Here is a 64,656-nt window from a genome sequence, read left to right on the forward strand (position 1 = left end):
CAACTCATTTAAATAAATTAATTTATAATAAACTAAAAACGAACTGTAATTACATCCCAGTCCTTCTATCTTATATATATATATATATATATAAACTAATTCCTATTTCCTGGGACCGGTATTTATCCAAGTGTATTTTCCCTTCGATCTGTCCACGTGTGATGCTCCTCTCCAAGGAAAAGTAGCAGGAGTAGTACAAAAACGAAAGTAAGGGAGTAGTAGTACGTTTTGATGACATGTTATTATTTTTTTATTATAGCAAAACTCAGAGTCTCAGACAATGGCAGAGTCAAAACGCTAGTTTTATTCATAAGTTGAGTCAGCCACGGAACGCAGCATGCCAAAACACCCCAAACACCCAAACACAGCCAGGCAGGAAATTTCATCCCATACAAAACAATGCTTCTTCGACTTCTCTTGCTACTATCGGTTCTTGGCTCGTCCTGGATCGGATGGGTCAATTCACATCAGGAATCAGGTGAGTGGAGCTGCGAGTCCGACGAAGAGATCAGAATAGAAGCCGAGTTCAAGCCTGGATTCATCACCCTCGATGGCCACGCCGATGATTGGAAAGACATTGATGGCTTGGACTCCTCACTGCTTCCTGCTCTCGACCCCGATGACGATAAAAAATACACAGGAGGAAAAATGACCGTCAAGGTAAGGATTTTTTGTTCGAAAATTAGTATCACGCTTTAATAAATCAGCTGTTAATAAATCACAGTGAATTTCGCAGGCCTTGCATGATGGTAACGATATGTTTTTCTTGTTGCAAGTTGATGGGAACTATGCTTATACAAAAGGGTAATTTTTGGATTGATTTGTTGCATTATTTATCTATTGGATATGGAATTAATTTTTCTGGTTGCTTTAGTGCTGATTTTTTTTTATTATCTATATTCACATCAAATTCTTGTCTCTACTTTCCTTTTGTTACCTTTTATATAATTGTTTTTTCCTGCTGGGTTTCTTCCGTTTCGGGAATGGTTAAGAGAGTGCATGTTTTGGTTAACTCAAATTGCTGATGCTTTGACTTCTCAATTTTGAAGGCTTTTTTCTCCTTTTTTCTCCCCTTTTCGTTGGATTGAATTGGATTTTTATGCTGCAGTGATAACAAGAAATGCCCATCAGTTGCTCTCATGTTTCCGATTGGCGATGAAGCAACCTATCACAATGTAAGTTACTTCACTGATTATCTGGCATGCTGTCACGTTGTTAGCTCATCATGTTCGTTGTGGTTTCTCAATCAGAGAGTGAAAATTGAGGATTGCTCGTATCTTTTTAGATGGGTGGCTGCAAGGAGGGAACTGGTACTTGCAATAGGAAGACTTGCAAAGGTCATGAAGTTGATATTATGCACTTCTCAATTGGAAATGCTATCCCAGGAAGACTCTATGGTGGGAATCCATTAGACAACGGAGAAGGAAATGGAGGTGACAGGTGCTGCCATATTAACTTCTTCACTATCAAAACCATGGGATGACATGTTTTGTTGGTGATATTTGCATAATTTGGTTATTTTTATTTTTAATTCTTTATTCTCTCTTCTGAACAGGTTTGGTCATTTGGTTGATCTCTATTCTTGGAATCCACACTGTAGATACCTTGATGGCACTGGTCCTTCAGGTACTTCTTGAATTAACTATTCAGTTTTAATTGTTAATCGGGTGAAAAAGGTATGTTTGCATGATATGAAAATGATGGAACTGACTTTAAAGGGAAAAAAAGGAAAGTGGGATGAAGCACTAACCAAAGTGATTAAAAGGAGCACAATCAAGGTGGCTTAGAATTCATTACATGCTCTTCCAAAATCAAAGCTTTCTTTTTATGAAGCTGTCCATTTCATGCTTTGTTGATAATAACACTCACCTTAAGACCTTTTCAAAGATCTCGATATGTTAAGTCTTCATCCTCAGTGCTAACTATTCTCCAAGGACATCCACTGATGTATGCATCTTAAATACTTGTCTTCCATTATGCACTGGAATGCTCTCCATCCTATCCTACTAAACTCCTGTCACTCTAATCATTGTGTAATCCAATGGCTGCACCTTTCTAAGACGGACTGTCCCAGGCTCAAACCTGAGATTTGCACCCCTTGCTAAGTGGAGCTTACAATTCTCCCTTCCTTTCTATCTACTAACACTAATAATTAAGTGTATCAACTTTAGTATAAAGAACCCTTTATTCTATGGAAACTATTTTTCCATTGCCTTTGCACTTGTTTTGCAGCCGTCATATTATTTTTAAGATCCTTAGACTTTTAATCAGGTCACTTGTTTCTTCTTAGTTTTCACCATGTCTCTAATTCATAATTGTTATAGTTTATTGTGCCGTACTTGTGCCTTCTTAGAGGGTGTTTGAAAGTGTGGTAGCGGTTGTTTTTCAAAGTGCTTTTCGTATAGAAATGCATCAAAATAATGTTTTTTTATTTTTAAATTTTTTTTTTTGACATCTGCACATCAAAACAATCTGAAACCATAAAAAGAAAATTAAATTTAAGCAAAAAAAAAAAAATTTGAATTTTCATGGAACGCGGTTTGCACTGCGTTTCCAAACGCTACCTTAGTAAATTCCTTCCAAATCCTATTCTCAGTTAGCTTGACTACTAACTTCTTCCTTCTCCAACCTGTCAAATATCTTATTCTCGAATGAGATTAAACCTTAAACTATTTCGGATAGAAGAGTAAAAGTTGATAATTAAAATACTTGTCCCTATCAAAACCAATAACAAAAAGACGCAGAATGGGAACTGGACAACTTGCTATAGCTTCAGCCATTGATGTGTATTTTCTGTAGTAGTATGTTCTATTATGATTTGATATGCATGATCAGAGTGTTTCCCTTCTTGAAACCACATTCATGGTTCCTGACCAGACATGGCCTTAAAATGCTCTATATGAAGATAACTTGTAGTCTTGTACTTGTTTGGCACTTGTGTGGTGATCATTTAACTATTGAATCACCACTCGAGAATTAAGATGTTTGGTAACCCCGTTGCCCTACAAAAGTCTTTTTACCTCACAAAATTAGTCATGATAAACTTTTTGCAAAAAAGAAGTCAAAACAGTCTTTACTTCCAAACACTGCTTTGCTCACCACTTATGTGGTGGTAACACCAATTTGATCCTTAGTGTTCGAACTTTCAATTTGTTAGTTTCCCTTATTTTCTTTTCCTAGGAGGAAATGTAAATGTCTCACAAATTTTTTTATAGGCTCTGTAAAGAAGTAGTGGGGTGATTTTGATAATCATGAGCCTCTATGCTATTTTAAGATCTAGCTCATCTTGTTCAACTAGAAATGGTCCTAGGAGCTCTACCTATTGTGGCGGATGATTTGCTATGAGTCTTTGTAATAATTTACCAAGCCCACTTTCTTAGGCTTTCAGAAGCATATCTTTATGCGTATGGGATCTTTTCTTTCTTCAGATATACACTTTCTTAAGCTAACCACAAATCCAAACTTCTGAATTCCATTTTTGATGTTGGTTGTTATCCATTTTAACAATGTTTGCTATTCATTTCTTAGTTTGCATGTTTGGTTATTTCAAGTCAACCTTTTTAATGGCGAGCAAGTAATAACCAATCTTTTTTCAGGAAATGATTCTAGTGGCCAGAATAACTGGAAGGGGGCATGGTGGCACAGTAGCTTCAATGTCCACTCAGGTGATTGCCCTTTTTTTTTTTCTTCCTTAGTTTGATTTTCAAAACATTGTTCTTCTACCTGTTATTGTTGATAGCCATGATACCAAATTGAGAACACCTATAGCTTTAGCATGCTGAGAAATCTATGCAGCTTTTTTGTACAATTAAGAAAAAGAATGTGACTCGTACAAGAAGTGTGATCAGCTTTGTTAAACACACATCAATGTGCATTGTACAAATTCGCTCTAGGCTAGATTAATCATGTTTTCAATTTCCAATAACATGAGTTTCTATTTTGTATGATTAAAGATGGTGTTTAAGGAGCCATGCATCAAAATCTGTGCTGTGAAAAGGGAACTTGAAAATGGAAAAGAATTAAATTTCACTATTTCTTAAGAAAATTGCCTCTAAGACACAGCTAGTTCAATTTGGTTCCGTATCACCATTTCTGTGCAGCCTGCTGTTTTAGTCTCAAATTATGGATTATGATCTGCCTTTTATCCATATTCGTCTTTTATGCTTTTGACAGTATCTACATCTTTCTCCTTTGAAATTTGATTTTAATATTTTGCAACAGGTTTTGTAGAGGAAGACAGTCCTTATACATCAGATAGTCAGAAGGGAACGTATTTCTTTGAATTCTCTCGGCCTTTAAGAACCATGGATCGTCTCCAACAGGTTAGAAACCCATCCATGATATTCAGATATTTGGTTACCCTTGGGCTCAAATATAAGAAATTTTATAGTAGTTTGCTTTAGGCAATTTCAGTGAATGTTTTAATCCATGTTTTGATGTCACTTGCACCATGTTTTCCTCACTCGCTTTTTGTTAAAGAGGGTTATTATGTCTTCTAAAAAAAGAGAGAGACAAAGAGAGTACCATGTTTTCCTCACTCGCATAACCTTGATTCTATTTCATCGCCATTGTGGCTTGATAATAATATCACGTGTGCTTAGAGAGGATATCTGCGGTTTGATACTAACTTCTCACTATGCTTGTTATTGAGCTTTGCTCCCAACATCAACACTTGAATCGGAAAGGAATCAAGGATACACATCGGACCTTATACTGTTTGATTGTTGCATAGGTTTGTAGTTGAAAGTTTTACCTTGCAGCAAGAGGTTCTGAACGAGCTGCTTTCTCTAATTTCTGCAGGATGCTCAGTTTACAATTGGTGGATCTAGCAAGATGGCTGTCGCATTCTGGTATCCAGTTGACGGGAATTCATGGCATGGATCTGGTCACTATTCTGTCAACTGTGATTGGATACCCCTGGACATCTCTCCAGGCAGTTCTATGTTAAAGGCATCTACAACAGGCAGCTCAGGAGATGTTGCCAGTGCCTTTGCCCTTCTATTCTCAGTTGTCTCTATATGTCTCTCTGTTTTTGTGGGATATAGAGCAGCAACTAGATCCAGGAATGAACCCTATGAAGCAGTGGGAAATCTTTAGGCCAGCAATGGGGCTCTGTGAGTGTACCGTAATTGAGAACTGTACTACTTAGCTTGTACTTCGATCACCACCACAACTGCCTGTACTCCGATCACTACCACATCGATAGATTTTTTAAAAAATTTATTATAACTCAATTGTTAGTTTATTAAAACCTTTATGATGTGTTTTCTAACTTTCCTTTTCTTTTTGGGTATTCTTTAACTGATGCTGTATGTATTTTGCTTTTTGATAGCGTGTGCTATACACCAGCCTTTTGGTTTTTGAAGTATCAGTGCACAAGTCACAGGTTAACAACGCTATCTATAGACAGCTGGTTTCCTTCAACAGAAACAAACGGCGCGTCCTCTTCTGCTCATCTTCCCTTTTTGTCCAGGTGCCGCGCGCTGTGACAAGTAAGAACAGTAACTAACCCTAAAAAGTAAAAACCACAGGCGAACTGTAACCAACCCAAAGCTTATACAGCGAGCGATATCAATTACATAATCTGCAGATGCGCTTTTCTTTTGAGAATCAGGCTGCAATGGCTGGTGATGGAAGCAAAAAATCTCAAGTATCTACAGCTCCTCCTCGAAAAATGAATGTTCAAAAATTTGCAGAAAACAGAGCACCTGAACTCGAGAGTCTCCACTCAATCGTATCAAACCGAACAAACAATAATTTCCGATCTCTAAGAAACAAGAGAAGAATAACCACTGCTTACAACAAGCAAGCTGCAAAATAGAGACCTAGAAAGAGGAAATTAGGACTGTCTGCTAAAGTGAAGGATGACCTGGATTCGGCTTCGATAAAGTCCGTCGCCGAGTTTGCTGGAGAATTGAACTTAAAAAAGAATCCAGGAATTTATGGTCCATGCAGTTTCAAAAAATTATAACGCTGGATCCCATAAAAAGACCAGATTCCCGAATCCAACAAAAGGGAGCCCAAACTCATTTTGGACTCATGGAGAAATAAATTAGGCCCATCTATTATTTCGGCCCAAATAAGAACTTGCTGAAAAAACAGGAAACAAACTTAAAATCAAATCCAGTATCTATCTAACAGAAAGAAAGCAGTCAACTCACCTCTTAAACAGGTAATTCCACTCTCCCTCTCCCTCTCTTTCGATTCGATTTATTTATTAGCATGAATCTTTTTAGATCTCAGTTACCGTTGACCAATTTATGCTAAACAAATTTGGATTCAAAGTTAAATAATTGGTGAAATTTGAGTAGACTACTGATATTCAGTAATTGTATGCAAGTCTTGGAGATTTGGAGTATAGGTGGTAGGAGATGGGAAGGATCAAGCCTCAAGCTCTGCTGAAACAGAGCAAGAAGAAGAAAGCGCCGAGTCGAATAAGCATCGCTACTATTCTCTTATGCTGCTTCATTTTTATATTGACTGTATTTTTCTTGTATTCTACGTATAAAACTGGTCGTTAAGGTATGTCAAGTTCAAAGTTTGATGATTTATCCTTTGTGCTGTAATATTTGATGATGATTTACAGTTTGGATGCCCCCAACTATTTGGATTTGGATCTGTATTTTTCTGTACGCACGTTGGCTAAAATATTTTTTCATTGTGGAAATGCAATGTGTTGATTGTCAGGTTAGATTGCGCATCTTTCCTTTTCTTTTTTTCTGCTATTATGCTCGATGTAGTTCTGTAATTGAGCGGATTCTTGCGTTGCAAGAATTAATACAGCATCATTTGGTTTAGGAAATGTTTTATGATAATTATGACTCTTTATGGGGTTTTCCTTTTGAAGGTTGAAATATAGAGGGGCCATTCTTGTGGCATGCTAAAATTTGTGGGCTTGCTACTGTAATGGTGTCAATCTGGGTCTTGAGAGCTGCCACTTCATTTAAAAACGCGGAAAGGATGTTTCTTAGCTGTCCCACAAAGAACCTTGTGGGATCATAATTGGATAATGGCCTCTAAATTTTACGAGGAGAGTTTATATTTATATTAGGTGTTTTTATATTTAAAAGTTCATGAAAAAACTGATTTGAGTTCTCATTAATTTTTTATTTTGGGTTAAATTCGGTACTTAGAGTGGTTTTTTAAAGTTATGAATATATTTATCATGTTTTTTAAAATGTTTTATAGGTGTTTTGAATAAAACTAAGTTGAAAAACAGGTTTTGGAATTTTTATTAGTTATTTCCATATTTTGAAGATACTGCTGTTGGGGCAATTGCTTTTGTAGAACCCAGAAACACATGTATTATCTGTGTCCATCTGTTGGGTTATTGCTCAGGAACTTATTTTGTTACTAATTCATGCAAGACCTTCAGTCGTAAGAGTTTGTTTGCCAGGAAATTGAAGAGGTGGATACAGATGAGCACCATCAACCTAAATCTCATGTAGATGTGACCATGAAGCAGAAAGTCTAAAAGCTGATCTACAAATCCGAAGCTTTTCCATGTTGCTTTAGTCGTCCATCCCACATTGCATTTTACCAGCCAAATTTGCGACAAGGAGAGGTAGAGCATTTAGGGTTCGTCCATCCCGCATCGCATTTTACCAGCCAAACTTGCCATGGGGACAGGCGGACAGCAGTGCATTTAGGGACGAGTCATCCCATTAGAGGCGCAATCATGAACTGGTTCAAGCTATTAAATTAGCATGTATAGTGAGCCAGCTCTATTCTAGTGATTTTATTTCTCACGCTGGATAATACACAAATTTTACAATGTATAAAGAATGGGATGTAATTTTACTTGGAACAATTAAAGAGACTCTGATTTTGCCGCATTCGGTTCTTTAATGTTATTGATAACATGATAGATAATGTATGTAAACTCCACTCCATTAAACTCAAATAAAGTTGGAATTTTTATTGATGCATGGACGGTAGCAAGTCAAACATCAACCACTGGATTCATGAGATTCGTAGATGAAATTCACTTATTTAATGTCTAAAGATATCCATCCAATTGTTGTTATTTTTTCGGTAAATAAATTCTTTAAGACTATATATATATATATAAATAAAAAGCTAAGGGAACACCGAGTGGACTATAATCACATCAACTGGATTTTGTTCCTGAAATTAAAGATTTCCTGTCATTTGAAATGCTTAGCATATGGTACCTTTAATATCAAATTCAAATTGTTACTCGTTGGAAGGGTCTAAAGTTTTTGTTTGCATGTTCCAGACCTGGACCTATTTAGGGCAGACCCTTTCAAGCAAGTTCTCAAGCTCAGGGTTTATTTCAATACCATCTTCTTCCAACCTCTGCCGCATCTCTGGGGCCAATTTGCCAGCAGCTATGTAAGTCTTTAGCAACAAATCGTAAGCATTGGAGTCAAGACGATTGATGTGCTTCAAAATCTTGCATAGTCTCTCAGCACCATTAACATCTTTCTCATCTTCAAAATAAGCAAAAAATGCACTCACTGTTTTTGGCTCTGGTTGCCATTCAATCTCCTTGACTTCGGAAAAAGCAGCTTTCATGTGCTTCAGAGCCAAATCCAGTTGATGGTTCTTCAAGAAGAAAACCATGAACATCTCTCGAGCATTAAAGAACAATCCTTCGGTCCTCTTAAGAGCATCATCAAATATTAATGCAGCTTCTTCATACATGTCATGCTCTAGGCAGGCTCTTATAGCAACATTTGCTAACCTCATATCATAACTGTGGCAACTGGACTCCCACTCCTTAAAACACTTCAGTAGACCCTCAACATCTTTTAACTTAGCAAGAGTGTGAAGCATGGTAAGGTAACTAACATTGGTCGTTGTGTGGAAGTTCGACTTTAGGGAATTCCACACCCGATTGACCTCACCTAGGTTAGAAGTGCCAGCATAAAGGGTAATCAGAAAATGATAAGCTTCACGGTAATCACCTTGTCTGCGTTTTTTCTTAATTTCACGTCCACGTTCTATCTGTTCCTCTACCTTTTTGAGAGCCGATTCAGCTTTGTCAAAATGTCCAGCCTTGACATAGATTGTAGCAAGGTTAGTGTATGTAGTCCAAGAAAAGTTTTTTTGACCATCCATTTTCATCTCATCTAGAACTCTCTCTACCCCCTCAAAATCATTTAAGCATCCATAGCTCTGCATCCACATGTTATAAGTGAAGGTACATGGAGATACGCCTTTCTGCTTCATCTCTTGTACTATGGGGAGCACCTTCTCAGGTTGGTCCAATCTCAAATGTAGGCTAATGAGATTGTTAAAAGGCAAAGAAGTTAAAAGAAACTTCATCTTGTCCATTTTTTCAAAAAGAGTCAGTGCCTTTTCAGACATAAGTTCCCTGCAGTAACAGCTCAGAAGCGCTCCATGAGTTGAATGATTTTGCTCAGATGGTGAGAGGCCGTCAAAATAATTCTCGGCTGCAGCAATCCCTTCTTTCTTTGCTATAAGATCTAGGTATACTGCATGGGAAACGTTCATTTTCCTCTTCTGCATCCACTCCATTACCTGCAAGACACAAATCAAAGCGATCCCAATCAACTCAAAGAATAGAGGAAACAAAGAAAGAAGACGCATAGCTTACAAAACTAGAGCACAACTATGAAACAAAAATAAAGTAGCCAAAGCAACATTTTTGCGCAATTTGAGGAGTACAAAAAGACAGTACATTGTTTTCAAATCTCAATTACAAGAAACAAGCAATCATGGTTGCCCAACCAAAACACTTGTCTCGTGGTGATATGGGGATCTCTAGAAACAAAATATTCATTCATTCATAGCTATGGGCTATAGCCATATTTGTTGCTGGATTCAATGACATTCCAAGCACTCCCGTTACTTTTCCAATCTGGGTTATCAATGCAGGCATCGTTATATCAATACACTCAAATCTTAGTCTAAAATTAGATTGGAAAAAAAATTAACAAATAAGCTAGCAACCCTTAGCCTTAAAGGTGAATCGAGGGCCCTGGGGATGTGAAAAAATCAAGAGATTTGACAAATGAAACAGAGACAGACAGATGGACCTCAATGGCATAGTCGAACCTGCCGTACTTGCGGAGCTCTCTGATGCAAGCAAGGAGATCGACTTTGTTTGTTTTTCCGCCCTCCAACACGAAATCATTTAACGTCTTTGACACGCTCTCCCCGCTTGCCCCTAGTTCCGACAGCCTCTTGTACAGCCTCTTCCGTTTTTCCAGCACTACAGGCACCACCTCTGCCGCCGTGCACAGCTGCCGCACCACCCATGATCCCGTCCATAACAGATGATTTGGACTCTTCGTCATGTACTTAGATTCACTGTTAATTAAAGCGTTCTCTCTCTCGAGAATGGGGTTTTAGTAGGGTTTGTCATTAGAAATTTTAGGTGGTTTTATTTTTATCATTTTTTGTGGGGGTATTAATTTTATATATTTTTAAATAAATAATAAAATATTATTAGTTATTTATTAGCACCGTAAAATTTCTGGGTTCGGTATGGCTTTACTTCTATTTTTTTTTCCTTCTTACACTAAAAAAAAATCACCTTAGTTCTTAGATTTAATCATTAATGGCATTTTTCGTCCTTAATCAATATCACTTCTGTCAATTTTAACCTAGTTCACAGCAATTATACCCTTGAACTTTTGGTATTGGTGCATAAATTAGCTCTCCATCAACCTCCAACGTATATTTGGTATTATGATATAGTATAATATAATTTAATCAATTGTGTATAATGTAACGCATAATAAATATTCTTAGTTGTGCAATGGAGGCATTTTACGAAGTTTCATTTAATTTCTTAATTTTTTTCAAAAACATTTTGTAGTCCATATATTTTATTTTTATTAATAATTTGATCTTTATTTTAAAATCCTTGCTCCTTGTATTATTCAAGAATCATATTTTAGTTCTTATGGTTTTTAAGACTTATTTACATGAGTTTATTATTATTATCCCGTTTCAATTTCGTAGAGTTTTTTTTAGATCTTTCAAGTTAATAGATCCTCTTTTATTTTTGCTATTGGTGTTACTATTTGGCAAAAGAGGAAGATTGGTAGTTAGGATTTAGATTTGTTTTGACTATTGATTTTAGTATTTAATAAATTGATAGATATGAGATTGAATTTGTTGAATGAATTTTCAACAGATATAAGCTAGGAAAAAAAGGGAAGTTGGAGGCATTGCAAATTACAACAATGGCTATGGAGGAGAAAGATTAGAGTTCTTCAAAAAAAAAATTTTTTTTTTTATCGGTGAACTTGTGAAATTCGTTTTTAAGTGTTGACCCACAAGTACTATTTTACTCGTGATTTGTCACGAGTTAGATATTTTTTTAAATAAAAAAATTAAATATAAAACCTTTTTAACATAATTATTTTATAAAATAAATTAAAAGGCTTATGATTATTTCTAATTAAATAAATTAAAAATTATTTGTGCTAATAATTAAAAAAAACTAATTAACTTGTTGGAAGAGGGAGGGAGAGATAGGCTAGTTACAACTTGACTAAAAGGTTACTTGTTTTTAGCCAACCTAGGTTTAGCGCTAGTTGATGATGATGAGTATCTATATTCGCACATGATAGCCCTTCAAAATATATTGCATAACTGACGTGAGTTGAGTTACGTAATGAGTTTTGTTGTTGAAAATATATTTTTTAATAAGAGAAGAGACTCTTGTGTTATATAAATGACTAAAGCTCTCGTCTCCTAGCTGATATGGAATGATGACATCATCATAACCCCCAAGCGAGGAGCTTTGGTAGCGTTGTATGATTGACGTTTTCACATACGACACTAATGATAATGTGTGTTCACATCTACACATGATAGGCCCTTCAAGAGATATTGTTACAATTAATGCGAGTTCAACCACTTAATAAGTTTTGTTATTGAAAAAACATCTATTAGGGGAGAGAGTAGACTCATGTGCTATATAAGCAACTAAGACTCTCATCTCCTACTTGATGTGACATAGTTGCATCATCATAACCTTTAAGGTGAGGAGCTGGGGTAGCATAGCATGACTATTATTTTCATAGACAGAGCCAATAATGATGTGTATTCACATCCGCACATGATAGGCTCCTTAAGAGATATTATCTTAGTTGACGTGAATTCAATCACATAATGAGTTTTGTCATTAAAAGGCGTCTCCTGAGGAGAGAGAAGACCCTTGTGCTATATAAATGACTAAAACTCTCGTCTTCAAACCGATGTGAGATTATGACATTATCATTAGCTCCTTAGTTAAAAGGCTTGTGTAGAATAACATGACTGATATTATTCTCACAAATAGCATCAATGATGATGTGTGTCTATATCCACAGACAATAAACTAACATGAGCTATATCATTGAAAAGTAACCTCTTAATAAGAGAAAAGACTCCCGTAAAATAAATGCGACTAAAACTCTTATCTTCAATCAATGTGAGATGGTGACATCACACCCTAACCATGGCTGCTGCCCTATACTCTTTTTATATGTATTATCAACATCTTTTTGCACGAAATCATAACACGAATTGGCGATGATTTGTTTGTTTCTTCTCACTTTGTGTCGTTACAAAATGGTCAGCGATCCTACAGTTTATTCACTCATCGAGTGGACTGTATTTCTCCACTGAAAAATTGCTTGTCATCTGAAACGCTTGACAAAGGATTTCTTCAATGTCAATCACCTGGCTGGAACTTTCCACCAAAAAAAATTAGTCTAAACTGGTCTAGCTAAATTCTAGCCATTTGTTAAGGTAAATGGTTACGAGCATATTTTAAGACAGACCTTTTTCCAGCAAGTTCTCAAGCTGACGTATTGGGCGGATAGGCTTGCTTAGGTTGATTTTGGGCTTGTTTATCATGATTATTACCAATTGGGCTCGACCATTTTAGCTTAAGCTCGGTCTTCTTATGGTTAATCAAACCGTTCAGCTTGGCCTTGAATGATCATGGCTGGCTAGAATAAGTAAAAAAACTAAAAAATCAATTAAACTAAAAAAAAAAAAAAAAAATTTAATTGAAAAAACAGAATTGTAAAATTTTTTTTATTAAAATATTTAAAAAACTAACCAATTCGGTTCGGTTTCATAAGCTTGAAACCGAAAAACTGAACCTAACCAAAATTAATAAAAAATCCGAACCGACCAAGTCAAATCGAAAACTTGAGCCAAACCGAAACCAAACCCATTAGAAATTACAAAAAAAACCCCAAAAACAATATAGTTTTTGATTTTTAATAAAAAATAACCAAACAGAACCAAAACCGAACCGAAAACAATCGGTTGGGTTTTGGTTTTTGTTCTAAAATAACCGAACTAAAACCGGTCGGTTTGAACCGGTTTCGGTTTTGTTTTGCTTTTTTAAATCGATTTAGTTATTTTTTTAGATAAAAACTACACCGAACTAAAAATAATTATCCATAATCAAGGCTGTCCTTAAATTATTTTTATAGTTATTTATTCTGTAATATCAAACAGTGGCTCGTTTGTTGACTTCAATGTTATTTTTGGTAATGGCAGGTTAACAATCATTCTGTTGTTTTGAAAATAATAAAATGAATCACCAGAGGAGAGAGGTCATGAGGTGGAGAATGATGGAGATAGTTAAAAATTAGAATTAAAATAAAATGCACGAGGAGATGGTAGGTGCGTGCAGAGTTTGGTGCAAGGTGACATGATATCGCCCATAATACCAACAACGCTTTCACAGACAACATGATCTCCTGGTAATGCATGGGCGATTGCGCAGGGTCCTCTGAACTGGCCCGCTATCATCGCATACAACCGAATCACATAGTATATTTTACCCAAAAAGAGAGAGAGAAAAAACCTACTTATTTACTCTCTCTTTTCCCTTGTATTTTAGAATAATAGTAGTTTTTTCCTAAAGTTTTTTTATTTTAAAATATTTAAAAATAATATATTAAAGTTTATTTTTAATATTAATATAAAAAATAATGTTAATAAAAAAATTATTTAAATTCTGACTTAAATTCTGTTTTGACAACAATCCTAAAAGAGAGCTAAGTGTGCATATAAATTATATTTATTCTTAAATATTCATTTAGAAAACGAAGATTATTATCGGGATTTCCCCTTCACAAGCAATTTGAGCAACCACATGAAGTGCCAATTTTGAGAGTCCCATTTGTGTACTTGAGCAACCCGTTGAAAGTCCCAATTCCATGCGTCTCGTTGGGTACCTTCCTAGCTTGATTGCATTGACTGGTTCACGCCGTAATTAGTAATATTAATAATTAGAGCATATAGAAATAGAAATCCGGAGCCTACTATAAAAATAAAAAATTATATTTTTAATTTCTAGAAATATATCTTAACTGATCAAATTTTAAATTTATTTTCTAAAAATTATTATTTTAAATATCATAAATTTTAAAACTAATAAAAACTTATATAATTAATAACTTTAAAATCTTAAAATATTAATCAAAGTACAAATTAAACCGAACATTCACGGCTAGAAAAAAAACTTATATTCCTGATTTGTTGGGCTGGTGTGTCGTTTGTCATGTACTCAACGAACGTGTACAGATCTTGCATTGACATGTGGTTTACAAATATATTCTGCCAAAATGCGGAGCCTCGCTTCCGAGCATTCCCAAACCCGCAGACCGTCATTGTCAAAGTCGCAATTTGTATTGGTGGTCAACGTGTTTAATATGAAAAAAAATTAAATTATTTTTTTATATAATTTTGATTAATTAATTTAAAAAATAAGAAAAATACTAAAAAAAAATTACACGCAAGGACTTGTTTTGTTGGTGGTGACTGGTGAGATTTAAATACTCTCGAGATTACTGGTAATTGCAATGGCCACGTGATTAATGACAGTGAAAGAGGTAGATTAGCGGTAAGACGCTTGGAAGCATCTGCTCCCTACGAGTCAAAACTATCTTTAGCCCACTTGTAATCGGGAAATAAAAAATAAAATAGCATAGCATAAAACAAGTTTTTCACACGTACGTAATCGAAATCAAAGGTATAAATTATGTGTTTAGTCCTCGTCCTGAAACCTATTCTGGACCGGCAAGAAAATCTCTCGAAAAAGGAATTTTATTAAAAATTTAAATATAATTGAAATTTAATCGAGAGGAGTTTGGAAAGCATGGTGGAAGAAGCATATATTTGAAACTTGAGTTTGGCAATGTGCTAAGAAAGACAGTTAGAGCCTATTTATTTTTACTTAATTTTTTTTATAATCTTGGATTATTTTAATGTTTTAATATTAAAAATAAAATTTAAAAAATAAAAAATATTTTAATGTATTTTCAAATAAGAATTACTTTAAAAAACAACATTATTAAAATCTCAAATAAAAAATAATTATTTCTATTACTTTTTAAATGAATAATTGTTTCTTCCATACGCAATTCTTTCTATAAATGGGAGACAACCCTAATTTAATTGACGCTTAACTCATCAAACCTTCACCTGATTATTCACTGAAACGGTGTGTTTGACAATTCAATTGAAATCAATTTAACATCAACATGCCGTGTTTCAACTATGAAAGTGGTGTTATTCAAAATAAACTTAGATTTAAAAAATCATTAAATTAATATTTTTTATGTTATTAAATAATTTTGATATATTAATATTAAAATTATAAAAAATATTAAATTTTAATTTAAAAAATATTTACACAAAACTTGCATTATATTATATTATCAAACACACAAACAAGTCCTAGAAAATCTCATTTATACATTTTTTTTTCTAGATTTTCAAATTTAATTCCAACAAATTTTGCCTTCCTGTGGTCATATCATACTAGTCGTGAAACAAATATCCTCTTCTTTTTTAACCGTTAGCTTCCGTCAGCGGCTCTCGTTGGACATTATGAAAAAGTCCGTGCGTGCCCTTCTCCACTTTTTACTTCACTCGACGGACACAGCAAAAGCAAAACGAAGACAAAAAAGAAAAAACGTCTCAAATTTTATATATATATATATATATATATATATATATATATATATATATATATATATAAAGGAAAATATCTAAAAAAAAAAAAAGCTTCTCCAGTACTGTGCTACTGATTACAGAGTGAAAGAAAACAAATCGGTATTCTCCGCCAAAACAGTCATAAAAAGTGTCTGCCGTTTCCCTTCCTTCTGAAGCCTCCAGTTCAATCATCTCTCCTCTTCGAGTTAACTCATTAATGGAGTGTTTTGCTCTGAGTTATGAACGCCGAGTTCCAATTCTTATGATAATATCTCCACCCTTGGAGCCTCCTTCTCTGTTTTTGCCAAATGGTTTTTGCTCATAGTGTTATATGCTTTCCGTCCGTCCGTTTGGGTTCTTTGCTCAATTAGAGTGTGATCTCGCCGTTTATTTGCTTGCAATCTCACAGATCTGACGGGACGGGTGCTCTCAATCAACCGCGTTGGTGATGTCGGTGCTTGCAGTTTCAAATACCACCGGTAATTTTAATTCTTTTTTTTCCCGAACATTAATGCTGCTTTTTTTGCTTTTGCTGAATGAGGAAATTTAGGAAAGAAATTGCACCAGGTGAATGTTAAAACCCTCAAGTACTGCAGTGGTTTTCTTTGATATTTTAGCTTACTCTGCAGATTTTTGGTATTTTTTGTTTTGTTTTGTTCCGTTAGGGGTTTTGGATGCTTAACCAAATTCTGATATTATCGGCACAATATGTTATCATGTTTTACGATGCTTTATTTTGCAATTGAAATAAACAATGAAAAGAAAGTTTCCAATGCTCGATCTCTTTATAGAAGATGTAAAATTTCATTTCTATAAAGTAGGGTTACACTTTATCCAGCGCCACTATTTTTCCCCCCTTGCGTCCCTGGTTGTAACAATATTAGATTTAAAATTTTTAATTTCTTTCTTTCTGTCTTTCTTTTGCTTCGTTTGTTGCATTTGAGATATAACAGAGTAGAGCTTTGGGTTGTTTATTCATTTATTTGTAAAAGTTAGCTGTCAGTGCTGATCGTAGGTCATTGGAAAAGAAGTAGAATTCGATTGAAATTTTAAGGCGCTTAAATTGCATTTATTCTGCTACCAGAGTTTCTGTTATGTTTTCCTGATCTTATTAGATTGGAACTTTGTACGCGCGTTGCAGGATTATCAAGAAGAGTCTGGTATTTGTTTCTGCAGCTTTTCATCAATTCATGTTATGTAATCTCCATCATCAATGCTGATTTAGCTGATCATCAGTTTGAAGGACCTATCTTATCTCCGTCTAGAGTGCCTTCGGATGCACCAGCCATTCCTGATCTACCCCTCCCAGCCAATCTACCATTGTTACATAAACCACGGGAAAAACATTTCTCACCTCATGGTGCACCAACATTTGTGGTACCACCAGCCCATCCTCCTAACTATGGTCCACTGATAACTTCTGGTCACCCCCCTACTAGTTCACGCTTGTCTAAACCATCAATGAAGAAGAATGGATTGGTGCCTCCCAGTGTTGGATTGGTAGATGTTGCTCCTACTCAGTCTGGTGATGGCACAAATCCTACTGGTTTAGCTCAGCCCCCATTATCACCTTCCGTCTCTGGTAAGACAGCTGTGGTTAAGTACCTTTCTTTTCTCCTCTTCTCCTTTTGTTTTCATGCTTCATTTGTAGGAAGAGCAATTTAACCATAGAAGAAAAAGTGTCCAATGTTTTACTTCCTATATAAACTGTCTTATACCAAGAGCTTGATAATGCACTGGATTGCTTGCATAACTTGTAGATAATTCCTACTAAAGAAATCTGTGATTGTGCTGTGACCATAGACATTGGCATTAGAATTGATTTTTCGTTCTGCAGATTGTTGTAAACCAGACATGGTGCTGAAACGAGGAAGTCATGATTGCCACTGTGTGTATCCAATAAAGCTTGATCTTCTCCTTTTGAATGTCTCACAAAATCCCAATTGGAACATGTTTCTAGAAGAACTAGCTTCCCAGCTTGGCATGCGAGTTTCTCAAATTGAGCTGATAAACTTTTATGTACTAAGCCTATCCAGATTAAATATTTCAATGGATATCACTCCTCACACGGGAATCAGTTTCTCTGCCAGTGATGCATCTGCCGTAAACTCTTCACTTACCTTTCATAAGGTTCATTTTGACTCCACTCTTGTGGGTGATTATAAACTCCTGAATCTTACTTGGTTTGAACCTCCAACACCTTCACCAGGTAAATTTTGACACAGCCTCCTCTGTTTCAAGGATGCCAATGTGTTTTTTATATGTAGTGCCATGGTCTTGGCCATCACATATAGCTTTTCTTCACTACATTCATCTTTGGCTTATGTGTATTTCTATGTGTCAGTTGTATGCTTCTTGATAAAATCTGTGTTACCAAAGATAAAAGAGGTGATTATATAAGTTTGGGCAAGAGGAAATCACCTGGCTTACAGGGACATGGCCCATCAGAATCCTACCAAATTGCAAGCAGAGGCCACCTGATTCACTGTACAATACTAGCATGTCTCTGAAAACAATATGGCTTTCTGTTTTCAATCCAAATATAAGGGCACATGGTTCAAATTTATACTGATTTTATTATCAAATCAAACACTCAGAAAAGTTGCTGCGTGTGTGTTGTGATTTGATGTAAATATAGCCTTCCTAGTCAAAATGATGGTAAATAAATAGATAATTGAACAAACTAACGAGAAAAACAATTTAGCCATAAGAGTTGACTATTTTTAAATTTCCACACAAAGAGGATAGAGTCATAGACAGACTTTGTTGGATAGTGCCTTTTTTTGTTAACCTTCAATTTGCTGTGTGATTTCTGTCTCATGTAATGACTTTGTTTGGATTTCAGAATGTGCAATTCTAACATATGTTTCTGCAAATGGTGTGTTGTAGCCACTTTCTACTTTCAATCCAGTAGAACAGCACATGTGTTCAAATTCATACAAATTTTGCATTCAAATCTGGCGGTGGAAAAATCTGCTGCATGTAGTATATGATATGAATTGCTGCCTTTCCTGTCAAAAAGAAAGAAAAATGCACTGTCAAGTGATTATGATAATGTTAGTAAATAATAAATCATTGAATAAAGTAAATAAACAAGACTTAAAATTTAGCCTTCAATTGAGGTTGTCACAGACTTCCTATGAAAGCATGAGAGAGAGAGGGGGGGGGGGGGGGGGCACTGTGTTGGCCTTCAGTTTGCTGTTTGATATTATCTTGTAAAATCTTTGTTTAGGTTCCAAAATATATGGCAGTAAATACCATAGAGATTCTAGTTCTCCATTATGTACATTGAAGTTTCTTTACCTCTTACATACAGCTCCTATTGTTGCTTCATCACCTATGAAGGCACCGGTATATCAATCTTCAACTTCATCAGCAGTTGGTTCTTCAAAGAAAGGCAAACATACAAATTTGATTCTTATTCTGGGTATTGGTGCTGGTATTGTGATTATTGCCATTGTATCTATGCTTATAATTTGTTCGTGTGCATTCCGCAAAGGGAAGCCTAAAGCATCCTCTAAAGAAACTGGTATGTCTTAATATCAAGGACCACTATTTACTGTCACTCCGATTTATTTTTGGAATCTTCCAAAGTGGTAATGTATAATGTCCACACCAAGGAATTTGTGTCATTATCTCTGATTATCATTGCTAGTAGTGAGTCACTCATTGGGACCTGCTAGTAGTGAGTCACTCATTGGGACCTATAAGGTTTTCTCTTGATTGCGAAAAGTTCCTCTCTCAATTTGATCTGTATACGAGGAATGCATGTCAAATGCATGCTTCTCTGCAAAGGACTCTTTCTGTGTTGTATGCAGCCTTAAGCCATTAGGGGTTTAATTTGTGCATTCCAACCATATTACATGGATAGATTTGGGAATGTTAAATAATAACTAGACAAACTTTCATGCTGTTTTTAATGAAGTATTATAGAAAGCAAGGAGAGCCATCTCAGAAGGGAAGTCAAGAAGAGAAGTTTCCTGCTATCCATCAATTTCTTTACACACTTCACCTTACTGAAGAAGTGGGACCAATCTATTGTGCTTTTCATAGAAGCATTTAAGAAAATCTAGGGAACACTGCTCTCATTCATTATGATAATGCTCGCATCTGACTTTTTTAAGTTTTCTTTTGGTTCTTTGTTCATCTATTCTTTCATGTCATCTGGCTTGTTGATTTCAATTTTTTTTTCTCCAAAATCAGTAAAGCCAAGTACCATAGATCCAGCTCCAGCTCCAGCAGCAGGGTCTCTTCCACATCCTTCAAGTACACGGTTTCTAGCCTATGAAGAACTTAAAGTAGCAACAAACAACTTTGAACCTGCAAGCATACTTGGAGAGGGTGGGTTTGGTAGAGTTTTCAAAGGTGTCTTAAGTGATGGCACAGCTGTAGCAATTAAGAGGCTTACTAATGGAGGGCAACAAGGGGATAAAGAATTTTTGGTGGAGGTTGAGATGCTTAGCAGGCTGCATCACCGTAATCTTGTCAAACTTGTGGGCTACTATAGCAGTCGTGACTCTTCACAAAACCTACTGTGCTATGAGCTTGTTCCAAATGGAAGCCTGGAGGCCTGGCTCCATGGTAATTTGATATTTTCTTTCCAATTTCATATCTTTCCAGCATTTTAGTGTTTGATATGATATTTTCTTTCTAATTTGGTTGCATGGAGATGGAATATATGTTAAAAAAAATTAGGCATTATTCATTACCTATTCTGAACATGTCTGGCTCTTTAGTTGAATGTACTGGTTTCAACCTGGGTTAACACTAGTGTGCGAGAGCAAACATCAAGTCCAAGCAGTGAAGTTTTGCACCTGGCTTGTTTTCTTTCTAATGTTGGATGTAAAAATGACTTCACAGCATGAGCACCCACGAGATATGAAATTTAATACACTCTGGATTGTTCCCTCATCTGGTTCCTTTTTCTCTAGAATGTTAACCATCAATAGACCTTTCTTTTTTGGACCCTAAATTGGCCCCGTCAGCTATGCTTCTAAGAAATTGAAATTGATTTTCTTTAGTGTGGTCTGTTTATTAAATTGAACCAAATTTATTAGTTTGTTGAATATCAAGTGGACGAATGATAACAGGTATAAACATTAACAGTTAATGATTGTTTTACTGTGCTTGCATCTGATTTCTGAGAATCTAACAAGTTGGGCTGGTACACACATACCTGAATCCTTGCTACAGTAGTATTGCATTATATTATTCAAAATATTAATGCTGCTCCAAACATGCATGCCTCAGGTCCTCTGGGTGTAAACTGTCCTCTGGATTGGGATACCAGAATGAAGATTGCACTTGATGCTGCAAGAGGACTTGCATACCTACATGAGGATTCACAACCCTGTGTGATCCACAGAGATTTCAAGGCGTCCAATATATTGCTCGAGAACAATTTTCAGGCTAAAGTTGCTGATTTTGGACTTGCCAAACAGGCGCCTGAAGGCAGAGCAAATTATCTGTCTACTCGTGTCATGGGAACATTTGGGTTTGTCTGAGTCTCTCTCTTCTTAATTGTATGTTTTCCCAATTTGATGGGCGTTGAGATGAAATGGTGTTGATTTATAGGTATGTAGCCCCTGAGTATGCTATGACCGGACATCTACTAGTAAAGAGTGATGTTTATAGCTATGGAGTTGTCCTCCTTGAGTTGCTGACTGGAAAGAAGCCTGTTGATATGGCACAGCCATCCGGTCAAGAGAACCTTGTCACTTGGGTTAGTAGGATACTGACCATTTCAACCCATCATTAGAATTCCTGGTTTCATATCTTGATATTTGGCAATATAAAAACATCTAACAGTTATTAAAATTCTGGAGAGGTTAACAAATTCTCTTTAATTGCTTTCAGGCCAGGCCCATTCTGAGAGACAAGGATCGGTTAGAAGAGCTTGTTGATCCAAGGCTTGGAGGAAAATATCCGAAGGAGGATTTTGTACGAGTTTGCACAATTGCAGCAGCTTGTGTGGCCCCTGAGGCAAGCCAGCGACCAACTATGGGTGAAGTGGTACAGTCTCTTAAAATGGTGCAGCGTGTAATGGAATATCAAGATTCCATGTTAGCCTCCAATGCCCGGGCCAACCTGAGACAGTCATCTACTACCTTTGAATCTGATGGGACATCTTCAATGTTCTCATCTGGTCCGTACTCTGGTCTAAGTGCCTTTGATAACGACAACATCTCTCGGACAGCAGTTTTCTCAGAAGATCTTCATGAAGGACGATGAATATCTCAAAGGTAGTCAACTTCGATACTTTACTTAGTTTGAAGCTTTCTTTTGATGTCCCAATACAACAATGTGAGGAATTTGAAAAGTTCAAAGTGGGGGAATATTTATTAGGATTTCTTTTTGGGATAGATTTTGTAGTTGTGATTGGTGGGGAGTTGGGGAGTGGCTGTTTTTTGTGTTGCCTTGTGGATGACCACTGTTAAGTTCTCCTGAAAGCAGTGTGGCTGTTCTCTACATGGCTGATGAAATTTTGTATATATGCCTCGTAGCTTGTTATATTGGATGGCCTTCATGGGTTCTTATTTAATCTTCACCCGTTCTTTTACTAGTTATTTATAACTTACGCATGTAGTTTCACAAACCCATTTATGACTTAGTCCTTCTGTCAATGCCATGTTCTTTTCAGATTTATTGTGATTTTTTTTTTCAAGATATTGAAAAAAGAAGAAAATTAAACGAGATGGAAAATTTTGCTGAGCAAAAAGGTATTTTTTGGAGCAAAAACTAAGTAAATTGAGATGGTAAGTGCTAGTTGAAGAACTATTCTTTTAGCCTGCAAAATTTAAAGTTGCTTCTCTTGTAAACATTTGGAAACTGATTCAGATGTTGAATGAAACAATACATTACAAATACGTATACAGACTTGCACGTAGATAATTAGGATTGATACGCATATATCGTAGTGTCAAGCAAATCACAGATACACTTGATTGTAGTTCAATGAACTGGTTAATGTTAACAAGTCATTTTGTTATCTAAATCCACCCAAAACCAAGAGGACGATAGCTGCAAGGTTTTGCATTGGTTATGGAAAATAAATAGGAACCCTAATTTCTGAGTTGCCTGGACATGGCAAGGAAGAACAAGACAGCATTTAGAGGGGGGAAAAAAGAGAGAAGGATGAGGATGGATAAAGCTCTGCCCTTGACGCTTTACACCTTTGTGAACCTATTCCGGGAAAAACCAAGTTTGGATGCCGTAACTCACCACTAATATATTATACATACAAAAATAGATACACCAAACTTACAGCATAGGCAAAATTTGCTTGGTAATCCTATTTTCTTGGATAACCCAGTCAACCCCTCTAAAGATCCCATAAATATATACTTGCCTGTCCTCATTTTGTCTCTCCATTTCTACTCTTTTCCAAGCGAAGATAATGGAGCTTAACAAGTTCATCCTTCTCCTCCTGTTTTCCTCTCCTCTTCTCTCATTCGTTGCCGAGGCCATTTGTGTCCCTCGTAACGTCAGCAATCCTGAGGCTACAGGGCCTGCCTTCGTCCTAGGACCGGCCTTGTCTTTCCCATCTTCACCGCCCGTTCAGGCCCCATTACCCCCGACAGATCCCTCCCCCTCCCCACAAGCTTCCTCCCCATCACCACCTGTTTCTCCAACAAAATCAATATCGATATTGCCATCACCAGCCAGCAATTATGCACTGACGAAAATATGTGGCTTGACCGATTACCCAGCAGAATGTATTGCCACCATTGCTCCTTACCTAACAGGAAGAACCGATCCCATTTCAGTCCTTAAAATGGGAATGCAAGCTCTCCACAAAAGTTTTGAGGAAGCCACTGCCGTTGCCACAAAACTAAACAAGGATCCCTCTTCATCAGCCGTGGTTAAGGACTCCCTGGACACATGCCTAGAGTCTTTTGATAGCGGAATGTCTGACCTCAATGATGCTTTGATTGCAATTTCCTCCCACGACATTGGCAAACTGAGTACAATGCTTAGTGCCACCATAACATACCCTGACACATGTGAGGAAGCGTTTGCTGAGCGACCAGGACTCGATTCGCCAATGAAGGCGATGGATCGGAAGTTGACTACGTTGGCTAGCATCAACCTGGCAATTTCAGCATCTCTCCACTGGAGTTAAATTAACTGTTTATTGCTGTGTCTCTTACAGCGTTCTTTTGTATAGAGGAATGTTATATTAGCATCGCGAGGAAGCATTAAGATGCTTTCAGCATTTCAAAATAATCCTCTTTGACTGAAAATAGTATTCCTTTGCTCTATATTCTTTGCTGGTCTTATGCATAACATTTCATCATTCATACCGAGAACAAAAGCAATAATTACAGTTCATCAAGAAGGCAACACTTAGATTAGCTAAAAGGGGTGGCTTATCAAGAAGGCAACATAAAATCCTAGCCACCCTGAATTTATTATGCTACCTTCCAATATAAAACAGCAAGAAACCCATTTCCAGGAAGCAATTCAACAAGCGATTTAGACCGAAACCCAGAAAGAAGGCACAGAGACTGTAACTAGTTCATCATAATCAAGCTACAGCTCAAATCAGGAAAAAAATATAGATTTCACGTTCTGATCATATCATTAATAATACCTGAATCCTATTCCATAACCACCTAAGAAGCTTTTGGATTCATTGCTCTTAATTTAATCAGCAAGGAGGTGGTCTGGCATTTTTTTTTAATGAATGTGATCATAGTTTCTTCGATGATTGTAAGAAATTCGCAAAAGCCACAGAGGAAATGGCCATAAAGCAAGATGAACATAAATCACACACGTCGAAGTAGAGATTTTTTTTATTCGCACAAAACCATTCCCTCTTAGCCCCCATTTAAAAATGAGGCTTAAAGAAGCTGGGCAAAAATTTAATTTAATTTTTTGTTTTATGTATTATATTAAAAATAATTTTTTTTTAAAAAAATATTATTTTAATATATTAAAAAAATATATTTTAAAAAGTAACCGCTACCACATTTTCAAATTTTTTTTATATTATTTTCTTCAATCTTATTTTTTAAAATTAGTTTCATTCATTTTAAAAAATTATTTAAACCTAGAAACTGCTAAATAAAATTTAAAATTTAAAATATAATTTATATTATTCTTTTATCCTTTTCAAGTTACTAAACACTTAGAAATTAGGGGATGAGGATTTTATTTACATTTCCATCGTCCACCACTCATTCCGTATAAACAAACGGCCCATTGCTTCCCTTACCAAATATTTTCTGAGACAAACGAAAAGAAAAGGAAAAGAATTGGCGAAAAGATCATTTCATAAAGTCAGTCAAGCAAATCAAGGAAACACCCTGCTTGATGCTTTTCATGACACGGTTCATGTCAACAACTTACCTCTCCAAAAATCGTAGCCACCAGATATCGCTATCTTTTTATCTGAAATCTAACCACAATCTAAGTGGGGATAGCTGCAAGGTTTATGACTTTGTCCACATTAAGAAAATTAGAGGGCCAATTTAAGGCTTGCCAGGACACAGCGATTAGGAAGACCAAGAAATTATTTTAGAGGCAAGCAAAAATAAGGAAAAAGCTCTGCTGTCATCCTAAATGCTCTTCACTCTGTGTAACTATTCCGGGAAAAATCAACCTGGAAATCCTTGACGTGATGACTGTTGAATGCCTAAATGCAAAAAATAGTTGAGCAGACAGCCGGACTTCAAGCATGGCAAAATTTGCATGGTTTTCCTGTTTTCTTGGGTAACCCATTCACCACTCAGAAGATCCCATAAATATACTTAAAACGGTTCTCAATGCCAAGATCAGCTGCCCTCATCGTTCTCTCTCTCCATTTCTTCTCTCCTCCAGAAGAAGAAAATGGAACTCAACAAATCCATCCTCCTCCTCCTCGTTCCCTCCCTTCTCTCATTCTTTTCTGAGGTCATTTGCGACCCTTGCAATGCCGGCAATAGTGCTAGTCCTGATTGCCTAGGACCGGCCTTGTCTTTCGCATCTTCAGAACCTATTGAATCCCCATTGCAATCGCCAGTTTCTTCAACAGAGACAGAATCCTCCCCATTGCCGTCTCCGGTTTCTTCCCCATTGCCATCGCCAGTTTCTTCAACAGAGACAGAATCCTCCCCATTGCCGTCTCCGGTTTCTTCCCCACTGCCATCGCCAGCTTCTTCAACAGAGACAGAATCCTCCCCATTGCCGTCTCCGGTTTCTTCCCCATTGCCATCGCCAGTTTCTTCAACAGAGACAGAATCCTCCCCATTGCCGTCTCCGGTTTCTTCCCCACTGCCATCGCCAGCTTCTTCAACAGAGACAGAATCCTCCCCATTGCCGTCTCCGGTTTCTTCCCCACTGCCACTTTCCTCCTCATCGCCATCTCCAGCTTCTTCAACAGAGACAGAATCCTCCCCATCACCGCCTGATTCTCCAACAAATGCACAACCCTTATTGCCATATTCACCTTCCGTTCACAATGCTGTTTTGAAGAAAATATGCGGTGCGACTAGATTCCAGGCAGAGTGTCTTGCCACCATTGCTCCTTATCAAACTGGCGCAGCCGATCCCATTTCAGTAATTGAAATGGGGATACAAGCTCTCCACAAAGATTTTGAGGAAGCCATAGCCACGGTCACGAAACTAAGCAAGGATACCTCTTTATCAGCCACGATGAGGGACTCTCTTGACATATGCGTAGAGTCTTATGAAGCTGGAATCACTGACCTCAATGATGCTTTGACTGCAATTTCCACTCACGACACGGACAGACTGACTCAAATGCTTGGTGCCATAGCTTCATATCCTGAAACGTGTCAGGACGCCTTTCTTGAGCAAGGTGAAGAATCGCCATTGAAGGACGTTGATCAGAAATTGGATATGCTGGCTAGCATCACCGTGGACATAACTATATTGCTCCCAGGAGTCAAAATAATAGAGTAATCCCATGTTATGGCAAGGAGTCCTGTCATGCATGTTTTGCACAGAGGAATCGCTAGGAAGCATTAACATTTGGACGTTTTACCAGTGTTTCAGAATGTCATCTTTGATTGAAAACTTATAATCCATTGCCCTCTCTGATCTATCTATCCATCTAGTGCTCTTATGCATAAATTTCACTGTTCATACTGATACCCGGACCTTGAAGCATTATCTTTGACCATCCAACTTAAAATAAATTATTTTAGCTCTCTTCAATGAAGCTTCTATATAGCATTATAGCTGGACACAAGCAACAGTTTATTGATAACTAATTAATTTGATTTTTCACTTAGTTTTAGCTTGTGTTTAATTTGGCTGCCGCTAAATTTTCCAATATAAACGTGTTCCTTAATCATTTAAAAACATCAGTAAACACAATTAAGGATACTTTTTTTTTTTTATGAACCATAAGACAATGAGTGTACTAAGAGTACATTCTGTGGCTGTAAACTTAGGTAACAGAGATGAAGTCTTCTATATGCAGCAAAGTACCAACAATAAGTACTGATTTATTTTATTATATTAGCAAGAACTTAAGCACAGAAAGCCAGCTAGGGAATGGACCGAGTAGAACCCGAGAAATCGTGCATTTATTTATTTTTATATTTTAAAAATATTTTTTTTAAAACTAAATTTAACTTCTTACTTTAAATTAATTTGTTTTGATTTTTCATATCAAAAATAATTTTTAAAAAATAAAAAAACATATTATTTTAATATATTTTTAAATAAAAAATACTTTAAAAAACAACTGCTCCTACGCTATTAAATACCCACAAAGCTCCTGCCACGCCACGCAAATATGGAAAAAATATAATCTCTGTAAGAAATAACAACAGACCCTGCAGCCATGGATTAGTTTGGTCTTTATAATTTATTTGTTCATGTTCCCAGCGTCCTTCACAAGGCACACACACCATCAGCTCTATGGCTTGTGATTGCTGCAGCGGTGCTCATGGCGAGGCCACGTATAAGTGATGGTTGTCTCCTGATCTCCAAATTGTTTTTCGAGAGATGGAGTGGAGGTAGATATCATAAGAATCTAAGATTTTAAAGGTGGTATTACTGACTGACTTCGAAAAAATCCCAGAATTTTGTTAAATTAACTGAACTCTTATATTTTAGGATCAAAACGCAAACAAAACCTGTTGCAATTTGTTGTGTCCTACCACCCCACCAGCTCCTCTTAAAAAGATGTGTTTGCAGCAAGGTTGTAATTATTTTTCAAAAAAAAAATAAAATTGAGCTCAAATTTCGTGTTTTTAATCTCCATTTTGCGGTACAATTAGATCTATAAATTCAAGCAATGATTTTTTAATATTACGTATTTTTTAAAAAATAAATTGTAGTTTAATTCATTGTTGATTTTGAACGTGAATAATTGCTACGATCACTTATTTTAGGTATCATGGTATAATTGACCCAGCTGAAAATAAATCCTGGCTTTGTCATTGGTGGTGCTTGTTAGTTTTTCATTTTCTTTTTAATACATATAATAACAAAAAAAAAATGAGGCAGCAACAATTTTTGCCAATAATATAATAATGCAGCTTCAACCCATCTAATTTCAGGAAAATTTAAGAGAGTGATTATCGATATTTATTTTACGGGTATGATATTTTCATTAATCTTGACAAATATTTTTTTATTCTATCTTATATTTCTTTTCATAAAATTACAATATCTGTCACTATTATACGAGCTGGAAAACATGGCACGAAAAAGATTATTAACAAAGAGGGAAATAAGATGAAAGATTTCTTATGATTTTTTAGTATCTCAAATAAAAACGGTTACAATTAAATAGGAACAGAAAACTAAAATCTTTCTGTATTTTGGTAGTATTTTTATTTAAAAATATTTTTAAATAATATTTTTTTATTTTTAAAAATTTATTTTTAACATCAACACATTAAAACAATTTAAAATAAGTTTTTAATAATTTTTTGTAAAAACAATTACCAACCACAAAAACGAACAAACAGAGCCACTAAGCAGTAATTCAACCCATGAAATAGGAAGTCTTCAAATAATCATCCAAAATATATATATATATATATATATATATATATATATATATATATATATATATATATAGACAACTTATTTTCCAAAACCATGGAGCAAAACATGAGAAAGTTCGAAACCAAACAGGAAAAGGAAAAAAAGTTAAAAGTAAGAGAGTTTGAAACTAAGCCTGTAATAGAAAAAACATAACTGCAAATTAAGTCAGAGTTCTCCGTGTATAAGCGTCTCCCTGCTTCTTTTACTCTCACCAAATTTCTCCTTACACGATGAGTTGCACGGCAGTCTCAAACTTTGATGATTTTCTGAATTTGGAGTCAATGCACAATTGGCCAGTAAACAAACAACTAACTGATGAGGATGTCAGGAGTTGCCTTACGTTGCCTACTGAAGGGGTCGAAAAGTACATCATGCCAAGATTGCCACTTGAACAGAGTGAAAACCTAGTGAGAAACTCTGGAAAAACTGTCATGGCGGTGTATGATGTTGAGAGAAGCATCAGGTATGATATGAAGCTTGTAAAAGAGCAAGAAGGTGGATACAAACTTGAAGATTGGGATCAGGTCTCTATGCTTAGAAGAATTCAAGCGAGTCAAGGGATTGGAATGTCGTGGAGGAATGGAATGTTACACTTCAAGATATTTTCCAATTAGTAAACAGAGCAGCTATACATCTTTTCCACATTAAAAATCTCTCTCTGATATTTATTTAAAACCAATCAATGTCTATATTTGCTAATCAGTTTTTTTCCTTTCTAATGTCGTGTTGCGGGAAAATCCTGCTTGCCCAGGTTGAAGAATATAGAACAAATTGGTGCTGGTGCCACTTGAATTTAGCTTATAATCTACATTTTTTCCCTTTTTTTCATTCTTGTGAGATTGGGATAGTTCCCCATGTTTTGGCTATGAATTGATGCAATCCTTTTCGTTTCTTTTCTTGCAGTTTACTTTGATTAGTGATCACTGTCATGTTGGGAAACTTTTTGATGAATAAAGCCTAATCTATACCCGGTCTGTGATCATTGAATGCTCTACCCTGTAAGACTTTATAGCACCTCCATCGGCAAAGCGAGTCTAATTTGCCACAAAACTAATCATTGAACAAACAGAGGATCTAGTCACGGTGTCACAAGATTAACATATCTTTGTTGGAGTATAACACTAGCCATCCAAGACAAACAGATTCGCCTTTTCTTTCTCTAGTGGAAGGCAACTTCTGATGAAATGAGCCCTCTTTTCTACAGTTATGTAACCTGGAGGGTTAAGAAATACAGAGTGTAGCTCGGACAATCAAGCTAGTTGTTTGATAAGTGTTATAATAATTGGATGATATATAGAGGTTTTGAGATTGTATAATATCATTTGGAAGAAATTCATATCTATTAGTAACGTGTTAAGATCTTCAATCAATGGGGTTTGATAGCGCAATCTGTTCCTCAAATTGATTTATAATAGCAACAGAATTGTTTGCATGCGTGGTTTGAAAGAAGAATATTATTTGAGAAATCCTAGTCAAGAGAGTTTTTATTTGTCATCCATTCATGAGCGGTGGATATTTGGAAATGTAGTAGCGGTTTAAAGTATTTTTTGTTTGAAAATATATTAAAAAAATAATTTTTTAAAAAAATTATTTTTGACATCAGCACATCAAAACGATTTGAAAACATAAAAAACATATTTATTAAAAAAAATTCAAATTTTTAAAAAACATGATTTCAACCGTATTTCCAGACACCGTATAAATATTATCTTGACCATTATTCACCAACACTATAAATTCTATTTTTAAAAAAACAAGATTTAAGAGAGAATTTTTTTTCAGTATCAATTTAATATTGAAAAAACCATTGTCTTTCCATGTATAAATTCAACAAAATAACATCCATTAATTACGAATTTACTAGCTTAGATTTCAAGTTAATTGTAGAAGAATATACCCATATTATGGATGGATGTGTTTCATTGTATCATATTTTTTTCTTAACTGAGAAATGCTAAGAAGTTATTGATCATTAATAAAATGAGTTTTAAAAATAATTTTTATTAATTAAATATTAAAGTATTAAGCCAATATTTCTTATAAAAGCTAAAAAACGGATGGGTATGCAAATATTCAATACCCCTTTTTCTTTCAAATTCATGCGTTTTTATTGTTATTTTATTGTGGAAGTTATTTTTTCTCATAAAAAACAAAAGATTTTTAAAAAATACATCATACAAATACAATTTGTTTATATCAAATGAAAAATAAAAATAAAAATTATATTAATCTCTTTTAAACATTATGAAAATAAAAAAATAAAAAATAATTATATAAACTAAAACAATACATACAAAAGAGGGAGGATATTAATTAAAAAATTTATATAAAAAAAAAGAGACTAGGCGCTACTAGGTTTGGCAGGTCATGCCCTTACGCCCAGCCAACTACCCGAACCTAAGCATGTGCGGGCTTGGAAACTTGAAGCCACATGTCTGAGCTTACATTTTTTTTGGCTCTTTTTTATTTTTTTAAAAAATTAAATCAAATGATACGTCGGTAACTTTCTAGTTTTGGCCATCTTAGCTGATCTAAAAACCACAAGAAAGTTGGGTTTTGACTTTTAGATAAAAAAAAAAGGTTTACTTTCAATTATTTTTTCACATAAAAATATCCAAGAAACACTTTATAAATTTTAATAAACCCATTTATGGCTTTAAAATAGCAAAAAATCACAAAGACAACCTGAAATCACATAAAGCCCCAAGACTTAGTCAATTGTTTCTGACAAGACGAAGGCCAAAAACCATCACTTTCAAACTTATCTCGTCAAATAGAACCTTTTGACACCAAGTTAAGCCATTTTGATTGCTGAAATCATTGGCACTAGCAACTTTCTTTCTCCTCTCTGTTTTCTAATGACCCTCTTTCTTTTTAAATCAAGGACTAAAAATAAATAAAATAAATTTTTAATTTAAAATTAAAATTGTCATGAATTTGATATTAACCATGTATTTTCTTTATATTTTGCATTTTAATTCCCTATTTTTTATTTTAAAATTTCTACTTAAAATTAAAAATGCAAGCTCCTTCACTGAGTTGGGAAAATACCTAGTTCTTTTTGTTTTTATATATATATACATAATGTTTCAATAATGATTTTAAAACATATCCCATGAACATGACACGTCACCTATTAATAAAATTTAATAAAAAGCTCGGTACAATTAACAATTATATTTTTTACAAATGTACTAATATAAGTGGGATATTAGAGACATGGATCGATGCACATCATGTTACTCGAACTTGGATCAAACCGATACTCCGACATGGTTGGTTGTAGCTTAACATCGATGTTCCAAAGTCAACACGAACCCCAAATCATCGGACACAATATATAAATCAATCACGAGAGCTTTTGAAAATCTGTGGCCGGTTTTTATACCTTTGATAACCAAAAACAATAACATACAGGTTTCAATTTTTTTTGGAAAACAGATGTAGAAAATGTATATTTACCAAAAGGCCCCTTTAATTTTCCTTTTTCCCCCCTTTCCTTCTGAATTTTGTCGAACAGAAAAATAAAACAAAAACGGTACCATTAGTACTGGGCACGTGACGAAAACGTGCGCATGTGCTAAACAAAAAGCTCAACGTAAACATGCGGGTGCGCACGGCCTTAACCTGCGCATAAACTTGCAGTGGAATAACCGCGTCCGTGTGCTGAAGAGGAGGGAAATAAAAGGAAAGACACGGGAGAGGGAGAGAGAGAGAGTAAAAGGGAGAGAGATTGTGCATGCCTCACTGAGTTGGATTAACCGAGTCAAAGACAAAAACAACAACCACCACAACAACAAACAACCAAAGAGGGCTTAGGCTAAAATCACCCCCACCAAAAAAAAAAACAGAGTGTGTGCGTGTGGGTGGGGGTGAGGGGTGTGGCAATAGCCAAAAAATGGAGAACAAGAAGGAGATTATTACTATTACTTGTCTTTCTCTAATCCTTTACCCCCCTCATTCTTCTTTCTCTAACCCTAACTTTCTTATTCTCTCTAAACTAGTTATAACCTTAACCAAACACCACCAAATCTTTCTACCACTTTTATTTCTCTCTCTCTTCTCTCCTTATTCTCGTCTTCTCTTCTCGTTGCTTTTTTCACTCTGCGCCTCCGTTCTCCTCTGGTAACATTCTTTGTTTTCTTCTCTTTTTTTGGGGGATTTATCTGTTTGTGATGATCGATCAATGCATGATTCTATCGTGTGTTTTCTGCATATTTTCTCGTGGGTTTTGTTTTGGTTGATTGATTTGTGTTATTTTTTTAATGTTTTTAGTGTCTCCGGTTAGGATTCACGGGAATTGAGTTAGTGTTGTTTTATGGGGTCCTGTTTGGTTGCAATTGTGTGTTTCCTTTGATTCATAAGTGTTCAGTTGCTGCTGCGGTTTGTCAATTGGTTTTATTGATGGGTCATTGTGCTTGGTTAGATGTCACACCGATTTGTTCAAGTTTTCAATTCACTGGGCTTTGACTTTTATATGGTTAAATTTTGTACGATTTCCCCTATTGATTTTCAATTATCGAGTAATTTGGTGCTTTATCTTGTATCTGCCTGCCTATCTTATGAGGTTTTGTTTTCCTGGGTTTTGGGTTCTTTGCTGTTTTATTGTTGAGCTTGATGCCAGCAGACTGCGTCATTGTTTGTGATGAGGTTTTTTTTTATCATTTCTATCTTTGAATTCCGCTTACTTTATTTGGTTTTAGTTCCAAGATTTATTACTTGTATCTTCCGTTTTGGAATGACTTCTCTGGATGCTATGCCTTGAATGCTTTACTCTTCTATTCCCTCTCGCATCAGTTTTCCACTCTCATGGTTATTCTAATGTGATGAGAAAGTAATATGCATGTTAGCTCTTTTTCAGGGTTTATCCAATATAATTGCTTAGGTTTTTGATGCAGGTTTTACGAAAGCCATCTTTGGAATAGGTGGTTATTATGACTTTGTGCTTATCTGACTTGAAGCAACAATGAGTGGGTAGTTTTTCACCACATGGAAGAGTTGGGTCTTGTTCAGTTTGATGCCATGGGAAGCACAGTAAGAAAGAAGAGGAGTCAAATTTCTCGCCGACCTAAGGATTCCCAGACATTTACTGACAATTATGATCGTTCATCATTATCGATATCACCACCTTCAGATGACATGAGCAAGGCTTCCAGTGATGAGAATGCTGATAATTGTAGGAGGAAAGAATTTGGTCTTAATCAATCCGTGTCCAGGGTTTCTTCGGCTACTACTAGAGCTGAAAGAAAAAGAGCATTTTCTGACAGTCACCCAAGGAGAAGTGTGGTTAACAATAAAACTTCTCGTGAAGGTGCTCTTGCCCCTGCGAATTGGAGAAGCAAAAGCAAGCTGAAGGAATGCATGGATGTGGAGTCTAGAACTGCAAATATGTATTGTGGAAGGAATGGTGAAAGTTGGAGTTCAGAGCAGTCAGGAGTGAGTTTAGATGTTTTAGGAAATGAAAGCAAGTTTAAAAAGGTCAAGTTTAAGGTTGGTGATGTGACACACACAATTAATGCCAACTCGACTACTAATGGCGTGCCTTCTACAAAGAATCCCCGATTCTCAGACACCTCCAACACAAGGCAGAAACTTAGTCTTCAGGTGTTCTTGTCATCCTGACTGCTTGAATTATGGCGACCTCTTAATTCTTGCATGCTTATTCATGCATTGCATTTGCTTTAGGACGTTCACTTTGACCAAATACCAATTTAAATGTATTGCATTTGCTTTTGGACGTTCACTTTGACCAAATACCAATTTAAATGTCAAGTATTTTTTTTAATTACCTTTGGGAAATCACACACCTCCTAACAGTGCACCTGAAGGTTTGTATCTGTGTCTGTTGCACTAATTTTAACTTATATATTTATTTTTAACTTAAAGTAAGAATTACCTATCTCTTAATAGTGTGCTGGAAGGTTTGTACTGCTTGTTGGAGGTGTATAACTTAAAGAACTTCCACGTAGAGTTTGCAATACTTTATAGAACTACTCGCATGGTAATTTGACCAATTCTTCATCATTACTTGCATTTTTTGGATCAGTTGTTGACACCAATTTTCGGCTTGCGCACATAGATTTGTTTATGTGGGTTTATTTGGCATCCTTTTTGTCTTCACTTTTATGGAAGAATATCTACCACATTAATGTGTATTATCTCAGTATCTCACCTAATAAGTGATCTCATTATTGAGTAATGTTAGAATCTGGTGTAATCTCATTATTTTAAATTATTTTATTGCAGGGGAATTTAGAGGAGGAACGTTTTGTTTCAGGTAAGAGGCCAGGTTTGCAAGGAGTTCCTTGGAAGGAATTCTCTAGAGGAGGGTTTAGTCTCGGGAAAGAGGATTTTTTAATGGGGAAGACTTCGGGCAAAAATACTGCTGGGAAACAAGGAAATAAGTACGAACGTAAGAACAAGCGGGCCCCCAAGAGGCATGTTCTGGATGGGGAATTTGGTGAGGATGACGATGACGACGAGATCCGATACCTAGAGAAACTCAAGTTAAAAGTCCCATCAGGACATAAGGAAGATGATGGAAATGATGATGATGAATCAAGTAAGAAACAACGAAAACTTTCTACCCTGGGAAGCATTGGTGCTTCGAGGCTGGTTAAAGATGGGAAAAAAATATCCAGATCAGACCAAGCACCAGAGGATGAAGATTACGAGGAAGAAGAACCATTATCTGATGGTGAGTTCGCAGGTAGTAAGAAGAAGCAGAAAAAGGAATATGTTGAGTCATTGACAGATGGTAAGAGGGAGCTGACTTTAACTAAGCGTCAACGGGCTCTTCAGTCAAGCAAAGATGGCTCTTCTGTTCCTGATGCTAACTTAATTGAGTTTCCAAATGGATTACCACCTGCACCATCAAAAAGTGAGAATGAATTGCTTCCATATGTGTTTTATTGTCCATTAGAACTCTAGTTTCTTATTAATTGTAGCTTTCCTCTTGTGATTGCTTGTTCTTGTTCATTCCAGAGCAAAAGGAGAAACTTACGGAGGTCGAGCAGCAATCAAAGAAAGCTGAGGCTGCTCAGAGACGAAGATTGCAGGTTGAGAAGGCTGCTAGGGAATCTGAGGTTTGTTTTTGTGTATATACAGTTGTATGCCATATGCATGGAGATCCACGAAGGTTAAACAGGCATATGCTTTATTTTTTCTTGGTTTTGATTTTGTAGGCTGAAGCTGTAAGGCTTTATTTTTTCTTGGTTTTGATTTTGTAGGCTGAAGCTATAAGAAAAATTCTCGGTCAAGATTCCAGCAGAAAAAAACGAGAAGAGAAAGTGAAGAAGCGTCTGGAAGAGTTGGCACAGGTATCCGCAATTGTCTGGTAAACTTCATAGTGTCTTATACAAAGCTGCGTTCAAATTTCTCACATTTTCATGTTTAGGAGAAGGCTACCAACGCCGAGATGCATGCATCGAGTACCATCAGATGGGTCATGGGTCCTACAGGGACTGTGGTGACATTTCCCAAAGAAATGGGTCTCCCTAGTATATTCGACTCTAAACCCTGCAGGTTTTGTTTTCTTCTGCTAATTGAAAATTCATGCCAAAGCACCAAATTTACTAGGCCAAACTGATATCAACGATTGCTTATTGATGATATGAATTCTCTCCGAATGTGCAGCTATCCTCCTCCAAGAGAGAAGTGCGCGGGCCCTTCTTGTACTAACCCATACAAGTATCGAGATTCCAAGTCGAAGCTTCCGCTTTGCAGTCTACAGTGCTACAAGGCAATTCAGCAACAGAGCCAGCATGAAACTAACTGATGACGCTTAAAGATATATCTGCATAGCCATGTTAATATATCATATAACTACTGGGGCCAGGCTAGCAAAGAGGCATTTTTTATTCAGTATAGAGGGATTATACAGATATGGATGGTTCATTTTCTGTCATCTATAGCTTAAGGATATTCAAAAAAAAAAAAAAACTATAGCTTAAGGGTTGATTAATGGAAATTTGTCTTCAATTGAATGGAAATGATGTTACTGAGAGCTTTCAATTTAATCAAAATGATGTTTCTGATTAATTCCTCTTTTTTTTTACTTGATAAAGAATTCCCCCTACCTTCTTAAGTCTACTGGTTGAGTGCAAGTAATGTTTCTTGAAGTAATGTTCTTATGGATTTTTCATGGCCATTCGATGATGGTGTGACTTGGTGACGGTCCATCCAACACAATCATGAAATCAGTACATTATAAATTATAGTTCTACAAAACAAATTAAATGATCCTTCTAGTTTTAAAAACTAATTAATTTGTATTTTTCATTTATTCTATCTTTTTTAACTTAATTTATTTATTTGTTTTGAGAACTAAGAAGATTGAAAAAAAAAAAAACAAATGGATAACATAGAAATAGAGATGAGAAAAGAAGTAATTTTTTTTAAAAATAAAGTAATATTAAATTAAGTTCGGTCAACATTTATTAAAAGATTAATTAATTAGTTTTAAAACCTTTTGTAAGACTATAGGGATTATTTTAATAATAATTTACTAAAAAAGATGGTACTCCCTTGATTCTTAAGAAACTCTCGTGCTTTTCTTTTTCCTGCAGTTCCAATTCAAATTGCCAATTTCCATTTCTTTATCATCTTTCCATTTTACTAAATAGTCTCCGTTAAACAATTATATTGGGAATGAGGAGTAAAATTGTACCTTTTCTCTCGCTCTCCTCTTCCAAGAGAAATCCTGCAATGTTTCTTGCTTTCATAATTACTTTAAGGTTATTTACTTCTATATAAGTTAATTCTCTCCTTATGGGGAGTAAGATTCTTGCTTCTTCTTTTTTCTTTTTCCTTTTTTTTTTATCGCAAAAGAAATTAATCATAAGTGGTCGCTTTTAGGATGTTCATGCCTATGACATGCAAACAAACATGGGGCTATTTTCTCTTTTTGGCTTATTATAATTTTTTTTAAAAAAATATTGGTAAAATAACATTGTTTGTACATATTATGATTGAAAAACGCAACATTTATAGCTTGTTGCTATTATGAATAATAACGACATCTAAATTTTTTAATTGAATGAGCAGGAGAGAGAAGAGAGAAAAAAAAAAGACATTAAAGAAACACTGAAAACTCCGATTACAACGCAACCGATATCATATAAAAGATCTCGACAAGATTAATCCAACAACAAAAAAAAAAGACATCAACACTGACCTGAATATGCCTCACTTGTCGTCAAAGATAAATGAGCCACACGTCATTTTTGGACGACAAGTGTGGCACACTCGGTTCACTATTGATGATCTTTCTTGGTGTCGTTGAATTCGTTACCCAAGATCTTTCTGATGATACCAATGATGTTGTAATTGAAATCCCGGTGTGTCATCGATGTCATTTTCTTTTTTCTTTTCTCTCTAATCTCTCCTGCCAATTTTTATTTAGATGTCGTTAATATGAATGATGATAAATTATAAATATCGCGTTTCTCAATTGTAACATGTGCAAACTATATTTTTTCACCAATTTTTTTTTCAATTGTGCTATTCTGCTAATATTTTTAATTTACAATGCTATTTTTTTCTAAAAAAACCCCAAACATAGTGATTAGATTTCATTCTTGTGTGTTTAATATTATACTACATGATAATTTTTAAAAGTATATTTGACTTGAAAATATATTAAAATAAATTTCTTAAGATTTATTTATATTAGTACATAAAATCATAAAAAAACATTAAAAAATTAATTTGATATTTTTTAAATAAAATATATTTTAAAGATAACCAAAATCAGTTTTTTTTCTCATGAGAAAAGAGTATATCTTATCATGCAGGATTTAAAAAAAAGACTTAAAAAAGATTGATAGAATAAATTTGTTACATGTTAGTGACTACGATACATTAACAAAGAGAAATCAAATTTTAATTTATTTGTTTTTTTTATTGGAAAGGAACACGCCACGAATGGCCGAATACCAAACAGCTGTATTGGAAGAAGAAAAAAAAATCCACTAGAAATGATGTTGCAAGGGAAAAAAAAAAAAAAAAGGGAAGTAAAAGGCAAACGGGTCACAGAAATAGCGGACCGATACCACCCGTTTGGCAAACGGGTCAAAGAAAGACCCAGAATGAAGATATTCAGCAAGTCTCAGTCTCTGTTGTAGCCGAGGCGTTATCATCCGTTTTTTAGCTGAGCTCTCAGGCACACACTAGCAATATCATCAACTACCTCCTCCTCTAGCCCTAAGATTTTTATAGGATAAGGCGCTAATACTAGTTGATTCGAAACACTAAAAAATAATCTTAGAAATGGCACACTCATGCGTCTCCTCATCGGCCTCTTCCCTCAGATTCAGCTCCCTTCCCTTCTCGCCAAACCCTTCAGTCGGCTCAGCTCCTGATACCCACAAGCTCGCTTTCGCCTTCCACCCTCTCCGTTCCAGGTTAATCCTCCTCCCTTTTTTATTACTGATTTATCTGTAACGTTTTTTTTTTTTTTTGGGTCTAGAAAATTTAGCAATATTAAAGAAAATTAAGACTAGGATGTTTGCTGATTACTCGATGGTTTTACTGTTATTATCATTATTCTTGGATTCACTGAAGAGTAATAAATAAATAAATAAAAAATTGAAGCTTTTTGCATTTTGTTAAAGAAAGTTATTTTCTTTTTTAAAATCTGCAAGGAAACAGAGGGTTTTAGGGTCGGATTTAAGCTCTACTAGAAAATCCTCTTTTGAGCACTGATAATTGGTATCATTAGACAAGGATGCTAGAAGATTTTTACGTCTTTTTTTAAAAAAATGTTTCATCTTTGCCATAGATAGTCGAGAAATTCAAGTGTCCTCGTTCTCCACTTGTGTTGCAGGAAATTGAGAAAGTTAGTCAGTGATAGGAAGACTATCCAGACATCTTCGCCGAAGGCTGTTTACTCTGGTGAGTTTTGGGCGCCTGAGAGAAGTTCGCGACAGGGGATTTGGTCTATAAGGTAGGCAGGGTTTATTAGAGACTTTACACCTTTTAACTTGCTGTTTTCATTTTGCTTGATGTGCTAATAAATGGAGAAAAAAAATGTGGAACTGGTTTTCTAGGGATGATGTGCAAATCCCTTCTTCACCCTACTTCCCTGCCTATGCCAATGGAGCTCAAGCTCAAGGACCACCACCGATGGTGCATGAACGGTTCCAGAGTGTTATCAGTCAACTTTTTCAACATGTAAGTGAATAGGTTAAACATCTTCCTGTGCTTGCTTATCGTCTTGAATGCTTGGTTGTTTTTATACAACGTTTGATTTTGTTGTTGTTTGAATTCCTAGAGAATTATACGCTGTGGTGGAGCTGTTGATGATGATATGGCAAACATTATTGTTGCTCAACTTCTCTATCTCGATGCTGTTGATCCCAACAAGGTGAGTTTGGTGACTTTTCATTGTGGCTGGCTTGTTTCTTATATATTATTGTCAACTTCATTTCAATTTCCATCTGCTTCTGAACCTCCAACAGCATTAAAGTTTATGATCTTATCTCGCCATTGTTAACTGAATTTAGTCAAGCTATATAACTACAACACATGCACGTGCACCAACACAACCACATGAACCTGTTTTAACACTGTCCTTTTATCTGAAGAAATGGGGAAGCAGTTTACTAATTAGGGCATGCCTTTTCTTCCAAGCAGGATATTGTTATGTATGTGAATTCTCCTGGAGGATCAGTTACTGCTGGTAATTCTTTTTTAGATTGAAGTCTTCTTTTATTTGTTACCTTTTTCCCAGTTACCTTGGCGTAAGGAGTCTTGGTTTTACTTTTTCGGACTCTCTCTCACATGTTCTCTTCTGTACTTTTTCTTAGGCATGGCAATATTTGACACAATGAGGCATATCCGACCTGATGTCTCCACTGTCTGTGTTGGACTGGCAGCTAGGTACAAGATTCTTTCTTGTCATTTATACCTTAACAGCTAAATGAATCACTGGTTTTTACTACATTTTTCCTACTACTTCGGCCTTTGTTGCGTGATGAATCAATATAGACTGATTTATTGCTTCTTTTATTCATCATTTGTTTGCAGAAATAGTTGTTTTAAAGGAACGTAATTGAATGATTAACAGTAGCTTTTCTATCATAGATTGGATTCAACTATTCTAACCTTGCTGTCCCATGAGTGAAGCAGCATTGGTTTTGGAACTTCTATGGATACTATGTGATGTAGATTGTTGGTCTTGTTTAAGTGTAATGTTTATTGATGACTAGAGAATTATATGGGTACCTTCTCAGTAGATGCATGGGTACCATGGGAATAACTTAAATAATGTGGTGTCAAAATCTTGAGCTAATGGCAGTTGATCAACATTGATGTTCTTATGATAGATCCTTGGGAACGATAATTACTAGGTGAGGTCAACTCACCATTAGACCACACTTAAAGGACTGTGAGACTTGCCCTCTTATTAGTGTGGGGTAATGGGAAGCCATGCTCACCCAATGATTTTTCCTTGATAACACAGTTGAGCTAGATGCTTCACTGTCAATGACGCATATAATGAAATTTGTGTAGGATCTGAGAATTCTATGTTGTATTTTTTTTCCCAGTTAAGGACTACCGATAGTTGTCAAAACTACTGCCACACTTCCTCTTCCAGGCTGAGGATTTAGTATACTAAACTCTGCACTTGATCCTTTTCCAATCACTTCTTATGAATAGAGTGCTTATAGAACCACTAGCATTCTGTATTAAGTGTAAAAAAATTATTTTAAGATTTATTGCTGCTAAAATAGTGGGAAAGGGAAAATAATTTTCGTTTAAGAATACCATTTAATTTTCACTTGGCATTCTTGAACATTTTCCATTACTAAAAATATCTGTCTTTTTTCTCTTTATTTTGGTTAAACAGTATGGGGGCTTTTCTGCTTAGTGCTGGGACCAAAGGTAAAATGCCCATTACTTGTTGATTTAAAGTTCGAATCTGTGGTTGCTGCTTCAAAATTTACTGAATATGTTTCTCTTTTCCTATGTGACTGAAGGAAAAAGATACAGCTTGCCGAATTCAAGGATAATGATCCATCAGCCTCTTGGTGGAGCTCAAGGTGGGCAATCTGACATAGATATCCAGGTATGCATCCTTTTTCTCCCAGACTTGTATTTGCTTGTGATTTGTGAAGCTTTTTTAACAGGTATATCCTAGTGCTTCTGATTTATAGCCATTCCTATTTCCTGACACGAACTAGGTCTTGATCTGAAATGACTTCTTTGTTGTGTTATGGGAGACCTATTGGTTCCCGGCACACTTTCTCATATCTTAAATCGGCATAATTTTCAGGCAAACGAAATGTTGCATCACAAGGCAAACCTAAATGGGTATCTCGCCTACCACACTGGTCAAAGTCTTGAGAAGATCAACCAAGATACAGATCGTGATTACTTCATGAGTGCGAAAGAAGCCAAGGACTATGGGCTCATTGATGGTGTTATCTTGAATCCTCTCAAGGTTCTCCAGCCTCTTGCAGCTGCAGCAGATCAACAATGACACGTCTAGCGTGTAAAATTCTCGGTTGTTGTTACTTTAAATTGTAGAGTTGAATGAGATTGATCAAAGAAGACCCTGAGTTTGTTTTAATGATCAAGAATATTGATATCTATGCTCCAGGGAATTATAGAACATGCTTTTCTGGTAGTTCAGGCAGAGCCTTTTCTCCACACTGCGCTTCTCTCTCATAAACTGTTTCTTTTTGGCGAGTTTTAGTTTAACTAAATCCTGAGAAAGAGATTGAACAAGCCCAACAAACTCATCCAGTTAATTATTTCGTAAGCCACTCATATGCCCCTGAAATATATACAAGTTTTCAAGATATTCCTTGAATGGTCAAACATTTTCAGTCTATGTTACTATGTTTACAGTTCCAATGTTTCCCTTCCGTTACATGAGGTTGGGTTTGGAATAACATATAGGGCACAAGGGATATGCATTTGACAAAAAATATCATGTTTGGTTTCCGAGACTTCTTTATCTCTCTGTTTTCAGGACTCGCAATTGGCGGGTTTAACATGTTAACTCGGGTTGAAGTGAGTTTTTTTTTTTTGTTATTATTGTTTTTTCAATTTTATCATTCGATATTTGATTACTTGAAAATTGAGCTTCATGATTTTTTTTTAAGTATTTTTTTTCGTGCAAGTTATCATGATCAATTTTATTTTAATTTGACATGTTTATCATTATTTTTTTTTATGATCATACAATTAAATAAAACCAGCTTATTAGACCTAGACGGTTCTATAATTTGAGTCGTTGATTTTTCTCACTTCTTTAAAATATACTAACAGCGTCTAAAAATCTTTTTTTATTAAAAAAAAATTAAATCAGCCCACCGCATATTGCAACACCAATCATATAGTCATTTCATTGTTGAATTTAGAAAAATATATGAATTTGAATTTCAAAGATAAAAAAAAAACTTTAAAATTGAATATTGTGTTTAGTTTTTTCGTTGAAAAATGAATTTTTATGTTAGATTTGTGTTAACAAGGGTAAGATATGAAAATCGGGATTTTATATTTTGCAACCATCCCTCGCTGGAATTCCACTCTTGCTTGGGCAAGGTTGAAGAAGTCATTGAATGACACGTCATTTGCAAGAACAACGCTTCATCCATGTCTGCATGGTTGGTCTTGGAGTAAGGCCCAGACAAGCTTGGGGTCAACTCCAAGCCCATATTGTTTTCTTCTTCTTCTTTTCATAAGATTTTTCTGTTTTTTTTTTACATTTTCCTGCGTTGAATTTATAAATTTTAATTTTATTACTTATATATGCTAGAAAATGTACAATAATTATTTTTTTTACCAATCTATTTTTATATGATTTTACATGTATAAAATTTATTACATGTCATTCTTCTAATTCAAGATTTGATATTATTTTAAGGTAAATGAAATATATTTATTGAAAATAATTATAATATAAAATATGCATTTATTAACAGAAAAAATAAATTTCCTATAATTTTGAATTTAATGCAAGTAAGACAATGTACTGATGAATCTATACTTATTGTGCTCGAAACTATAGTGTTTTTTTTCCGAGTGAAAAAAAATAAAACCATTTAAAAGTATTTAATAAATAGCATGTATAATAAAAAAATACGAGGGAAAATAGAATTTGTTTTTGTATTTTATTTCGACTCGTCCTAGAACCAAACAAAGACAAACAAAAGAAGTTCATATATCATGTCTTATAAAAAATACAAACGAGTCTCGTTTGAAACATCTTGTCTCGTCTATCTATCATTATTTATAGGGTAAAAGATTTAAATTATCTATCAAGTTTATCGTTAATATATATTTGAAGTGTGTGTATATATATATATATATACATATATCATTAAAAAAATATAAATATATATTTCATATTAAGTTTAAGCAGATTTCATGTGGGGTTTCATACTGTCTAAAAAATATTCAGATGGCAACTCTCAGGAATATAGCTCAATTGATCAGATTTTAAGTTTGCTCCCTAAAAATCATTAGTTCTAATATCATAAATCTCAGAAACACTAAAAATTTATATGATAATTATTAATCAACGTACACTTATAATAACCTAAATACTCACTATTACCCCAAAAAAAAAAATTTCAGACATGTGATTAAATTGATATGAGATATTTGACAAGTTGATTGATATGAGATATTTGACAAGTTGAGGCGTTTTTGAGGCTGACGGCAATCCTTTCCCCAACAAAAGAAAAGTATCCGTTGAATTCGCCTTGTCTACAGCAGAATCTGCGACTGCTAACACGCTCGAAGACATAGAGCAAAGCACCATTATATTTTGACAAGGGCGATGCTTACCATTGCTCAATCAAAGCTGCACAACAAGGCACTTCCAAAAAGGCCAAACATCTCTCCCACCAAATCACCCACTCACCAAAAAGTAACAGAGAGAGAGGGAGAGAGAGACTTATCTCTTAAGATATCTTTAAGCACTCACTCGTGAACCTCGTGCCTTGTTTAATTTTAAATACAAAAACACACACCCAACAACCAAACACAGGAGGCCGGCCCCCCCCTCTCTCCTCCTTCACTGTGAAAGATGTGGGTTCCTCGTCTGTCAAGAGCATTTAGTCTGAATCTCAAGAAACCTAATTATAAAAGATGATATATTTATTACTCCACTACCTTCTGTGTTAGTGTGCAACTTTATTACTACTTTACTCACTTCGAAGAAAACAACTACCACTAGAAGTGCCCTATATTATACATGGACATTTTTAACTACATTTTTCAAAGGCAGGAAGCCCCAAAAGGCGAAAAAAAATATAAAAAAATAACTAGAATCAAGAAGGGACAACAGGAATCCTTTCATCGAAAAAATTGCCCCTCACGAAGCTAGTGAAAGATGAAGATGTGGGTAGCTCTTCTAGCTCATCAAAGAAGTCATTGTTCTCTTCTGATTTGGGTGCTGAAAATGTCATCAGTCTGGAGCAACAGATGGGCTCTTCGTCGAAGACAATACCCAATGTGTCATGACTTTTCTCCGAGTTCTCAGTGAAAGGGTAGTCCTGGCTAATCATGATATCTTGAGGAATTCTTATTGGGGATTCTAAGTAGTGGAAATTGTGACCTTCACTGACATCTTCATCAGTGCTTGGCATGATGGGATGATCGTGCCTTTCTCCTGTTTCTTCTTCTGGTTTCTCTTGTTTGGGAGTTATGGGATGATCTACAAGATCAGTCGGTGGGGTTTCGGGATCTCTTGGTTGTTGGTTCACGTTAGAGTCATGGAGATCAGGACCTGGATGGTTGTGATTTGAGGTGTAAGTAACGATGAGTACCGAAGCATCTGTCCTGCATCTTTCCACTTGTTTCTTGGCTGAACAGCCCTTCGATGTACTACACCTGTAATAGCCCCTGCATGCAGAGAGAAGCATGAAAACCAGTGACAAGTACTCTTGCTTTGTGTAGGAAAAACCATCATGGAGAAACAATGATGGACAAAAGTAGTATTTGGAACATTTTGGCAAAATCCAAAGGATAGAGAGAAGATTTTCACTTTTTTACTCTGAAATGTAAGCTACTAAATCAACATTAGCAAAAAGTATGAGTTGCGTTGATCTACTGTAATTAAGAAGAAAAAAAAACATATTAGACCATAAAGACATATATAGTGAAGAGAGAAGAGACTTGATCCAAAAATTAATGAAAGAAGATGGTAAACCTTGGATAAGGAGATCCTTTAATAGGTTTTTGCCCATATTTCCTCCAAGACCAGAAATCAGAAGGTGGCCCTTCGTTCTTTAATTTCACAGCATTTTCTCCAATCCTCACTCTAACAACAATCTTCTCAACCATCTTCCTACAAAGCAAGCACAATATTCTCAAATAAATCAGGGGTATAAAGTATAGAATAAGCCCTGGGCAGAAACATGCATCAAAATCAACAAGCTTTTCAAAATGAAATTATACTTGGCGAGAATATAAAAGAAAACAAAAGCAAGAAAGAAGAGCACCAACCCACCTTCTTTTAGATGTCTGAGTTTCCGGGGTGAGTTCGGAAACATTAGAGTCCAATTTTCTAGAGGGAGAACTATCCATGACACACTTTTTGCTGCTATACCGCTTCTTACTAACTTATGCCCGAAAATGCTTTGAAGAAACACAGAATTGCTCTGAATATTAACTAGGGGAAGTCAGTGAAAGAGGAAAGAAGAGGATTGGGATCATACTCGAATCAAATTGATTAAGAGAGAGAAAAGGGAAAGGAAAGAAGGAAGTTAGGCAATAGATGACAGGAACCTCAATTTGCTTTCTCTCATTTTTCTTTTCACGCATTTATAATATATTAAAGCAATGAACAACCATGTATATATCAGCACCACCCCCACCTTGCTATAAAATAAACCCACCCCCACAGTTGCACATAAATGTCAAGATATTTGTTTCATATGGGAAAAACATGATGGCCCCCTTCCTCCCTCCACTTGATTGGCTGAAAGAAGAGCGAGACCATCTCTATGTCCATGCACATTTTGGATTTGCCATGTGGAACTTATTATCATGGTCAGCATGCCATGTAAGAAATAATTCTTCTTCTTCTTCTTCTTCTTCTTCTTCTATTGTGGGTGCAGACACATTCGGGAACATGCCAAGCATAAAAAGATGCATTGCATTTGGTTACTGCTGGATTTGGTGAGGTGACAATGTCATTGCACATATTAGCAACAAGCAACCTTCCTGGGATGAACCATAAAATGTAACAGGACAAGTTTAATTAAGAGAGGTTTTCCTAATTTTGCCCAAGCAGGGCTGCCCTATGCCCTCTTTCTGATAACCTATGAGATGAGGTGAAGGGCAAACTTAATGCAGATAGATAGGTAGGTAGAACTGAGCTGCAAAAGATGTTGTTAAAGATAAAATCTATTTATTTTTATTTTAAATTAATTTTTTAAATATTTTTACATCTTTTGATCTATAGTATTTTTGAATTATTTCAATATATTAACATTAAAAATAAAATTTTAAAATAAAAAATAGTATTTAATATATATAAAAAAAACATTTTCAAAAACAAATTTACCACATTCTCGAGTTTTCTTTAAAATAGTTGATGGTAATTTAGAGGAGTGTAACTCAACTGGTTAAACTTTAAATTTGTTTTTAGAAATTATTAGTTTGAGTTCTAAAAAATATTTTTATGGTTGTTAATTGTAAAATATATAAAATTAATAGTTAATTCAAACATCAATATTAATTGTAAAAAAAAAGCTGCCGGCTGCAGGACATGACACTCTCCTACCCGTGTGGGCCGGGAACTGGGAAACTAGTTCAGATAAAAGCAAGCACAAGCGGCCTGTCATTAAAAATTGTTCTGATTTCACTGGGTGGCGCTGATGTAGAAACTTTAACCACTGAGATAAGGATAACGACGTAATTAATGTTTTGCTCCTTTTCTTTGTTTTTCTTTCTCTCGCAAATAAAATAAAAATTATAAAGTTGAAGCATCATGCATAGCACCGGCTGCCGCCCGGCCGCCCGGCCGCCAGTTAACTAGCCAATCCATGGATCAAAAGATCTAAAAATAAGATAAAAAGGAGCAGCACTTTTGAGGACAGGTGGACACACAAGGCGATCTGAAAAGCAACAAGAAAACAAAGAGAACATCTCTATTTTGTGGTAGAATCACATTTTAACTATAAAATTTGTCTTAAGAGTACAGGGCTTCGAAGACACCACTTCGAGTCGTACGGTCTGCTTGAGTATCTATTAAACACAGTCATGATGTGGAATCACTCTCATTTGACGTGTTAGTATCTCAGCTAAATTGATCCAAAACATAACAAATCTATTAAATAAATAAAAAAAAAAACAATTTCAAAAGGACATTAAAAAAAAGTAATATTTCAGAATTTTCCAAATGCACTGTGAATTATTTTTGAAAGCTTCTCTCTCTTCAATTTTAGTTAAAAAAGAGTCTTCAAAAAGAAAAGAAAACAACCTTTTAAATTTGTGTGCTCTCTCCTACAAATAATAATAAAAAAAGCCAAGAAAAGAAAACAAATCCCCCCCCCAAAAAAAAAAAAAAAAACTAAAAATATATAATTACCCTGATTTAATTGTATTAGCAGCAATGGCCATATGGGGTGGGTGTTTGGTGAAAGTAATTATTTTTTAAAATGTTTTTACTTGAAAATTATTAAAATAATATTTTTTTATTTTTTAAAATTATTTTTAAAATAAACACAAAACAATCCAAAAATATTAATTTAAAATTAAAAAATTATGAAACATGGGTTGCAACATCTATAAAAACCTTCAATCACTCTCTTAAAAAATAAGTGGATGGATGTTTAATAGATTAGCTTGGTAGTTAAAGAGGTTTCTTCTATTCTTTAACTTTTTTTATCATTTAAAAAATTTAGTTTTAATTGACACACATATAATACTTTTATTATTGAAAAAAGAAACTACATCTAAAATAAACATCTCAAGCAACGTGACATTTAGCCAAATACAATGAGAAACAAACAAAGTAGTGTGAAATTAGTTAAGAAAAGGAGTGCATAGTCAGATTGCAGTCATTCAACCACAACACCATAGTTCCATTGCAGTTTAGAAATCCGCACCATGAGAGGTAAATAATTTTGAAAGCATCCTCGAGACATTTGTGGAATTGATGTTATTAAGGAAGACATGGAAAGTGATTGATCTTCTAAATTTTGAGCCGAGTCTTCTTCTGGTTAGTTAGGACTCCAAATTATTTTGCATGGAACAAGTAGTTTGAGGTTGATGCCCTCAAACTTCTGGTTGGTAGGGCTTCTTGCTACCAGTAATTTTAATGCAGTTTATTTTCTCGGTCACGATTATCCAAAATGCTTGAAATTTAGATAACAAACTGTTATAATTAATGGTTGTACATGTAAAATGGACCCAAACCCCTCCCTCTCAAAATAGACCAGAAAAATCCCTCAAAATAGGCCTATCAAGAACACCTTTTAGGCTCGAGCTAGGTATCTCAAGCTCAAAGTACAACAAGGGCCCATGGAAAGTGGAGTGGGCTCGGGTATGGTCGCTAGAACCCAACTCCCTAGAAAGCATGAGCTTGAGCAAGAAGCCCGAGCCCATGCAAGGAGTACACCTAGTATGGGCATGATATACCTGGCATCACCATGGGCTAGGGCTTCTACGCCCAAGCCTCATGTGCCCAGACTCGAGAGTGCGCCCTAAGCCCAACATGCCTGGGTCCAAGCAGCACGTTTGAACCCATTTCTTACCTCTAATATGCCTGAGCTCAGCGTGTTTGGGTCCTAGTAGCGCACCTAAACCCACTTTCACCTCTCATGAGCTCAGACTGTCACACCCGAGCCCAACATGTTTGGGTTCTGGCAGCATACCCGAACCCACTTTCACCTCTCATGGCCTCAAGTTATGATGCACGAGCCTAGCGTGTTTAGGTCCAGGCAGCGCGCTCATACCCACTTTCACCTTTAATGGGCTTGGGCACCTTGCCTGAGCCCAACACTCGTCATGTGGGTCTCTCAGTATTTTATATTGATCCAATACGTATTATTTTGAGTAAAATACAACTCAAAATATCATAAAGATAAAATTATACTCTAAACCCTCCTTTTCGCAAAAAAAACAAGACTCATGGAGTATAAATACACCATGAGACCTTCAGAATAAAGGTTCACAATCTTTATTCTCTACTACATATATATTTTCAGAGCATCACTTTCTAGAATATTATTGTATTTTCTCTCTCTAAAAACATACTTATTTTAAGTATTATAGAGTTTCCACCTCCACCAAAAGAGACCTTTTGCAGGTACTGGCCACAAGCCACATTGGCATACCAAGCACCGAGTGTAAGCTATCAACCCACCTTAGGTAGGGATAATTGATGTGATTACTAGGACCAATTGATTAACCGATTATCCAACTCGAGAACCTTATTATTAGGCTACTTGGATTTTCGGGACATTATCAGTTTTATATATATATATATATATATATATATATATATATATATATACACACACACACACACACACATACGTATTAAAAACCATTATTGTAAACAACCATCCTCGTCCCTGAGTATCATTTTATTACTATCCTGGGACAAAAGGAACAAACAGAGAAATGTATTTGGTTGAAGAGACAAAAACACAGATATAAAAGTAAATTTATCTTCAGGATAATTTTGGACTGAATTTTTGTACTTTCAAAACATGAGGTATATAGGGGACATGTCTCAAAAGACAATATTTTTTATTTTTTATTCCTTAATATATCTGTAAAAAAATTTCAATTTCAAAATTGTTCAACTAAAACATATAAAGATAAAAAATGGTTATTATTCTAGTTTTAAAATCCAACTCGAGAATCAATTCGGGGCAAAGCATGTGTCATGAGTCGGGTTAACTCAAGTTGACCCAAGTTAGTGTAAGAATAAAAGTGATTATTATCATAATTTTAAAATTTGATTCGGGGATCTACCTGAGGCAATGCCCGGGTCACGAGTGGGGTTGAATGTTGACCCGAGTCAATATAAGGATAAAAGTGGTTATTATTATAGTTTTAAAACCTGACTCGAGGGTTAACCTAGGGTAAGGCTTGATCACGTGTCAGAAGGGTCAACACAGAATAAAAGTGATTATTATCATAGTTTTACTATTTGATACAGAGATCAACCTAGGGCAAGGCCCGGGTCACAGATCAAGAGGGTCAACTTGGGTTGACTCAGAGCAATTTAAGGATAACAATTGTTATTATCATAATTTTAAAATCCAACTCGATGGTCAATCAGGGCAAGGCCCAGGTCATAGGTTGGGAGGGTCAATATGGGTTGACCCGATTCAACGTATGGATAACAATAATTATTATCATAGTTTTAAAACTCGACTTGAGAGTTGACCCGAGGCAAGGTTCAGATGACGGGTTGAGAGGGTCAACCCGTCAAATCGGTTTTGGTTTTATAACTAGGTTATTATAATATTTTTAATCTCAACACACAATATAAACTAAAGTAAAAAAAAAACTAATTATTTTTTAAAATATGTAAGTTTGACAACAATACATATTAAAGGTGAAATAGATTTTTTATAAATTGTTTATTTTGTCTTATTCACCATAACCAAACATGATACAAAAACAATCATTTTATTTTGTACATCACCACCAAACATAATTTTATCTCTGTCTTTTTTTCTACTTGTCTTTTTATCTCTACTATCATTGTCTTTTCTGTCCCGAAGCAATAACCAAACGCTAACTAAGGTAGCACTTTGTTACTGTCCTAGGACAGAAGAGACAAAGACAATTGAAACATAGGAGAAAAGACAATGGAGACATAGAAGACAAGACAAAATAAAAGACAAATTAAAATTGTGTTTTGTATTGGTTTACAAGACATGGTGATTGTCTTTGTATTATGTTTGGTTGATGATAGACAAAACATGAAAAAACATGAAAAAAAAATATTTTACCCTTAATATGTATTACTGTCAAAATTGTGTTTGGTAGTGGTATAGAAGATACAACTATTATCTTTGTAACTTGTTTGGTTGATAGTAGACAAAACATAAAAAAAATATTTTACTCTTAATACCAAGATTGTCAATCCCATTCTGGTTGGCATTTCATTTTTTTCATTAAGAAAAAAAAACATGGATTTTTCTCCAAAAAAAAACAAGAAAAAAAAACACTATTTGGCAAAAATAGAATGGTCAGAACGAAACCAAAACATTTTGGTTAGAATTTGGCTGGAATTTTTAGAACAGGCCGAGATTATGAGTGGGATGAGATTGTTTATGTTTTTTGAACTGGAACGAGATATACTGACCACTCCAACCATAACGGAATTGACAACCTTACTTAATACATATAAAAACTCAGATTGGCTTGGGGGTTGACCTGAGATCTGGGACCCAACTAACTTGAGTTTAAGAAAAAATAGAGAAAAGATTGATCTGATCTGATCCGATAAAAACCGAGTTGATCCGGAATTAAACTTGGGTAAAAAACCCGTTGACTTTTTTATTGTCAAAACAACTTGATCCTTTTAAAAAAGAATCTGAGTTAACACGAGTTGATTCTAATTAACTTGTTCACTTTTTAAATCCCATGACCCAGACTTTTATCTCGAGTTGATTCTTGGATCAAGTTTTAAAACTATGATAATAATTTTTTTTTAAGCCTTAAATGCATTGGTTGGATAATTTTGGAATTAATTTTATTTTTACAGAGATTTATTAGGGATAAAAAATAATAAATATTGTATCTGAATACATGTTTTCTCAGTATCTCTTGTTTTGAAAATATATAAATTAAATTCAAAATTGTCCACTAATATTTATTTTTATTTTTTCAACTAAAAATATTTATACTTTTATTATTTTTATCTTTTTTTATCTCAAAATAGAAATAAATATTATTTAAACGAGTGAAAATCAGCTCGCCTACATGCCCCAACTACATTCAACAGTAAATATATATCAGGAAATTGATTGGAAGACTGGTGGTAGACGTCATGGAGACAAGCATGTTGAGGGAACTGGTCAAAATCTGCCAAGTTCATCACACGATATAATTTGTAAGAAATTATAGGGCATCAATTACTAATACAATAATGAAATATTCTACTAACTCCAGCTAAATATATATCAGGAAATATAAATAAATAACAACCCATAGAAAATTAACAACGTCGATACACTCCTCCACTCAAAATACAACACAAAAGAAGAATGATTGGCACACGTTCTCTCTACTCGTCTATCTATTCCGTTGACTTCACTAATAGATAATGCAATTAATGTAAAGGGTTAATGCATGCCTCTAAAAAAAAAAAAAACAATGGGATAAAATGATCAGGAACTTTTCTTTTGAAACACAACGTTTTAGAGAATTTCTCTGTTTTTTAATATTTGCCGGTGCATAACACAATGTTTTTAGGTAGTATTTATTGCAGCTAGTTTAATAGGGAGAGACGAGGAATTTTGGATATGAGTTGGCTGCTTTCCCCCCCCGCATTTTATCCCTCTTTTTTTTCGCATTTCTCCTCTTCTTTTCTTTTTCTTTTTCTTTTTCTTTTTTATTTTTTTCTAATTTTATTATTCGTTTGATTATAAATTTATCTTCATAAATTATTTTAGTTTGATTTCTGCAAAATTATCCTAATATGAAATAAATATTTTAACATTTTATTTATGCTCGATTTTACAAATATTTTTTTTTATCGTTTAATTAAGTAATAAATAGTTTTTTTAAAAAAAAAAGCAAAATTCTTAAACCCAATGAAGTCCATCACCCGGATTATGGATTTGGCCGGTTAAGTCACAAAGCTCGGGTCGATCCAATATGTCACTGTCTCAATATTACAAAAAAAAAAAGAGATCATCTTGATTTTCTTTTAAAGCCAAATTACATCTTTTATCTGTTGTCTGAGTTGCCTTTAGACTTCTAAATTTTAAACATGGACTAGGTAAGGAGTCGAGTTAGGAGGTTTCAAGGCTGACTTGTTGGGCTAAATTTAATGACAATGTCAAATAGTTCTTTTCGGCTTGAATTTTTTTCACTTTATTTTTATTTATTTAAGTTACAACATAGCACTATCTTGAAAACCAGTTCCTATTAATTTAAGTTTTTACTATGCTCCGCTCTCTATCATATTTTATTGTGGCTTGGAGCAGTGAATATTTTATTTTGATCACTTAAAATTATCATTGACACCGATTCCGACCACCAAAATAGTTGATATTGGTTTCAGTAAGTTTCATTCGGTAAGGAGAATTTCACTTAGGTGTCAACAAATTATCGCTGAATTATGAGCTCGAGAAGATTTTTGTTTTAAGTTGATTTTGACTTTTTTTGTGGTTTTTGTTATAGTTTTTAAATTTATATTTCAATTAATACCATTCTATATATTTTTTATTTTGCTTATTTAGCATTTTTTAAATAGTAGCTATTTTTTTAATTATTTTATATATATATTTAATTTTTGAAAAGATTATTCTAAGTCATTTATAATTTTTTTTGATGTTTTATATAGATGAACTTTATTTTTAAAAATAAAAAATATTTATTTTTGGATAACATTTCTAATACATAAAGCATTGCATAATAGTTTTTTCTCATTTACTTTATTCAATCAATTTTATATTTTTATCTATTTTTATTATCATTTAATGGAATAAAAAATAAAATTTAATATACGAATTCATTAAAAACAATTGGGTAAATGATCTGTGTTGCAATATCAAATATCTCGGTCTACTTTTATCTCTCGGGTTTTCCAGTTTTTTTTTTAATTATTGATGATGATTTTTTTTATTTATTTACACAGATAATTCTTAATTTTTTCAATTAGATGCGTGTATAAGGTTTTTAATTTACATTTGAGATTTTTTATATAAAAAAAATTATGTAAAAAAACCTACATATTTAATTATTATTTTTTTGTGAAAAACAAAATCCAACCATAAACAACAAGTTAGACCTACCCCTACCTATAATCCAAAAACAATTAGCAGCAAAATAATTTTAAAATGGTAACCACCAAACTAACAAAGAGTAAAATAAAAAAAATAGCCTCAACCGCTGAAGGGGACATCCTATCAGTGTTTTCCATGATCAGGCCATTAAAAAAAAAATAATAAGGGCATGGGCTAGGACAGTGCCCTGTCTCAACTAATTTAAACCATGGACGTGATAACCACTTTGATCTGTCACATAAATTTAGACCTCATTTTATGTTTCTTGTCATGTAACCAAGTCATATTTGCTTCAGGACAAAACCATGGGGTGGCAAAAGAAGGCAAAAAAGCTCTTGGGCTGCGCAATTTTCATAGAACCCTTCCATATCTTGATCATTACCCTCCTCAGTCTCTTGCTGCCCCTCTCATTTCTCCTCCTGACCAGGCTCTCTAGTTACAACTATCTGCTGACCATCACGTCTGATCCTGTACAACAACCACCATCTTCTTTCATCACGTCTTTATTCCTGTCAATCAACACAGCAGTTCTGTATTTTCTTGTTTCAGTTGTTAGCGTAGCCACTCTTATTCATGGCTTGACAGGAAAAATCACCCTTCTAAGTGAGTCAACAGGCGCAACTTACCGACCCGGATTGTACACTGCATGGATTATGTTATGTACGCTACAGATTTGTGTTGGCTTGGGCGTTCAACGGAGCGTATCTGCTGGGATGTTCGATGGTTATGGTTTTGATATTCAAAGAAGTTTCTTGAGTAGAGTTATATTTTTCTTGGGGTTGCATGAGACCATGATCCATTGGTCCAGGACTGTTGTTAAGCCAGTGGTTGATGACACAATTTTTGGTGCGGCTAGAGACGAGAAGTGGGAACAAAGGGTGGCTGTAGCTTTGAGCTGTGGTACTTTGTGGTGGTGGAGGTTAAGGAATGAAGTTGAGTCTTTGGTTTTTGTGGCAGAGGCAAAGATAGAGCTGCTGATGGATTTAGCAGTGGCTGACATGGTTGGTTGGTGGCTGTATTACCTGACGGTAACAATTGGAATGGTAAGACTTGTGAAGGGTCTTATCTGGGTTGGGGTGATCTTGCTTTGTAAGAGGGTAAGAAGAAGGAATTCTGCTGAAACTTGTGAGCTGGATGAATTAGACAAGGTCTGAAATCGACCTTTTCTTTTTTAATAGTATGTTCTTATTTTTCATTCTGCAGGGCAATTGCTCTGTGATATTATATGTCGCATTCCTTTCTTAATGAGTTGTTGTGATATTGTACCAAAAATTGTAGGATTATTCATTTTTAGCTGTAAATTTATATTCCCGCTGAGAGGAAAATAAAGCTCTGAAATTAGTCAAAACATCTGGAATTCTCTTATTTATCAATCGCTCCAACCATGTCAACAGGATACGCTTGGCATGTGATTTTTTTGACACGTGCTTGCCACTTCGCTGATGGGTGAAGAAAGCTGTGATAGAGAGTATGGTGAAAGCTACGTCTAGACCCACCCAACTGGTCACTTTTTTTATTCTAAAAAAAAATAGGTCACCAGCCTTGAGAAGCTTGGAAATTGTCCGTTTCAAGAAGTAAATTTTCAAATCACAGTTATAAACGTTATCACAATATTAAAAATATTCTAAATAAAAAACATTTCAAAATATCATCCTGATTTTACCTGTGGTTTTGATAATTGTATAGTTGTTGTCACAAAATAAAAATTACTAGTAATTGTCCCGCATTTCACCGTGGATAAAATCAATTTTTTCAATGTAAAAAATATTTAAGCATTGAAAACTTGTTTTCTAATAAAAAAAAGCTTAGTCATAAATTCAAAATATGATAATATTGAATAATATCTTTTTTATTGATACATTGACATATTAGATGTCATATTTAAAAATATTGGGATAATAACATATTAAATCGACCCGGATTAACCTGTCAAATTTGTAACTCATGTCATGAGACCGTGATAATTCTATAAAAAATAAATTAAAATAAATTATAAAAGTCAATTTCTAATCAATTCAATGTTGAAGGGTGAAATTGAAAAAAAATCTATTAAACAAAAGGATAAAAAAACTATCTGAGTCAACTCGTGTTAACTTGTCAAACCCACAATCTGAATTATAAAATCAGAATAACTTCATATAAAGCAAATAAAAAATATGAAACCCAATTTCCAACCAACCTAATATTGAATGATAAAATTAAAAAAAAAATCAATTAAAAAGATGACAAAAAAACAACCACGGTCAACTTAGGTTAACCTATTAAACTCGCAACCTGGATCGTCAGATCAAAATAGCTTAATAAAAATAAATAAATAAAATTACAAAGCTCCTCCTCCAACAAATCCAGTGTTGAAGATTTAAATCAAGAGAAAACAAAACAAAATTCATGAGACTAAAATACCTTCATAGAGAGCTAATTGAGAAAAATCACGAAGTCTAATTCCCAAACCTAATATTAAAGGATGAAATTAAAAAAAATAAACTACAAAAAATAAAATTGAGTTGTAGGAGAGTGAAATTAAAAAATAGAATCAATTAAAAAGGATCTGGAAAAATGAACCGAGTCAACCTAGACCAACCTATAAAAAAAATACGAAGCTCAATTTCCAACCAACCCATGTAGAAGGATAAAATTAAAAAAAAATCAATTAGAAAAATCAGCAAAAAAAAATAACCCAAGTCAATTCATGTTAACCTGTTAAACTCGTAAGCTGAGTCATGAGACCGGGATAACTTCATAAAAAAATTTAAAAAATTATGAAGCTCCATTTCCAAATATCCAATATTAAAGGTTGAAATTCAAAAGAAAAAAAAACTAAATTCATAAGACCAAAATAACTCCACAGAAAAAAAAAATTGAAAAAAAAAATTACGAAACCCAATTCTCAAACAACCTAATATTGAAAGATAAAATTAAAAAGAAAACAAAAAAAAATTAAGTTCTTGGAGGGTGAAATTAAAAGAAATATTTCATTAGAAAAGGACCCAAAAAATAAATTGAATCTACCTATCAAATAGATGACCTAGATTATAAGACAGAGATAACCTCATAGAATGAAAATAAAAAAATTACAATGCCAACAAAAAAAAATATTCATGTAAAAAAGGTAACAAAAAATGAACATAGAGCTCAGGTCAACATGTCAAACCCGCGATCAAAGTCATTAAACCAAGATAACCTCATAAAAAACAAATAAAAAAAAAGATTATGAAGTTCAATTTCCAACTAACTCAGTGTTGAATGATGAAATTTTAAAAAAATCAATTACAAGAAACAGCTCAAAAAGACTGACCCGAATCAACTCAAGTTAATCTATTAAACTTAGAATCTAAGTAATAAAATCAGGATAAATTTATATAAAAAGAAATTATAAAACCCCATTCCAATAGACCTTTAAAATTAAAAAAAAAAAAACTCAACAATTCTGAGCTTCTTCTCTTTGACTCAACCTTTGTTTGGCTTTTGTACTTGAATGATCTTGTCGATTTTTTCTTCTTTATCCTTTATTAGCTCGTGCTTCCTGAAATATCATAGCCCTTTAATCAACATGAATTAAACATCAAGAATCTGATAAACATGAATTAAACATCAAGAATCTAATAAAGTTCCACCAATAATTGAAACAATCAAAACAAATTATTAATAAAGGTTCACATGATTTCCATGGATTTAATTATCATGCTGGCCACGCATCTATCATAAGGAAACTGAAAACATAAAAAGAAGTTTTCATAAAGAAAAACAAAACTCACCTTTTTTTCTTTATCTTTTCTACCATCTTTCTTTTTTCTAGATAGATATCCGAGCTAACTTTATATATCTCAACTAATTCTCTGAGACTCTGAAATTAATGATTAAATAAATCTTTAATGATACTGAAATTTATAGCACTCGAACTGATAATTTTTAAAAAACAAACTCGAAACTAACTTATTAAGCTGCCCTTAAAAAAAAAAATTATTATTATTATTTTGCATCTTCGTCGTGGAGAGTATTTTGTTTGTGTAAATCTAGTTTTCGAAGAAAAAAAAAAGAGAATTTTTATTTTTATTTTAATTATATAAAGAGAGAAGGGTGGCGCTTGACGTCAAAAGTACTCAAATGTCACTTAATTAGAAACGGACACTAACAAATTATATTCTTAGGTGCGATACACGTATCAACCAGTCATGGCGCATTTGGTTAGCTTTTGATTTCAGTTTCAAGCATAGGTCGAGAGAGGACCTAGGCTAGGTCCCTGAGCTATGAAGTGTTCCGATGAACATCTTTTTTTCTTTTTTCTTTTTTGTCACAATCCTTTTATATTCCCGTTGAATAATACATGAGTTGTTTATAATTCGTTTAAGAATTCCTTAAATTACGAGTCTTTTTTTATTGACATTTTTTTATTCTAAATTCAAACCGAACTATGAAAGTGTTGTGGTGATTTTTTTTCCCGCATCCCATTTATTTCTCCATTACATAATACATGAGTTGTACATTTTTCCTTGTAAAATGTTAGAAATCATAAAAAAAGTAAAATATAAAAAATATTAAGAAGTCAACCTTCATCAATATTATATTATGATAAATGGGTTAATATTTTCCTACACTCCTCTACCTTTTTATACATTTAAGAGGTCATTCTACTATTTTTATCTTAATATAATTTTTATATATTATATTTTCATCACGTATTACAGTCAACTAGTTTCATTATCGGTGTTAAAAATTGACACATATCATATTTCGATAAAATTTTATTGATGTTTTTTTTAATACAAGCCTTTATAAATATTTCTTTAGGATATTTTTTCCCCAGCACAATAGCATTTTCTACATGTTTTTTAACATAAAAAAAAATTCAGAAATACAAATCAAAAGGTTCATGTATGTATTTAATTAAATAAATTGATAATAATTTATGTAACTGAAAAAAATTATGAAACTTAATTTTTAATTAATTAAAGTTAACCAACCAAATCTGTGACTCAGATTATTGACTTAACTAGGCTAAGATAATTTTTTTTATCTAACATAAACACCTATAAATTTAAAAACTAACAAAAAAAAGTCATTTTCAATCGTATTTTGACAAAAACAAAATCATAAACACCTTGTAAAATATATTTATGGTCCTAAACAACTTAAAAAATAGCTTGAAAATCCACAATAAACTCGAAATCAAAATTTTTTGCAGGTTTGGATCTACCATATAGGACAAGTTCAAGGGAAAAAAACACCTAGGATAAACTCTACACATAGATAAGAATCCATTGACACCAAAATCATTTTTTTTCATGATCTTAATTGGTGTAAATGATAATTTTTTTTCCCTCTATCTTTGGAATTCAGCCATTTCCTCAAATCGAAGATCAAAAAATAATAAACAAATGAAGTTGAGACCAAAATTGACTTTATTCTTAATTTTTTAAACCAAATAATTATAATTGAGAAAGTGTGGGAACTAAAATGAACGTTTTATCTAAATTTATCTAAAACCATCTATTTCTCTGTATTTTTTATTTTGATTCCATATCTTTTAATCTTATAGTAAAATTGTGAGATGGACTATAAGCCTGTTTGTCTTTGCGTTTCAAAAATATTTTTGAAAAAATTTAATTTTTGTTTGCTTTAAATTAATATTTTTTGTATTTCGGATCATTTTAATATGCTGATATCAAAAATTATTTTTAAAAAATAAAAAAAAACAATATTATTTTAATATATTTTCAAATAAAATATATTTTAAAAATCAATTATTAGCAACCATCAGAATGCATGAATGCATGGGTTTAGAGTATTTGTGAATTGTGATAATTTATGGACGAATCGGCAATTATTATATCGAGCTCGGCAGCTGGCAAGGGTACCCCTGTTCCATAAAACATATTGGCCCCAAAATTAAACTTCTGATAGCAGCACTTTGTATTTTATTGATGATTCTTTCATTTGTCTTCCATGCCCGTGATTGGTGTGCCCTGTCTTCTTTCCCGCCCTTGCTACTGCCGTCCACTCTTGCTTGCCTGAACTTCTTAGGATATCTGGATCGACTAATTTTATAAAAAAAATAATAATTATAATCTTATTCTATTTTAATATAAGCAGGCCGTGTTCAAAATATCACCATCTATTCCCAATCAATGACGCATTTCTTGCATTGCATCCTTCGGACTTCACAATATTGATTAAGAGAGCTGCTGATGCCTTTTCTTTTCACCTCACCTTATATCTTAGCGACACCTGGCTTTTCTTTTCGATGCTTTTCACCTGCAATCGGCCAGCATTTTGTAGCTTTTCAACCTTTAAGAGAAAAAAAGGAGACCTCCTTTGCAGGGACGGAACTAGGGGGAGGCGAGCATGGGCTCGGCACCTGCAAGATATTTAAAATTTTATTATTATTTAGTATTTAAATATAGAATAGTATAATATTTTTTATTTTAAATAAATAAATTTCTTAATTATTTTGTTATATTAATTTTGACATTCCCTGTCAAATATTATCGTGTTTATGCTTCATTAGATTAGATAACCATATTGTGAATTTGCCGATTAGCTTTTAATCTGAGATGGCGAATGCTTCGTTCTCTTTCGATCCATTCGACTTCAATGGAATACAGAGTGGTTATAGTCATAATGAAGATTATGAGAAAGAGGAATTGGTGATCAAAGGAAAGCAAGACCGAATGTTTTCCATGGAAGACTTGGGGCAGGTTTATCCTATATGTTCTGAATATGGTGCTTATCAAGATAACACAGAGAACAAGGAGCTCAATTTCTTTAGAGATCAGCACCAGCAGCAGCCACAACAACAACAATCGCCACCCAATACAAATTATTTGGCATTGGATGACTTACTTGGTTATTGTTTCCCAGCACCAGCGCAACCAACGCAGGAAATCAGAAAGATTGAGAACATTGTCGAACATAGTAAAGAGATGCAATATACACCTGCACTATCATCATCTTTACAACTCCTTCACAATTATGGAAGTGGGATCAAGAAGTTGAATGCGAACCAGCCCGGCAGTGCTAGCAATGAAACTTGCTTCGGGAGTCGAAAGAAACTGTCAACTGAGGAGATCATAAGAGTAGCTGGATCAATGTTCATACAATTCTCTGATCAAAGATATGATGATTTCTCCATGCTCATGCACCCTTTTGGTTATGCCCTCTCAGGCCTATCCGAGGAAGAAAAAAGGGATGTGGAACTCACTCACCTTCTGCTAGCAGCAGCAGAGAAGGTAGGCTACCGACAATTTGACCGTGCAAGCAGATTGCTGAGCCGTGGTGAACGGGTTGCATCTGAGAGATCCAATCCACTCCAGAGGGTTGTGTACCACTTCGCAGAAGCTCTTCGATGGAGGATTGATAAGGCAACAGGAAGATTCCCTCCAACAGAAATGAAGGGAAAACCAAAATGTGTAACTCCTCATGGTTTAAGTACACATCTAGTTCACCTTAGCGTCCACCAGAAAGTTCCTATTAATCAGGTAATGCAACTCACAGCGATCCAAGCAATAAATGAAAATGTTGGATCAGCAAGAAAGATCCATTTAATTGACCTGGAAATCAGGAGTGGAGTTCAATGGACGGCCTTGATGCAAGCTCTTGCAGATCGTCAACGCCGGCTTGACCATCTTAAGATAACTGCTGTTGGCTTGAGAGGCATACAAAAGATAGAGGAGACTGGTAAGAGGTTAGAAACCTTTGCTAAGTCCATGAACCTCCCATTCACGTTCAAACCAATTCTGGTATCTAGCATGTCTGAAATCAAGGAGGAACTATTTGAAACAGCAGCTGATGAAACCGTGGTTGTTGTCTCTAACATGATACTCAGGACAATGCTCTCAAGGCCAGCTTGCTTGGAAAATTTGATGGAAGTGATTAAAAATCTTAATCCTTCATTAATGATCGTCGGCGAAGTTGAAGCAAATCACAATTCACCAAAATTTGTGAACCGTTTCATTGAAGCATTGTTCTTTTATGGTGCATATTTCGATTGTATTGAGACCTGCCTGGAACAGAACACTGAGCACAGAACGATAACTGAAGCAATCTTCTCTAACGGGATAGAAAATATGGTGGCTATGGAAGGCACCGACAGGATTGCTAGAAACGTGAAAATAGATGTATGGAGGGCATTCTTTTCAAGATTTAGAATGGTGGAAGTAGGATTTAGTGAGTCGTCCCCCTATACCAAGCTAGCTTGATTCCAAAGCAATTTCCTTATGGCGATTCATGCACTCTTGAAAAGAATGGTAAGTGCCTAATTATTGGGTGGGAAGGAACACCATTGCATTCCCTTTCAGCTTGGAAGTTTTCCAGAGAGAGACTATGGAGGTCCTTGTAAATTATAAATTCTGAAACTGCTTGTAGTGGCTACTTGCACTCTTAGATTGAAGGTTATTAATTTCAACTGTATTATTGAACTGAATAAAATGGTTTTCTATTTCTTAGATGGAAATTATTTTAAGATTTATTTACAAGGTTTGTCTTTGCCCACATATGTAAGGAACGTGTTGTGTCTGTTCAGGATTAATTACATCAGGCAAGATTGCTCTGGGGTTATTGACAGAAAACGAAAACGGGAGTATTATACTCTTGATCAGCTGCAAATCCCTGGTTTTCATATAATACAATCCCTTAGCTCAAGGGCTATAATTCGGCTTGTCCAAAAGTTCTTAGGAGGTTTGTTCCTTTTAGCAAAATAAAATAAAATAAAATTGTAATTATATTTTAAGATAAATTATTTTATTATACTTCATAAAATTAAATTTATTTTAAATTTGATGTAGTTTCTTACAGAGAGTATCAAAATGTCTTGAAAACTCAAAGTTGATATTCAAAAATCATTTGATAAAAAAATTACTCCATTAGATGTCGGTTTTAGGTGATTGGTAATAGATATATACCGGTCATATTTGTGATCAGGATTATGAGATCATGGTAACCCTATAGAAAGTAAATTAAAATAATTTATAAATATCAATTTCTAATCAATTCAATATTAATTGATGAAATTCAAAAAAGATATATATTAAATTAATGATAAAAAAACTACTAGGATAAATCTAGGTTAATCTGTTAACCCCGTGATCCGGGTCAAAAGATAAATAATAAATATGAAGTCTAATCTTCAACCAACTCAATATTGAAGAATGAAATAAAAAAATCAATTAAAAAAAGATCTAAAAAAATAATCCAAATCAACTTGAGCTAACCTGTTAAACCGGCGACTTGAGTCATGTAAATAGATTAACTTTATAAATAAAAAATAAATAAAAATACGAAGCTTTATTTCCAATAGATCAAATATTAAAATTTAAAATTGAGAAAAAAAAACTAAATTCATGAGACCGAGATAACTCCATAGAATACAAATTGAAAAAAAATGTGAAGCCCAATTCTCAAATAACCTAATATTGAAGAATAAAATTGTAAAATAAATAAATAAAAAAAGATTGAGTTGTTGAAGGTGAAATTAAAAAACAAATATATTCAATTAAAAAGGTACCCAAGAAAATGAACCGAGTAAACCTGGATCTACCTGCCAAACCCGCGATCCGGGTCATATGATCAAGATAACACCATAGAAAAAAATTAAAAAAAAATCCCCAATTAATAAAATATTCAATTAAAAAAAAACAAAAAAAACAAAGTTAATCTAAATTAATATATCAAATCTGTAATTCAAATCATAAAATCACGACAATCTAACCTAAACTAGCTAAACTTGAACCCATTACTAAGTCTAATTTTATATCATCTTTTTAAA

At 34.5% G+C, this 64,656-nt stretch overlaps 10 protein-coding genes across 15 annotated transcripts; 8 read left to right on the forward strand and 2 right to left on the reverse strand.

Moving 5' to 3' along the window:
* The first annotated feature begins 258 nt into the window (after positions 1-258).
* On the forward strand, positions 259-6,691 carry LOC7495211 (uncharacterized). 3 transcript variants are annotated; one of them, XM_052446891.1, is made up of 10 exons: positions 259-660; positions 737-804; positions 1,109-1,175; positions 1,286-1,440; positions 1,556-1,626; positions 3,597-3,665; positions 4,222-4,322; positions 4,801-5,492; positions 5,591-6,172; positions 6,341-6,691. In XM_052446891.1, exons 1-8 carry the CDS (start codon positions 400-402, stop codon positions 5,095-5,097), a joined length of 1,089 nt encoding a protein of 362 aa, XP_052302851.1. In that variant the 5' UTR covers positions 259-399; the 3' UTR covers positions 5,098-5,492; positions 5,591-6,172; positions 6,341-6,691. The 3 variants fall into 3 exon arrangements, with proteins under 3 accessions (XP_052302851.1, XP_052302850.1, XP_002320284.4); XM_052446890.1 differs by having other exon boundaries at positions 5,615-6,172; XM_002320248.4 differs by having other exon boundaries at positions 4,801-6,172.
* Positions 6,692-8,095: 1,404 nt separating this feature from the next.
* LOC7455419 (pentatricopeptide repeat-containing protein At1g02370, mitochondrial) lies at positions 8,096-10,382 on the reverse strand. 2 transcript variants are annotated; one of them, XM_024585024.2, is made up of 2 exons: positions 10,026-10,382; positions 8,096-9,507 (listed from the first exon to the last, which is right to left on the reverse strand). In XM_024585024.2, exons 1-2 carry the CDS (start codon positions 10,284-10,286, stop codon positions 8,248-8,250), a joined length of 1,521 nt encoding a protein of 506 aa, XP_024440792.2. In that variant the 5' UTR covers positions 10,287-10,382; the 3' UTR covers positions 8,096-8,247. The 2 variants fall into 2 exon arrangements, with proteins under 2 accessions (XP_024440792.2, XP_024440793.1); XM_024585025.2 differs by having other exon boundaries at positions 10,045-10,193.
* A 5,608-nt stretch (positions 10,383-15,990) lies between these two features.
* LOC7495212 (proline-rich receptor-like protein kinase PERK15) lies at positions 15,991-22,486 on the forward strand. The gene is made up of 8 exons (XM_024585144.2): positions 15,991-16,424; positions 17,087-17,527; positions 17,783-18,154; positions 19,262-19,474; positions 20,149-20,526; positions 21,196-21,439; positions 21,520-21,667; positions 21,802-22,486. The coding sequence occupies exons 1-8, from the start codon at positions 16,394-16,396 to the stop codon at positions 22,174-22,176; spliced, it is 2,202 nt and encodes a 733-aa protein (XP_024440912.1). The 5' UTR covers positions 15,991-16,393; the 3' UTR covers positions 22,177-22,486.
* Positions 22,487-23,295: 809 nt separating this feature from the next.
* Positions 23,296-24,206, forward strand: LOC7455421 (putative pectinesterase/pectinesterase inhibitor 26). The gene has a single exon (XM_002320253.4). It carries the CDS (start codon positions 23,342-23,344, stop codon positions 24,065-24,067), a length of 726 nt encoding a protein of 241 aa, XP_002320289.3. The 5' UTR covers positions 23,296-23,341; the 3' UTR covers positions 24,068-24,206.
* Positions 24,207-25,705: 1,499 nt separating this feature from the next.
* Positions 25,706-26,992, forward strand: LOC112324093 (flocculation protein FLO11). Its single transcript, XM_024585028.2, has one exon. It carries the CDS (start codon positions 25,777-25,779, stop codon positions 26,848-26,850), a length of 1,074 nt encoding a protein of 357 aa, XP_024440796.2. The 5' UTR covers positions 25,706-25,776; the 3' UTR covers positions 26,851-26,992.
* Positions 26,993-32,643: 5,651 nt separating this feature from the next.
* LOC7455424 (uncharacterized) lies at positions 32,644-36,993 on the forward strand. 2 transcript variants are annotated; one of them, XM_024585597.2, is made up of 7 exons: positions 32,648-33,078; positions 33,852-34,557; positions 35,200-35,833; positions 35,938-36,038; positions 36,183-36,272; positions 36,350-36,477; positions 36,589-36,993. In XM_024585597.2, exons 2-7 carry the CDS (start codon positions 33,943-33,945, stop codon positions 36,728-36,730), a joined length of 1,710 nt encoding a protein of 569 aa, XP_024441365.1. In that variant the 5' UTR covers positions 32,648-33,078; positions 33,852-33,942; the 3' UTR covers positions 36,731-36,993. The 2 variants fall into 2 exon arrangements, with proteins under 2 accessions (XP_024441366.1, XP_024441365.1); XM_024585598.2 differs by lacking the exons at positions 36,350-36,477; positions 36,589-36,993 and having other exon boundaries at positions 32,644-33,078; positions 35,938-36,106; positions 36,152-36,242.
* Positions 36,994-39,015: 2,022 nt separating this feature from the next.
* Positions 39,016-42,606, forward strand: LOC7455425 (ATP-dependent Clp protease proteolytic subunit 5, chloroplastic). Its single transcript, XM_002320257.4, has 9 exons — positions 39,016-39,356; positions 39,779-39,898; positions 40,002-40,125; positions 40,226-40,318; positions 40,588-40,633; positions 40,761-40,833; positions 41,804-41,838; positions 41,934-42,022; positions 42,230-42,606. Exons 1-9 carry the CDS (start codon positions 39,223-39,225, stop codon positions 42,434-42,436), a joined length of 921 nt encoding a protein of 306 aa, XP_002320293.2. The 5' UTR covers positions 39,016-39,222; the 3' UTR covers positions 42,437-42,606.
* Positions 42,607-45,048: 2,442 nt separating this feature from the next.
* Positions 45,049-47,232, reverse strand: LOC7455426 (probable WRKY transcription factor 65). 2 transcript variants are annotated; one of them, XM_052447277.1, is made up of 3 exons: positions 46,421-47,232; positions 46,121-46,258; positions 45,049-45,813 (listed from the first exon to the last, which is right to left on the reverse strand). In XM_052447277.1, the coding sequence occupies exons 1-3, from the start codon at positions 46,495-46,497 to the stop codon at positions 45,240-45,242; spliced, it is 789 nt and encodes a 262-aa protein (XP_052303237.1). In that variant the 5' UTR covers positions 46,498-47,232; the 3' UTR covers positions 45,049-45,239. The 2 variants fall into 2 exon arrangements, with proteins under 2 accessions (XP_052303237.1, XP_052303238.1); XM_052447278.1 differs by having other exon boundaries at positions 46,121-46,254; positions 46,421-46,436.
* Positions 47,233-55,119: 7,887 nt separating this feature from the next.
* Positions 55,120-56,244, forward strand: LOC7495213 (uncharacterized). Its single transcript, XM_002320258.4, has one exon. The coding sequence runs from the start codon at positions 55,202-55,204 to the stop codon at positions 56,048-56,050; it is 849 nt and encodes a 282-aa protein (XP_002320294.1). The 5' UTR covers positions 55,120-55,201; the 3' UTR covers positions 56,051-56,244.
* A 4,988-nt stretch (positions 56,245-61,232) lies between these two features.
* Positions 61,233-63,306, forward strand: LOC7455427 (DELLA protein RGL2). Its single transcript, XM_002320259.4, has one exon. The coding sequence runs from the start codon at positions 61,448-61,450 to the stop codon at positions 63,089-63,091; it is 1,644 nt and encodes a 547-aa protein (XP_002320295.4). The 5' UTR covers positions 61,233-61,447; the 3' UTR covers positions 63,092-63,306.
* The last annotated feature ends 1,350 nt before the right edge of the window (positions 63,307-64,656 follow it).

Source organism: Populus trichocarpa, chromosome 14 (genome assembly GCF_000002775.5).
Source record: "Populus trichocarpa isolate Nisqually-1 chromosome 14, P.trichocarpa_v4.1, whole genome shotgun sequence".
NCBI lineage: Eukaryota > Viridiplantae > Streptophyta > Magnoliopsida > Malpighiales > Salicaceae > Populus > Populus trichocarpa.

What these genes read in the sequence shown, in the direction of transcription:
- LOC7455427 (XM_002320259.4), top strand. Translation starts at nt 61,448, where the DNA reads ATGGCGAATGCTTCGTTCTCTTTCGATCCATTCGACTTCAATGGAATA.
- LOC7455424 (XM_024585597.2), top strand. Translation starts at nt 33,943, where the DNA reads ATGGAAGAGTTGGGTCTTGTTCAGTTTGATGCCATGGGAAGCACAGTA. An exon ending in GGCAGAAACTTAGTCTTCAG is followed by an intron (nt 34,558 to 35,199) that starts GTGTTCTTGTCA and finishes ATTTTATTGCAG; the next exon opens with GGGAATTTAGAGGAGGAACG. An exon ending in TTCGACTCTAAACCCTGCAG is followed by an intron (nt 36,478 to 36,588) that starts GTTTTGTTTTCT and finishes CCGAATGTGCAG; the next exon opens with CTATCCTCCTCCAAGAGAGA.
- LOC7455421 (XM_002320253.4), top strand. Translation starts at nt 23,342, where the DNA reads ATGGAGCTTAACAAGTTCATCCTTCTCCTCCTGTTTTCCTCTCCTCTT.
- LOC7455419 (XM_024585024.2), bottom strand. Translation starts at nt 10,286, where the DNA reads ATGACGAAGAGTCCAAATCATCTGTTATGGACGGGATCATGGGTGGTG. An exon ending in GGTTCGACTATGCCATTGAG is followed by an intron (nt 9,508 to 10,025) that starts GTCCATCTGTCT and finishes TGTGTCTTGCAG; the next exon opens with GTAATGGAGTGGATGCAGAA.
- LOC7495211 (XM_002320248.4), top strand. Translation starts at nt 400, where the DNA reads ATGCTTCTTCGACTTCTCTTGCTACTATCGGTTCTTGGCTCGTCCTGG. An exon ending in GAGGAAAAATGACCGTCAAG is followed by an intron (nt 661 to 736) that starts GTAAGGATTTTT and finishes TGAATTTCGCAG; the next exon opens with GCCTTGCATGATGGTAACGA. An exon ending in ATGAAGCAACCTATCACAAT is followed by an intron (nt 1,176 to 1,285) that starts GTAAGTTACTTC and finishes GTATCTTTTTAG; the next exon opens with ATGGGTGGCTGCAAGGAGGG.
- LOC7495213 (XM_002320258.4), top strand. Translation starts at nt 55,202, where the DNA reads ATGGGGTGGCAAAAGAAGGCAAAAAAGCTCTTGGGCTGCGCAATTTTC.
- LOC112324093 (XM_024585028.2), top strand. Translation starts at nt 25,777, where the DNA reads ATGGAACTCAACAAATCCATCCTCCTCCTCCTCGTTCCCTCCCTTCTC.
- LOC7495212 (XM_024585144.2), top strand. Translation starts at nt 16,394, where the DNA reads ATGTCGGTGCTTGCAGTTTCAAATACCACCG. An exon ending in AGCATCCTCTAAAGAAACTG is followed by an intron (nt 19,475 to 20,148) that starts GTATGTCTTAAT and finishes CTCCAAAATCAG; the next exon opens with TAAAGCCAAGTACCATAGAT. An exon ending in CGTGTCATGGGAACATTTGG is followed by an intron (nt 21,440 to 21,519) that starts GTTTGTCTGAGT and finishes GTTGATTTATAG; the next exon opens with GTATGTAGCCCCTGAGTATG.
- LOC7455426 (XM_052447277.1), bottom strand. Translation starts at nt 46,497, where the DNA reads ATGGATAGTTCTCCCTCTAGAAAATTGGACTCTAATGTTTCCGAACTC. An exon ending in ACTCAGACATCTAAAAGAAG is followed by an intron (nt 46,259 to 46,420) that starts GTGGGTTGGTGC and finishes CTTGCTTTGTAG; the next exon opens with GAAGATGGTTGAGAAGATTG. An exon ending in AAAGGATCTCCTTATCCAAG is followed by an intron (nt 45,814 to 46,120) that starts GTTTACCATCTT and finishes CTCTGCATGCAG; the next exon opens with GGGCTATTACAGGTGTAGTA.
- LOC7455425 (XM_002320257.4), top strand. Translation starts at nt 39,223, where the DNA reads ATGGCACACTCATGCGTCTCCTCATCGGCCTCTTCCCTCAGATTCAGC. An exon ending in TGTGTTGGACTGGCAGCTAG is followed by an intron (nt 40,834 to 41,803) that starts GTACAAGATTCT and finishes TTGGTTAAACAG; the next exon opens with TATGGGGGCTTTTCTGCTTA. An exon ending in AATCTGACATAGATATCCAG is followed by an intron (nt 42,023 to 42,229) that starts GTATGCATCCTT and finishes CATAATTTTCAG; the next exon opens with GCAAACGAAATGTTGCATCA.